This window comes from Juglans regia, chromosome 16 (genome assembly GCF_001411555.2).
Source record: "Juglans regia cultivar Chandler chromosome 16, Walnut 2.0, whole genome shotgun sequence".
Lineage (NCBI taxonomy): Eukaryota > Viridiplantae > Streptophyta > Magnoliopsida > Fagales > Juglandaceae > Juglans > Juglans regia.
In genome coordinates, this window is record NC_049916.1 from 3,991,793 (window position 1) to 4,063,881 (window position 72,089).

Below are 72,089 nucleotides of genomic sequence, written 5' to 3' on the forward strand. Positions count from 1 at the left end.
ACATATTTACCGCAAATGCTAAATTGGTTTTTTGCAGTGATTTTTTACTTTTTACGACGAAAACATTCGCCGACATATTAAAACCTTGTTACAGCGGTTTGTTAATCGCTGCAATTGCAAAAGTGGTCTTTTGTAGCAATTTTTTAACTTTTAAAATCGCCAAAAAAAAGCTATTTCCAGCAATTTTTTTATCGCCACAAAAAAAGTGGCAATTAATATGTATTTTCAGCGATTTAACTTTGGTCCCTGAATTAAAGCACAAGTTTGGAAAATGTGATGGAAAAATTAACTGTTAAGTTTTTGCGGCAACTTTTATAGCTATTGCGGCGACTTTTTTCCGCTACAATAAACACTTTTTACTATAGTGGCATTTTCTTTTCGTCGAATGCAAAAATCGCCACAATAGATAATTTTTGCGTCGAAATTTGTCGCCGTAAAATATTTTTTGGCCACTTAAAATATTATTAGCGGCGAATGAACTCGCAACAAAAAGCTAATAAAATTAAAAACCCCGCTCGTTTTCCAGTCATTTCCCTCCATCCGTCTCCCCCCCCTCTCCTCTCTCTCCAATCCCTCCATCGCACACAACCCACGCCGCCGCGCATAGCCTGTCGCCAACGTTCTCACCATGCCACCGCCACCTCACCTCGAAGGCCACCCGCTCCTTTTCCCCCAACCCCCGCCCAATCTCTTGCCTCCCTGAATCTGGCATCACCTCTCTCTCTCTCGGATTTCTCTGGAAATCACCGCCGCTAGGGGCACCGTTCTCCACCACTCACACCTCGACACCATCGATAGTCCTCTATCGGAGTCACCTTCTCCTCCACACCTAGCTTAGTAGCCCAAGGGCAAAAGTCTCTCTGCTTCTCTCTCTGCTAAATCTCTCAGGAACCACTCCATTGCGCCGAGCACCTCTTGGTCTCTCTCTCATATGTATGCCTCCTCGGTCCTGCTTAGCCACGAGAACCACCATGCTCTCATCTTAGACTTGTGAGGTGCTTTGTGATGGAGGTAATTAGAACTAGATTGCTACTTTAATGGATCTGGGTTATGAACATGAAGTTAGGATTTTGTTTCAATTTTTGTGTGAATGATGTAGGTGTTATACTGGCAGCTCTAGGGTTTTGTTTGCTACATGAATTTGGCATGGGTTTGAGTGGGATGTTTTTTAGATTTTGATATGTAGGAGCAGTAGTGACTTGAATGGTTCTCTTGGCTTGTTTCCACCACTAAAGGATTTAACAAAGTTGAAAACACTATGAGTTAATAATTCAGTGAGATAATTTTCTACTATAATGGGATCCTTATGGCTAAAACAGTCTTATATACAGATCTAATCCAAACAATATTTCCATGATTTTTTTTATTTATCAGAATGGTTGTGCATCCATAGTTATTCATATTATATCTTAATCATATATCATTGATGTTTTTGGGGATTACGATTTTATTTTGTGTATCAGGATCTTGTATTAATTCTTGTATTGAAGGAATGATTAGTGATCTTTTGTATTAATTTGTGCTTTGATGCAAAGTTAATGGTATTTTGTGTAAAACACCCATGTTGTTGCAAATTTATTTAGCAACTTGTTGTCATGGCAAAGTTGTTCTTGCTTTTGAAGAATATGGTAACTCAAAAATTTATTTAGTAGTTACTTTAGCATGACTAGTATAATTATCGGTAATAAACATCGCTTAATAAGTGGCGTATATATAACTGGAAAATAGTTTCATGTGTAATGTATTATTGGAAATCAACTTTACCTTTTTCCAGCTTCATGTAAATGCCTATTTTTACTTCTTGTACTTTAGCAAAACCAGTTTTACCGATTCTCCCTTTGTAGCATAATTGATATGATCTAGGATTAGAACATTTGAGATCACACTTATAGATTTTTGGAGATCAATATCATGATACAATGATTAAACATCTTCTTCCTCTGTCACAAGGAATAAGAACCAGTTCATGATACAAGGATTAGATATTCAAACATCTTAAATATTTTCAACAAGCTGATTGTCTGAGCATGCACAAAACTAAATTGAAATTATCCCATATGCTTTGGTTTGGTTATGTAATAACAGAATAAAATATTGTCCTGAAAAATAACTTTGCTTTAGTCATGTAAGCTTGTTTCATTAATTTGAAACTACATGTGTCAATTACCATATATTAGTTGATTTATATTCAATGAAACTGCATATGTCAATTACCAGTGGCAAATTAGTGAACTTTTTAGCTTTACACTGCAGCATTTACAGTTCACCACTTGAGGCTACTTCATTTTTATTGTCTTTAGGCCAATGAATTTGTAGGAAGTTGATTATCCATACTTCTTATGGTTAAGTTTCTTGTATTATCTCTAATTTTTTTACCTTATATTTTAGAAAACTTGGTTTTATTTTTTGTTGAACTTTTGTTTTTCTTTTGGCTATATATTCTTGAACTATACAAAGTATACTAGTTTATTATGCCAATGCCTTTGACTTTTCCTTTTTAACTAATGTGTTCCCTCCCTCATCCTCTCTTTCTCAGCTTCCTCCCAGTGCAGTTACATCTATTATTCTTGAACAAGCTATGGTTTACTGTGGTTTACTCTCATTTTTCTTTCTATATTTTGAGTTGAATTCTCATCCTATAAAATGTATGCTCGTTTTGTTAACAGACTTGGTATTTGATTCCATTTTAATAGTATTTACCTTTGCTTTATGTTTTATTTTTGGCTTGCTTGTGCATGTAGAGGATTATAGCAGGTTAAGACCACTGAGTTACCGAGGTGCAGATTTGTTTGTCTTAGCTTTCTCATTAATCAGTAGGGCAAGCTATGAAAATGTTCATAAGAAGGTATTGACTTTAATGGTATACCTTTCTCACTTTATCCTATATTACTTTTTTTTGCTCTTTTCCCTTTACTTTTCTTGTTGCTATTTTAGATCATATTTGGAAAAAGTAGGCAACTAACTTAAAGCTTGCAGAGTGTTTTCCCCCATTCAATGACATAGATACTTTTTTGTGGATTCCATGATATAGATACTTGTACTCTTTACTTTGATCTACATGTCAAAACTGAGCTATTGTCAGTTGGCATGGTGCTCTTGTTTCTTCTTGTGCCAATGGTTTAGTACACCAGTAACTGAAGTTATTTATTTGTTCTAATTTCCCAACAGTGGATGCCTGAACTTCGTCAATTTGCACCCAATGTTCCAAATATTGTTCTTGTTGGAACAAATTTAGGTAGGTAACTTTTTATATTTTCATATTTTAGTTTTTACTGATATGTGAGTAACACTAAGTTATTATTTGTATCTATTTTAGATCTTTGTGAGGAAAGTAGGCATTTATTTGATCTTATGGGTTCTAATGTCATAACATCGGCTCAGGTAAGCTTTATTTATTTTCTTCAAATTAGAGAGATGATGTGAAAATGTCAACTACATGCTTAGAATTGTTGAATGCTTATAACCAGTTTTGGGTTGCTGCTCATAGTTGTATAATTTTTTATTTGTTTTAATGAATGACTGAGGAACCCTTGTATTTGGTTTGTGCTTTTTGGTCTAACCTTCTCCATTATCTGTTTCTGTTATTACTGTTCTGCTATGCAGAAGACTGGCTCTTACCATTGTTGTGGCTGTCATGCTCTTTTTGGCATTTCTTGGATTTTTCAAGTCTTTTGTGATCTTATTGAGTAGAAGAAGAATATTCTCATCATATGGCTTATTATAGTCACAGCAATGGTAAGAGCCAATGGAAAAGCAGATAAGTCATTTCTTCATTACTCAATTAGCATTTCTTTTGTTACTTAGTCATGAAGAAATTGTTAAACTTTTGTGAAAAACAAGGCCTGTAATTCTTGGTAAGGGAACTGAGAGGGGTGTGTGGGAAGTGGAAAGAAAGTATGAGACTTCTTAGATTTAATCTTTCTGGTTTTAAACCATCCCTGAAGAGACTTATGTATTGATGTGGATCTTTGAAAGTCCACGCTGAAGTAAGATGCTAACGTGGGACTATGTGAGTGAGATAAACATGCAGCCTTCTTGTGAATATTTAGAGAGAATTATTGGGTATTTTCTTGTCCTATATTGTGTGATATCAATTGGGGAGCTGTTTACCTTTCAGACTTTACATTTTTTCTCTACATCTAGGTTGTGAGTCTTTTTTGTGCATCTGTTTTGTGCATGAGTTGTGGTTTTGGATTGGTGAAATTGGGTTTCTCTAGGTTTCAAAAGTAGTCATGTGTTGGTTTAAAATTTGGGTCCTGCTGCTACATTGTGTTGCCTTCTTTTAACTAAGTAGAGATGCTGGGATTTACATGCTGATGAAAATTGTATTGCCTTCTTTTAATTATATCTTAGAGTTATATATACATATATTATATATAAAGGTCTCTAATATGAAGTATGGCTTGGGTATAGTTCATCAAAATTAATTTTGTGGATTTTTTTTTTTAATTTTGTGAAATAACTTTTCCGCAAATAAGATTTGCCAGAAATATTTTTTTTTTTGCATATTAAACTTATTTCTAGCGATCTCATTTCGTTGGAACTACTTTTTATCGACGATTTTTATAGTATTTGCGGCAACTATAAACCGCCACAAATATTTTTCCAAGCGATTTAATTAGGCTATTGGAATAGATCATCTCTTCTTTTACGGCGATTTATTAATTTTTTACGACGACTATAATTCATTGCAAGAAGTTTTTCCGGTGATTTAATATGCAAACCGAATGGCTATTTGCAGTGTTTTATTTAGAATTTGTGGTGAAAAAAAATCATCGAGGCAATTTTTGAAGTTCACTGGTTTAACTTATAATTGAGCAGACAATTGCAATGAACATTCGGTGGCAATGAACATTCGGTGCAGTAAAAATGGCTGAGAAATATCAAATCCGGCGATTTTAGGGCTTATTTCCAACGCTTTTTAGAGTTAAAAAAGACTATTTTTCTTGTCGTGTTATATCATCTTACAAGAGTCTAACACATCGTTTCAAGTTTATTAAATGCATCACTTTATTATACTAACATGCACCATTTCATTTACTCACCGTCTAACTCTTCTCTTTCTTCCTTTTATTTCTGTTACTTCTACCTACGTTTTATTCGCAACCTCCATGCCTCCCCTAACAAATCATTGAAAAAGAAATCGTAATTGGGACATACTTGTACATTGGAAAAGATGAAGAACGCACTGAATTTGTCTTTTATGTTCAAAATGATGTTGATTTCTTATATTTTAATATGGTGGGATTCATTATTTGATAAAAGGACACGTACTAAATTTGTATATTTGAGACTTTGTATAGATTATTACACTAAGATTGCTGCAAATATATGGAGATAGTGATTGCATGCAGGGGATACAATTAATTCCGTTCCTTTTATTAGAGTAATGCTACTATACTCCTTAATTTATATTATTCATTTTGCCTTCTTGACGTGACACCACAATGTGGCACGACGTGACTTATTAAAAAAATTAAAAACATAAACATAAAATGATAGATAAAATTTAGAGTTTTAGTCTTCATTATTTTGTGTTTTTAGGCGTTATTTTATTTTGAATATATAATTTTAAATAAGTCAAATGTCAAGGGAGTAATGTGAATGACATAAATTAAGAGACATAATGACATTACTCATGGATTAATTGTCACTTGTTAGACAGGCTAGAAGTAGTTGAATCCCTTCAATAAATAAATGGGTCGGCCCATCTTGTTATGTATGGGCCCAAAACATTTAATTAGCCCACAAACAAAAGAGTCCTGAGCTGGTCCATGCCAAATAATTAGAAGGATGATACTCATCATTCTATTTTATATATTTTAAATTCTTATTTTATTTTATTTTTATTAAATTAATTGAAATGTTTTACTCTACCATATACTTTTTAATAAAAAAAAGAAAAAAAATTAAAAAAGATGTGTAGTATATGAAATGTTAAGTAGAATTATTCACAAATCAGATGGGTCTTTGTTGGTCGGTATTTAAAAAGAGAAGTGCTATACGGCATCCACTGTAGTGGTGCACACAATACATACACTACGTGGATGCCTTTCATCCAATTGTTTTTTTTTCTTCCTTTGGCTTCTCTCTCTCATCTCTCTCTCTCATCAACTCTCTCTCATCATCTTCGCTCTCTCTCTCATCTCTGCTCTCTCTCTCGTCTCGCTCTCTCTCATCTCCATTCTCTCTCTCATTTCTGCTCTCGGTCTCTCTCTCTCTTGTCTTGCTCTCTCTCTACTCGCTCTCTCTCATCTCTTGTCTCGCTCTCGCTCTCTCTCTCATCTCTGCTCTCGGTCTCTCTCTCTCTTGTCTTGCTCTCTCTCTACTCGCTCTCTCTCATCTCTCGTCTCGCTCTCTTTCATCTCTGCTCTCGCTCTCTCTCTCATCTCTGCTCTCTCTCTCTCTCTCGTCTCGCTCTCTCTCTCTCTCATCTCTCGTCTCGCTCTCTCTCATCTCTGCTCTTGCTCTCTCTCTCATCTCTGCTCTCTCTCTCGTCGCACTCACTCTCTCATCTCTCGCTCGTTCTCTCTCTCATCTCCGCTCTCTCTCTCATCTCTGCTCTCTCTCTCTCTCTCATCTCTGCTCTCTCTCTCTCTCGTCTCGCTCTCTCTCTCATCTCTCGTCTCGCTCTCTCTCATCTCTGCTCTCGCTCTCTCTCTCATCTCTGCTCTCTCTCTCGTCGCACTCACTCTCTCATCTCTCGCTCGTTCTCTCTCTCATCTCTGCTCTCGCTCTCGCTCTCTCTCTCGTTCTCTCTCTCATCTCTGCTCTCTCTGCTCTCTCTCGTTTTCCCTCTCAAACATGTAGTGTATATTTTGATATTTAATGTGTGTAAAATTGACTTCAATAAACAATGACTTCTATATATAATATTTCATTTAAAAAACAATTGGGTTAATCCAACGAATGTCAAGCTTGGCCCCACACCCTGTCCTCCCAAGTTAGAAAACCCAATGAGAGGCAGCAAACCAAATGGTTAAATATTCAATGCCAACGTGGCAGATGGCGGTGGCATGAAACCATGTACGAGGCTTGGCCCCACACCCTATCCTCCCAAGTCCCACCACCTCACTTGATTCCCCGCTGCGCAGCCGCAGGTCTATACAGAGCTCAGTATTTTTGTTTATTTATTTTTATTTTTAATTTTTCTTTCCTTTCTAATCGAACTCCGCTGTACAACCCATGAAACATCAGTCAAATGAATCTGGACATGTCCTGAAATGCGATTGAAGCCATTGTCATTGACCTTGCTTTCCATTTCCAAGCACTTGAGCGAAAGCCTCGGTGGTAGGCTTAGGGGCGGAATCAAACGTAGCTGCGGTTACCCATCTTTCTTCGCCGCCATGTCCACCGTTTCTACTGAGAAAGACGCCTTTTCGGCTCCTACCCAGTCCATCCCCAAGTCGCCTCAACCTTTGCAGGTATTACCCAATTTGATTTCCGCTATATATATATATATATATATTGGCGTCTGGTTTGAAATGAAATGGGTTTTCCTCCCTTTTGGTAAATATAAGAAAAATGTCTTCCTAGTTTTAGCCTTTGTAATTTGTATACTTGATGTCAATCTAAAAAGAATGGCTTGATTGGGAAATAGGTTGGTATTTCGTTTCTTTGGTAATTAAGCGTGCCTTTCTTTCTTTTCTTCATACAATCTAAATATTTCTTTACGAATAAAAAATTAATTTAACCAACTTCCCCCACAATCGTTGTTATCTCTATGCTACTTATTGGTTCTTTAATTTTGTTTTTCAATGGAAAATATAAGGTCCTTCCCACGATTCACTTGCCCACTTTAGCGGAATTGCGGGGCTCTGTTTGCTATACGCAACTTTTACTTTTAGAAGAAATTGAGGCTTTTCTTCTGTTAGAAGTTTTCAGAAAGGAAAAGGTTCAGAGAAAATGTGCTACATGGCCATTCCTGAGTCATTGCAAATATTACCATATTGACTATAATTCAATTCAAAAGTTAGCTACAATATTTGGTTTTATGAAATCCTCCTCCTGAAGCTGAAACATATCGTATTATGATCAATTCAAAAGTTAATTTTCAAATGGTCCAATATCCCTTTCCAATCTTCTTAGGGAATTCAGTGCTTGGATTTTTAAATGAGATGAACGCGTTTAAATGTTGACAGAAGCCAAGGAATTCCCACGTATTGGGTCATCGGGAACTATGTTCTTCAACAAGTATCTGCTGGCATCTCTCTCTCTCTAGTGCGGTTTGGATAGTGAGATGAAATGAGATGGTTTTAGATAAAAGTTGAATAAAATATTATTAGAATATTATTTTTTAATATTATTATTGTTTTGAGATTTGAAAAAGTTAAACTGTTTATTATATTTTGTGAAATTTTGAGAAATTTGTAATGATGAGATGAAACACTTTCACTATCCAAATGGAGCCTCCTGTCCGTCTTGTTTTAGTTTTAGCATTATGTAATTCGGCCTCTCATTGTATGTATTACGTCCAGAAGCTTTTGACATCTAAGGTTCTAAACTAGATGTTTGAAGTTGATAAAATAACCTTTCGAGCATTGTGCAGTGCCTTTTTTATGGCTAAACCTTCTATTCAGTTTTCTTTTCTAAGAAAAGGAAATGAATTGTTTGTCATTATTTTATTCTGTCAACTATTCCTAATTCTAATGAATTGGCCTTTTTTTGTCAGGTTGCAAAGCGGTTGGAGAAGTTCAAAACGACAATTTTCACACAAATGAGTAGTCTTGCCATCAAGCATGGGGCAATTAACCTTGGCCAAGGCTTTCCCAACTTTGATGGTCCTGAGTTTGTAAAGGAAGCAGCAATTCAAGCCATTAAGGATGGAAAAAATCAATATGCTCGTGGATTTGGAGTTTCAGAATTAAACAATGCTGTTGCCGAACGGTTCAAGAAAGACACTGGACTTCTGGTGGACCCTGATAAAGAAGTTACTGTTACCTCTGGTTGCACTGAAGCAATTGCTTCTACTATCTTAGGGTTGATAAATCCTGGGGATGAGGTGATCCTCTTTGCTCCCTTTTATGATTCATATGAGGCCACTCTCTCCATGGCTGGTGCCAATATTAAATGTGTAACGTTGCGCCCACCAGATTTTGCTGTCCCCATCAATGAGCTGAAGTCTGCTATCTCAAAGAATACACGTGCAATACTTATGAATACTCCCCATAACCCAACTGGAAAGATGTTCACCAGAGAAGAACTCAATCTGATTGCATCTCTCTGCATTGAGAATGATGTATTGGTTTTCGCAGATGAAGTTTATGATAAGTTGGCTTTTGAAATGGATCACATTTCCATGGCATCTCTTCCAGGAATGTATGAGCGTACTGTTACTATGAATTCGTTGGGTAAGACATTCTCCTTAACAGGGTGGAAAATTGGGTGGGCAATAGCTCCTCCGCATTTGACGTGGGGAGTGCGGCAGGCACATTCTTACCTCACTTTTTCTACTTCCACTCCAATGCAGTGGGCCGCATCAGTTGCACTTAGAGCCCCAGAGTCTTACTATGCGGAGCTTAAGAGAGATTACATGGCAAAGAAGGCAATTCTGGTGGAGGGATTGAAGGCTGTCGGTTTCAAGGTATTTCCATCAAGTGGAACCTACTTTGTGGTTGTAGATCATACCCCTTTTGGGCTGGAAAATGATGTTGCTTTTTGCGAGTATCTGATCAAGGAAGTTGGGGTTGTAGCAATTCCGACCAGCGTATTTTACTTAAACCCTGAAGATGGAAAGAATCTGGTGCGATTTACATTCTGCAAGGATGAGGAAACACTGAAGGCTGCAGTCAAGAGGCTGAAGGAGAAGTTGATGAGAAAATAATGCTGATGTATGTATTTAAATCACTTTGGACTTGAGTCATTCATCGAATGGAAGTGTTCGTGTTGCAATGTTAAGCACTTAAGGTTGAAAGTGAAGTATTTTTCTGCATACCAATTTAAAGACAAGTTTCTCAAGTCATGATTTATCTAAACTGTCAGTAAATGGATAGTAGTGACTTTGCTTGCTTAAGATACAAAGATTTTGCTCTTCCATGCGAAGATAATATTGGAGAAAAAGAAAAAAGGGGAAAGTAAATAAATGAAAATGCAATAGAAACATGTATTATCTTTTTGTTCTTTTAGGGTCTTTAACATTCCCCTTACCTTTTTCTTTCTCCTTCTCTCTGCCTTTGGCCTTGGGTTGAGGAAGGAATGTTCTGTTCTGTTCTGTTTTGAGTTGGAGGCAAGAGCTCTTATCGATGGAATCATTTGGCACCTCCATGTCTGCTTACAAAAATTATCCCAACTCTTGTTTGAATGTAGGGCCTTAAAACTTGGGAATTGGTGGAAGATCACGGGTGATACCGGCAGCCCCATAAGTTGCAGCTTGACGTACAAAAGTAGCTTTCTTCTTCATTGCCACAACCCGAGACCCTGCTGCCAATGAACTAAAATCCCAATGTTCAACAACAACATCTTCTGGTTGGTCGATCAGCTAGCTTTTTTCTTTGGTGCCTCTTTCCTTACACCCGAAGCCTTCTAATTAGGATGTTGCTCACTTCCAGTTCAACAAACACTTCCGGCCGTGATCCGACCTCCCCCAAGATTATGACCCACCAAGCTATAGAACGAGTCGTGTTCTGGTCAATTGTTGTGTCAACCCCAACTAGACCTCAACGCACCGCAAAATGCAGTTCATTCTGCACTGCCTACGGTGAAACCCCTCTTGTAAGTAGCAGCGAGCAGTTGAAATTATCATTCGCGTTTTTCATCACGATCCGAGCGATGGGGTGAACTTCAAAGATTCAATTCACCTTTAAACCCCCCCTGAATGTGCATCCATCAGCTACGCCGCCTTTAATCTCATCAGCACTGGACACTGGCTTATTAACTTTAAAAGACCCCACTTCAATCATCTTTGCTGGAGACTTTTTCACCACGTACTCGCAGACAACAATATTGATATGACAATATACATCAAAGCAATGCAGAAATTGGAACCGCTGGTGCACACTCAGCGACAGTCCTCAAGATATTGATTGCATGATCGGTGCTGTTCAATGGCTTCTTGCTACTTAACACAGTCAACTTTATTCTGAAGTACGTACAATTATATGCGTGAGTTGCATTCATGAAGCGCGTATTCCTGATAGGCAGCGAAGAGAAGCAAAGCCCCGGCCATAATTTCAGCCTCGGGAAATTCGCAAAAGAGACATGTCTTCCATAACTGTTATAACTACAGAGATATTAAATAAAAATAATTTTATAAATTGACATGATTTCATATGGTCTATTAGATCTACTTTATAATAAAAATAGTTTTATAATATAATGAATCACATCTAATCATATCAATTTGTAAAATTATTTTTGTGTAATCTCTTTATGACTATAATATTTTCCTATTAAAAAAGATGACCTGATCTAGCTCCTAGTGAAATATTGGTAAACTTTAACTGAAAATTATAACGTTGAGACTTGAAAGTTGTGGCGATGTTTTCTTTAGGAACATGTCAAACTGATATTAGAGCATTGGCTATTAGAGTCTATGTGAAAAGAAATGGAATGCATTGCAATGTATAAAACTTGTACTTGTGTATCCTATGTATTTCTTTCTTTTGTATACAAGGAAATCCATTAGTGGTGTTATTGGCCACGTCTAAAGTAGATCAGGATTCTTGGGAGTAGTAAACTTTTTTTAAATGACTGTATGACTCTTAAATGTGCCCACTTCTGGCATTATGTATTCATTATCTATTTTTTTTTATTATCCTCTTATTATCCTACTACAATAATTTTGAATTTTTGGAATAATTTTTCTTTGGAACTAAATGAAAATCATCCCAAAATTTAAGATGTAAGGATGAAATTTTGATTTTGTTCCAAAAACATTATGAAACATGCTTCCCATTCTAATGTGGGGACGATAAATTTCGTCCCTCGTAAAATAACTATTTGCAATTGGAAAAAAAATTGGCGGGTTAAGTGCAGGAAGCTGATTTACCATTCGAACATCCATCTAGACTGTTCGAACATGTAGATCACCAATTTTCAAACTGTCAGTTATTGTTCAAATGGTAATAATGTGTTCAAATGGTGACACTAATTTAATAAAACATTTAATCAATTAAAGAAATAATAATAGTAATAAAAAATTAATTTATAAAATAAGGATATAATGCATAATTAATTAAACTTACAAAACATCAAATATTGTCAATACCAAAAATAAAACAAAATATAAATGAAAGATATAAAATACTATGTTCCCAACTCTTTGAGAACATCCTCGATCGCATCTATTTTTGCCTCTATCTGTATCAATCGAGTAGATATCGTCTCCTAAGTGATCAATGACACTTGTGAACTCTGTACGTAAGCTACAGAAGGCAATTTGGATCTATGTACGCACTATACTAGCAATTTGATCAGTAGTAACAATGCATGATGCATTGGGCTGCGTGGATGTCTGACCGACCGATACTCCATGATCGGTCGGGTGTGCATATCTGGTCTAAGTATCAACCGGCTCTATAGTTGGAGCACGAATACGAAGTCTCAAGTGTCCCGTGCTCCCTGATAGGGTGAAGGCGTTGATTGGTCCAATCGGCTCTTGAATATGCTCAGCGACATCAGGTAAGACCGCAACCAACAATAGGAATCATGTGATTAGGAGGCCGAATGACAAAATATCTATCGTAACGTAAGAAACCTTTGATTGTGTCCTAGTGAATATATATACCGCACTAGATCGATAGGCATCATACAAGTGACATGTATCATAAATCTTGCCCTATCCATGCCAACCTACGTCTTGTGCTGCCAATGGTCAATGTTGTGGGCGATGATTAAGATGATAATCTTGAAAAAATCTAATAAATGAACTTGTTTGATACTCTTCATCCCATCATAAGGAGGAGCATTTGGACCAACAACCAACTGCCTCACCTTAGCAGCTGAGAGGCCATCAAGTCCATCAGGATCAATGTCCTCATCCTCATATGTCTCCTCATCAGCTATAGACTTCTTGGGCACCACATTTGGATATGCAGTCTCCAAACAAGCAACGCTGATAAAATCGAAAAGTATGTCTACCGAGAATGGGAATGAAATACCTCATACGCTAATAATATATTTATCATCAGCATCCAGACTGGAGACATGATGCCCTCTATAAAAGTCGGTGATGAAATCAATATATGCCACGAATTAGAATGCCTCGTCCTGTGGTCCAGAACATCGATGTCAAGGAGCGGCCCTCGAAGAGAAGATCCTGAAAATCATCGATCTTCACATGACGCTCTAATAAAACTTTATGGCCTAACAATGTATCGACCGTACTGCTAAAAGAACCTAGTTCCCCTAGTTTGGCAAGCTTTGACCTTCCCCTAGCAAACATTTCAACCTGAAATTTAAATAATAAAATTAAAAAGATTAGTTACAAAATATAATATACAAAACAATCATAAAATTATATAATTAATGAAACAATTTAAATATGTTTTTTGTGTTTAATCATTTGAACTCAGTATCTTACGTTCGAACTAATGAAGGCGTTCGAACGATTTGGATATAGGCAGTCGAATGGTATAGACACCATTCTCAAGAATGACTTTTGGGTTCTAACCATTCAAACGGTATTAGAAACATTTGAACGGTAACTGGATTGAGCTTAGCAATGGCTAAGTAGACTCATTGGCCATTCAATTGAAAGGATCCTTTCATTTCTTCAACAAAATAACACACACAAGGCCGAAATGTCCATAAAACCATTTCGGCCTTGTGTTTTGCAGCCCTAGAGTACTAAATATAAACTTAGAATGAGTTTTATATAAATTCTAAACAATAATGGAAAATAACAACAAAAGTACAAAAATACGAAATAAAAAATGTACCTCTTGGATAGTGGTACTGTTGATCGATGGTGACGATGATACGTCGGTGAAATGGCGTCGATACGACTATCGTTCGAATGCTTTTTTATTTTGAACAGAAATGAGTCGTTTACGATGTTGGGTTCCCTTGGTGCTCAACGTGGTTATGATTTGTGTGGAAGGGAATTCGAGAAAGCTCAATAATACGTGCTAAACAATTACCTTAAGATAGAGAGCCACCTGAAGTAAGTTCAAATTAATTATTAATTAATATTATAATTTACTTTAAAAAATTATACGAATATAAATGTGTTGGTAATGTGTTTAATTTCAGTGATCATATTAACGTGCTCAAAGAACTGAGAGTAAATGATATAGACCAGAGACATGAACATCAGTTTCCTAAATGGTTCGAACAACATGTAATAACATTAATACCGATGCGAGTTTGCACTAAATTAAAAAATAGATTGGATTGTTTATTTTTGAATGTTTATGCTTTATTTAATATGTAGGTTGTACAAATGCATGCGAGTAATCCAAATGATATATCAGACGAATTACATGCACTGGCGCATGGCCCCTAGAGATGCGTTGTTTGATATTCTATTTGTATTTCTTCAGGAAGTAAATATCACACAATTGATCGAGAACTCTATAGGAAACACAAAATAATTGTGTCTTTGTTGAAATGAGTCATGATGGAGACAACGTTGATTTTTATGGAGTTATCGTAGATATAATTGAAATGAGATATGTAGGGGAGCTTGTGGTTTATATATTTAAGTGTGATTAGTGGGATTTAAGCAATCATCAAAGGGGAAAATGCCATGATAAATATTTTCTGAGTATTAATATATCAAAAAAATAGTATGAAGATGATTATTTTACTTTGGCTTTCCAAGCATCTCATGTATTCTACTTAAACAACCATGAGTTAAAAAATGGTAAGTAATATTTAAATAATAAATATTATTATTATTATTATAAAAAAAATTATATTGATATTATTTAATATTCCAAATGATAATATCTTTGTGTATATACTTTTTCAATGATGACTTGGAACTAAATTTTGGTCAGAGAGATGAGCATAAGACTGTCGATGAGTTGACGTATAATGCATTCTGCAAGTATAAAGCGAGGTGTTACGAGCCTCACAAGAAATACAAGAACAAGGAAAATACATGCCAGCATCCTTTTCAGGATGTTCGACCTTTAGCTTGGAAAAAACTTTACGACATGTTTGAGGATTTATCATATAAGGTAAATTAAATGAATTCTTTATGTGTCCTATTTATAATTTTCACTTACTAATATTTACAATTTCTATGTAGGAGTGAAGTTTTACAAACAAAACAAATAGAACGAAGTTGAAGATTCATTATCATCCAAACTCAAGATCTTTTCATCGCCTCACTTTGAAATTGGTAATGTACTCTTTATTTATTTTTATTCTATATAGTTTGTTTTTTGGAGGTACTAATTTTAGTATTGACTTTATATCTTAACAATGTCTCTTGTAGTAAGAGTTAGACACCAATTATAATCTGACAAAATTATATGATGCATCACATACTGATCGTAATGGAGAGTGGATTTATCTCGATGCTCGTGAAAATTATGTAAGTATTATAATTTATTTTAATTAAACATATTTAAATTTTTGTATCAGTATTAATTTTTTATGTTGTGTGTAGAATCAAATGGTTGCCTCCTGTGCTGAAGCTGTATCATATCATAATTCCTTAAGATATTGAAATTTTTATATAAGTTCTGGGTCAACGTTCAGGATGTTTAAAGGTTTGGGTCACTGTGTAAAACCTTCAAGCATTTCATCAACTTCAAGTACTACTGCTATTGCGTTAGAGAATGTAAATTCTAGGATCGAATAATTAACTGCAAAACAACATGAGTTAGAGGCTCAATTGACGAAACAAGCAAATATGGAGATGCACATAAAACAGTAAGAAGAACAACAAGAAGAGTTTAGGAGAAAGATGCAACTTCAAATGTAGACGCTTATGCAACAATTCAAACCTCCAAGTAATTAATTTTCGTGTTTTACATAACTTTTAGGATTTATAAAATTCTGTACGAATAATATTATTTGTATTATTACTATTTTATTTATTTAGTTCGGACTTATTAGATTATTTTTATTTATATTGAACAATTAGTAATGTATTTTTTAAATATAAATATCTATTTTGTTTTAAACCTTTTATTAAAATCAAATATTAATTGTTTGAACGATCATCAAACATTTGAACTTATATAAATCGGACATAACTGTTAAAATATCATACGTTAGAGTTCGAACGGTCATCAAACGTTGCGAACCGGTCAAACACGTTTGAATTGGCAACTCACTCCTTTTGTTCATTACACGTCCAAACCTCTTACTCAATCCTAAAAATTAATATAATTTATGTTCAATCATTAATTTGTTTGTTCGAACGTTTCTTCATGTCTATTTGGTCGAACAGACAAGTATCGATCAACCACCGATGAATTACACATTCAAACATACATATTGTTCAAACCATTTTTGTAGGATTTTGAACGACTTTCTGGGGACAAAATTAAATTGTCCTAGAATAAAATTTCCATTCGATCGTAATCAAATGGTCCAACAAAATTTTGTACCAAAAGATGTTTTTGGGACACTAATATTGGAATGACCTTGAGACCCTTTTTTTCCTTTTGAAAATACATTTTGGGACAAAATCCTATCTTTTTGTACCAAAGTTTTCTTTCCAAAAGACCCAAACTGTTGTAGTGAAGTATGCTTTCTATTAAAAAGAAAAGCGTTAAGAAAATTAAATTTTGATATATATATGATCTATGACTTATTGATCGTCGGTTCAATAAATCATGTCGAACATAATGTCAAATCATTTTTAGAGAATTTACATGAGTTTCTTTTATCAAACATATATAAGTAAGCTTAACTACCACATTTTTTAAAACATATGACCTGATCATCGCAGAGTGTTATACATGAATGACTTTAATTTGATAATAAATAAAATTTCGTATTTAGACAATGTACTAACGCAAACATTAATAAACTATTATAATATTATTTTCGAATAGTATCAAAATCATACCTAAATTTAAGAGATTCACAACTCAAAACATGAAAAGGGGAGAGGGATAGAGAGAGAGAGACTTGGAATTTGAAAATACAATACAAGCCTAACAAAAGGAACTCTGAAATCATTCAAGAATATTAATTTGTATTTGTGATACCTCATACGATAAGGATAAATATATGTGATGTATGAGATACTATATTGTTTGAGAACGAGAATTTCTTACTTTTTATAATTAAGATTCTAATAGGACTCCAATTATATCATTGACTAGTTATTTTGAAGTCTTTTATGTGGTGTTATAAATGGTATCAGAGCCTATATCTCAACTAGAAATGTGAGACTTGAGTCGTGTCACCTACGACGGATAGACCCAACAAGGATGATGAGAATTTAAAGGGGGAGATTGTGATACTCAATATGATAAAGATAATTGTCGGTGATGTATGAGATCTCATATTGTTTAGGAATGAGAAATTCTTGCTCATTATAATAAGGTTCCAATGAGACTTTAATTATATTACTGATTAGTCTTTTTAGAATATAAGTCATGTGGATTGAAATTTCATTATGGCATTATAATACCAAATTGCAACATTTGATTTATAAGATTTAAATTTTAAAATTTATATTCCAAATCAAATCATAAAATTTATGTTATAAAAAATGAACTCACGTACTCATGCATGTACTTTTATTCAATATATATATAATTAAGTACCAATGTATATTGAAAAGGATCATGTCATGCATTTGCATTTTTTATTGCAAAAAAGAAAATATATAATATAATAATGAAGCTGTATTAGCTCTATTAATTAAAATTTAAAAGATATATATTTATATATATGTCAGATCGATTGTCACAAGTTTGTGTTGGCTAAATAAATTTTTATATGGGGCAAATTGTCGGGATTTAGCTTGCATGCATGCATGCAGTTGTTGACTTGGTTTGTAAATTGGTGACATATTTTTTTCAGCATGTGTTACCCCTTTTAAATGCATATCTATAGCCATAAAATACAGCTAAATTAATTGTACGTATCGAGAGGATCGAGTACCTCCAATTTTTATTTTTTATTTAAAAAAAAACATTTATCATATAACCTAAAGCACATAAAAATTACAAATTTAAGTTAAGTCTTGGATGTTAAAAAAATAAAGTATGCTAAGTGAAGTTGATATTTGTTCAATGAATAAAAGCTATTAATTAGTAATTTGTGAATAGCAAAAAAATGGATATCCAATACTAACATAACTAGCAAGTTTACATAGGAAAAAAAGATGTCAAACTCAATTTTACATGTGTAAATATAAAATTGAATCTGAAGAAAAAGTGACATTTAATAAAATTTAAAATTTACAAATACACAAATTTAAGTAGGTGTGTAAAAAAAAAATCTATTTACCGGTTGAACCAGACCAAACCGGTGTAAATGGGTTTTCAAATCCCAAAATAATAATAATATTATAAATAATATTCTAATAATATTTTATTCAACTCATCTAAAATCATCTAAATTCATTTTTGAATCTAAACGGAGGCGCTACATTTTTAAAGTAAAGACCTTGTAAAACAACACTTCTTTCCCCCACATCAAACTTCAGTTATCTTGGTGAAATTTCAATTAATGGAATCTAATGTTTTTAGCCACTAAACTCTAAGAACTATGTCACAGCCCCGATGTTAATACATGAAAGGGAACTAAGACCTTTCTCAACTCTTGTAAGTATTTTATTTATTTATTTTTTAATCAAGAAAACTTCACCTTTCATATATTAGTAACAAAGTCATTACAACACTTATCTTGTAAGACAAAAAAAAAAAACCCTCAGAGCCATCTTTTATACATACCAACTCCTCACTAGAATTTACAGCAAATTGTGCAAGAAAGTGAGCTACTCTATTCCCTTCTCTATATGTGTGTTTAAGAATCCAATTTGGATGTGTACAAAGAATCCTTTTAATGTCTTCTATAGCCTACCCATGCCATTCCAAGCATTCCTCTATGTTATTTACAGCTTTAATAACCTCCAACAAATCCCCTTCGAGTATAACCTTCTGTATATTGAGTTATGCACATAAGCATAGAGACCTCCATAATGCATCAGCTTCAGCAATCACAGCAGATTGAACACAATCTCTTGGCAAACATAGAGACACCTACGCATTCCCTTCCTCATCTCTAATAACCACTCCAACCCCCATCCTTCTCTGGTTTGCCTTAAAAGCAGTATCTCAATTTACCTTTACAAAGCCTTCACTTGGAGCTTCCCATTTAACCAACCTTCTCTCTACTGCAGCAGGTTCAACTCTCTCTAATCCCCTCTGCTATGCTTGTTGAAAGTCATTGAGACTTACTTTTGCTTGTTGAAAGATCATCCCAAAACTACTGAAATTTCCTTCAAAAATCCACCCATTCCTTCTAAACCATATATGTCGCATGACAAATACCACCAACTCCACCATTTCCAAAGGCAGTTCAGCTAATAGTTTCTTCCATACTACAACCAAATCCCATCTCAGATGACATCCACTTCGGCACTGGGCTCTCTCTCTCTCTGCCCAAACATCCATAGCTGCAGGGCAACTCTACAAAGCATGGTAAACAGTTTCATCCTCCCTCAAACAAATAGGACATATTGGCTTCTCCACCACCTTCCTTCTATAGATGCTCTTTTTTGTGGGAAAGCAATTGTTAAAAGCCTTCTATACAAAATTTTTAACCACACCCGAGGTATTAAGCTGTCATAAATCTCTCCATCCCTCTTTAACCTTTCTCCATCAGATGATTCCCCTTTCCAATCATTCTTCCTGCTTAAATCAAGGTGATAGGCACTCTTAACACTAAAACACCCATTCTTAGAGTAGGTCCAAATTCTTTTATCCTCCAAACCAGTATAGCTCAAAGGAATATTACAAATTACTTCAACTTTCTCTTCGGTAAATGTAGCCTTAACTGTCTTGATATCCCAACTACCACCATTCCCTAATAACTCTACCACATTTGCTTCAGCATTCAAATGCTTAACCAAAGACTGCACTCAATGAGAAGGCTTAATGGGCAGCCATTTATCATCCCACACTTTAATAATCAAGCCATTGCCCACTCTCCATACAAGCCCTTCCTTTAGTAGTTTCAAAGATCCTCATACGCTTCTCCAAATCATGGAAGGTCCATGCCCCAGCTTAGAACTCAGCACATCAGAATTCTTGTAATACTTAACCTTTAACATCATAGCAGCAATAGAGTCTGGCTTAGTGACAAGTCTCCAACACTACTTAGCTAAGAGAGCAGTATTGAAACTTTCCAATTCCCTAAAACCAAGAATCCCAACCATCTTTGCACAACCCAACTTCTCCTAACTGGCCCATTGAATTTTTTTCTCATTATTTTTAAAACTCCACCAGAATCTAGCCATAATACCAGATATTTTCTTGCACAACCTCTTAGGCAACCTAAACACACTCCTATGGTAGGTAGGTATGGACTAAATAACTGCTTTGAGTAACACTTGTTTGCCAGCAGGGGATAGGAACTGATTTTTCCAATTATTAACCTTGTGCCCAACTCTATCCTTGATCCTCCTGAAGGTGTCATAACAGGCTCTTCCAACCATACTAGGCAACCCCAAATATTTTTCATAGCTACTATGCACCCTTGCCTCAAGATCTTGCACAATCATTTCCTTTTCTTCCTGTCTAACTCGAGAGCTAAACATCACAGTGGTTTTTTGTAAATTCATACACTGACCAGAAGCTACTTCATATACCCTTAGGATTTCCTTAACCTTCAACCACTCAAGCCACTTAGCTATTGCAAAGATAATACAATCATTATCAAAAAGGAGATGAAGACCCTTATACCTCCTCTTGCAACAATCATTCCTCTTATCCTCACCCTTATCCTTAGCTGCATTAATACAACCCCTCATTACACAACAAAAACAGGTAAGGGATATTAGATTCCCTTGCCTAATATCTCGTGAGGGGTATATAACATCACCTGCTCTTCCATTCACCAACATAGTATAAGATACAGAAGTTATACAATCCATAATCAACCCAATCCATCTCTCCCTAAACCCCATTCTCTACATGACAACTTTCAAAAAGTCTCATTCAACCTTATCATATGCCTTTGAGATGTCCATTTTCAGTGCCATACTTCCTTCTTTCCCCTTAGATCTAGTCTTCATCGAATGCAGTGTTTTATAAGCCTATTACATTATCCAAGATCAACCTACCAAGGATGAAGACACTTTGATTCTTAGCAATAATCTTATCGATCACCAACTTAAGTTTATTTGCAGGAGTCTTCAAAATTAGCTTGTACAAAACATTGCACAAACTAATTGGTCTGTAATCACCAACCTTCTTAGGCTCAGGCACTTTTGGAGCAAGGGCCACATAAGTAAAATAAATGGAGTTTTCAAACGCACCCCCATTCAAGAAACTCAGCACTATAGCACACACCTTATCCCCTACTATATGCCAATAGGTTTGATAAAAGCATGCCCCAAACCTATCAGGGCCAGGGGCTTTCAAGGGACCCATCTGCTTAAGGGTTGCCACAACTTCATCCCTTGTGAAAGGCTTTTCCAATTCCCTTCTTTCAATAATGAAGCAGCATCCACAACTGAAGATATTTGGTTCTTTTTTCTTTGTTGCTTAACACAAGTATGAGAAAAACATAGTATTTTTATCTCCTAAGGAATACCAATTCCTTTTTGCCCTCTGTCTCCACCTTATATCCTTATTCTCCAATAACAAACCCACCTCCTGTTGCAAGCTGTGATGTTCTGCAAAATTATGAGGCCACTCTCTATCTTGTAGCTCCTTTATTCTTCTATTTAATTGTTCAATATCATTACATCTCTCACCCTCCCTTCTTCTAAAAGATGCTCAGCTTACCACTACACTCTCTCAACATCTTCTGAACACACACAAGAGGATCCCTTCCAGCCTGAGGAGTATCAACCCAAACTGTTCTAATTAACTCTTCACATTTCTCCTCTCTTATCCAACTTGCCTCAAACTTAAAGGAAAACTGCCTTCTAGAGAAGCACCTCCTATCCTTCCTCACAGACATCATGATTGGATGATGATCTGACCTGCTTGCTATGAGCCCTTCCACTTTAACCTTCACAAACATATTAATCCATTCATTGTTGACCACTTATATGTCCAACCTTTCCTTAGTAATTGTGTGGTCTAAATGTATGTTACTACAAGTAAAAAAATTACCACTCATTCCCACATCCACCAGTTTATTTACTTCTAAAGCGTCTCTAAAACTCGAGATCAACTTCTCCTCTCTTATATTGCCTCCCCATTTCTCATCTTACGATAACAGCCTATTGAAGTCTCCAGCTATACACCATGCCCCTTCATCAGGTGGAGACAATTGCTTGAGAAGCTCCCACGACTACCACATATTGCTTGCATCAGGATGTCCATAAAACCCAGTAAAATGCCAACTTCCTTGACCCCCACCTTTAACAGAGGCATTAATATGCCACTGTGAATAACTCTCTATTACTACGTCATCCTCCATCTCCCAAAACAAGGCCAGACCACCTTTTCTTTCCAAAGGATTAACAACCCAACACCCTTCCATCCCTAACCTCCTCTTTAATTTTTCAACAGCAGCATCTTTTATTAATGTTTCAATGAGCAACACAATTTTGGGCCTCTTATGCTTCACCAAAAGATAAAGATCATGAACTGTCCGAGAGTTCCCAATCCCTCGGCAATTCCAACATATAGTATTCATAATGCCAGGTGGTGCTACAGAACAGCCACCACCCCTAGTCTGTCATCACAGACCATAACATCACTACTTCTCATTTTCTTCCCTTCCACTCGCATATCACCATCTTCCCCCACACACTCATTACCTCTTTTTACGCCATAACTTGAGCTAGTAGACTTACCTGACTTAGGCCTAGTTCTAGCCCTCCTCTTCCATCGTGAGGATCTTGTATAATCCTGGTTCTGCTCAGCTTCATTGGAGCTCAATTTCTCAATCAACAAATTATTCTCCTGCACAACAGTCTGTACATCAGCCACACATATAGTCGAGCCAATCTTCAGTTCATTCACCTCTTGATCATTAGTCTCCACACATATTGGAGATTGAATCACCTATTCTTAAGGTTTCAGAAACAGCACATGGTCTTCAACCAGTTGAGAGCACATTTTATTCACCCCTTCCCCTCCATAACTACCTCTTCCACCCTCCCTGCCCCCTAAGCCTCCCCTCCCTGTTCGTCATCTACATGATTAGTATTTGAACAATCACCCCTCTCCTCCCTTCCTCCTCTCATTTTCTGCTCTCCAACCTTAGCTGATCATTTTCTAGTTTGAGGTAATGCTCGAAACCAAACACCATACTGGCCTACACTCCCTTCACTCTCCTTACACCCATCCTTTCCATGGACAATTCTTCCCAATTAAAGCATAATCTAGGTAACTTTTCATACTGAAAAGGTACCCACATTTTCCTTCCATCCACAACAATGGTCCTACCTCGAGCTACAGGTCTTCTCAAATCACATTCCACCTTCACCCTCAAACATCTCCCCCAAGCCGAGCCATCCTCCTGCACATCAACCTCCATAACCTTCCCCATCGAACTCCCAATTGGTTCCCACATCTGCTTATTCATATAACTCAAAGGAAAATTTAACAATTGCACCCACAGATAAGCATGATCAAAATCAAATAGACTAGGTTGCATTACCATCAAAATCAAGTAACGCAAATAAGTAACTGTCGAACAACCATGGACAACCATCAAGAACCTTCAACTTATCGCACCGATTAACAAAGATAATTACAAAACAATTACCTCCAGTTTCTTGAAATTCAAGAGGCTTACTAACCTTCCAGACTTTTACCATCATAGATCTAGCAACTTCCTTCCCGATCCTGTGCTCGAAGATTATCTTCCCAACCAGACTTCTTTTCCCCTTCGGTTCCATCAAACCTCACACATCTTTCCCAATCTCAATCGGACAATCCTCCTCATCATTTAGCTTCAATCTCCTCTACACTTCCTCCATTTCCTCCATCGCATTACTATGCTTGCACTCACAAGCAAAGAAAATACTTCTTTCCTCGGTAGAGGAAGAAGACGTACCACTTCACCACAATGTGCTTTCCAGAGTGGGAAAAAAAGTTGAGAGAAGACTTGATTCGTGCAAGCCAATAGTTGTTGATTAAGGACCCAAAAGGCTTTACTTTCCCTTTTCCTTAATTTGCAACTCTTGTAAGTTATATCATCTCACAAGAGTCTAACGAATTATTTCAAGTTTATTAAATGCATCACTTTATTATACTAAAATGCACCGTTTCATTTACGCACCATTTAACTCTTCTCCTTCTTCCTTTTATTTCTATTACTTCTTCCTGCATTTTATACACAACCTTCATGCCTCCCCTAACAAATCATTGAAAAAGAAATCATAATTGGGACATACTTATACATTTGAAAAGACAAAGAATGCACTGAATTTGTCTTTTATGTTCAAAATGATGTTGATTTCTTCTATTTTAATATGCTAGGATTCATTATTCGATAAAAGGACATGTACGGAATTTGTGACGTCCTCCCAAGGCTTGGCCTCCCAAGTCCCACCACTATTTTTGTTTATTTATTTTTATTTTTTCTTTCCTTTCTAATCAAACTCCGCTGTATAATCATTAAGGTAAATTTGGATAAAAAAATAATTTTATATTATTTTATTTTATTATTATAATTTTTTAAAATTCTTATATAAAATATAATAAATAATTTAATTTTTTAAAATTTTAAAATAATAATATTAAAAAAATTATACTAGCGTAAAACATCAGTCAAATGCACCTGTACATGTCCTGAAATGCGATTCAAGCCATTGTCATTGGCCTTGCTTTCCATTTCCAAGCACTTAAGTGAAAGCCTCGGTGTTAGGGGCGGAATCAAACGTAGCTGCGGTTACCCATCTTTCTTCGCCGCCATGTCCACCATTTCTACTGAGAAAGACGCCTTTTCGGCTCCTACCCAGTCCATCCCCAAGTCGCCTCAGCCTTTGCAGGTATTACCCAATTTGAATTCCGCCATATATATATATATATATATATATATATATTGGCGTCTGGTTTGAAATGAAATGGGTTTTCCCCCCTTTTGGTAAATGTAAGAAAAACTTCTTCCTAGTTTTAGCCTCTGTATACTTGATGCCTTTCTTTCTTTCTTCATACAATCTGAATATTTCTTTACGAATAGAAATTATTTAACCAACTTCCCCCACAATTATTGTTATCTCTTTGCTACTAATTGGTTCTTTAATTTTGTTTTCAATGGAAAATATAAGGTTCTTCCCACGATTCACTTGCCCACTGTAGCGGAATTGCGGGGCTCTGTTTGCCATACGCAACTTTTACTTTTAGAAGAAATTGAGGCTTTTCTTCTGTTAGCAGTTTTCAGAAAGGAAAATGTTCAGAGAAAATGACATGGCCATTCTGGAGTCATTGCAAATATTACCATATTGACTATAATTCAATTCAAAAGTTAGCTACAATATTTGGCTTTATGAAATCCTCCTCCTGAAGCTGAAACATATCGTATTATGATCAATTCAAAAGTTCACTTTCAAATGGTCCAAGACCCCTGTCCAATCTTCTTAGGGAATTCAGTGATTGGATTTTTAAATGAGATGAACGCGTATGTTGACAGAAACCAAGGAGTTACCACGTATTGGATCATCGGGAACTATGTTCTTCAGCAAGCATCTGCTGGCCTCTCTCTCTCTCCACTTTCGTTAAATCCTGTCCGTCTTGTTTTAGTTTTAGCATTATGTAATTCGGCCTCTGACTGTATTACCTCCAGAAGCTTTTGACATCTAAGGTTCTGAACTAGATGTTTGAAGTTGATAAAATAACCTTTCGAGCATTGGCTAGTGCCTTTCTTACGGCTAAACCTTCTATTCAGTTTTCTTTTCTAAGAAAAGGAAATGAATTGTTTACCATTATTTTATTCTGTCAACTATTCCTAATTCTAATGAATTGGCCTTTTTTTGTCAGGTTGCAAAGCGGTTGGAGAAGGCCAAAATGACAATTTACACACAAATGAGTAGTCTTGCCATCAAGCATGGGGCAATTAACCTTGGCCAAGGCTCTCCCAACTTTGATGGTCCTGAGTTTGTAAAGGAAGCAGCAATTCAAGCCATCAAGGATGGAAAAAATCAGTATGCTCGTGGATTTGGAGTTTCAGAATTAAACAATGCTGTTGCCGAACGGTTCAAGAAAGACACTGGACTTCTGGTGGACCCTGATAAAGAAGTTACTGTTACCTCTGGTTGCACTGAAGCAATTGCTTCTACTATCTTAGGGTTGATAAATCCCGGGGATGAGGTGATCCTCTTTGCTCCCTTTTTTGATTTGTTTGAGGCCACTCTCTCCATGGCTGGTGCCAATATTAAATGTGTAACGTTGCGCCCACCAGATTTTGCTGCCCCCATCAATGAGCTGAAGTCTGCTATCTCAAAGAATACACGTGCAATACTTATGAATACTCCCCATAACCCAACTGGAAAGATGTTCACCAGAGAAGAACTCAATCTGATTGCATCTCTCTGCATTGAGAATGATGTGTTGGTTTTCGCAGATGAAGTTTATGATAAGTTGGCTTTTGAAATGGATCACATTTCCATGGCATCTCTTCCAGGAATGTATGAGCGTACTGTTACTATGAATTCGTTGGCTAAGATATACTCCTTAACAGGGTGGAAAATTGGGTGGGCAATAGCTCCTCCGCATTTGACGTGGGGAGTGCGGCAGGCACATTCTTTCCTCACTTTTGCTACTTCCACTCCAATGCAGTGGGCAGCATCAGTTGCACTTAGAGCCCCAGACTCTTACTATGCGGAGCTTAAGAGAGATTACATGGCAAAGAAGGCAATTCTGGTGGAGGGATTGAAGGCTGTCGGTTTCAAGGTATTTCCATCAAGTGGAACCTACTTTGTGGTTGTAGATCATACCCCTTTTGGGCTGGAAAATGATGTTGCTTTTTGCGAGTATCTGATCAAGGAAGTTGGGGTTGTAGCAATTCCGACCAGCGTATTTTACTTAAACCCTGAAGAAGGAAAGAATCTGGTGCGATTTACATTCTGTAAGGATGAGGAAACACTGAAGGCTGCAGTTAAGAGGCTGAAGGAGAAGTTGATGAGAAAATAATGCTGATGTATGTATTTAAACTTGAGTCATTCATCGGATGGAAGTGTTCGTGTTGCAATGTTAAGCACTTGAGGTTGAAAGTGAAGTATTTTGCTGTATACCAATTTGAAGACAAGTTTCTCAACTCATGACTTATGTAAATTGTCAGTAAAAGGATACCAGTGACTTTGCTTGCTTAAGGTACAAAGATTTGGCTCTAAGACTAAAAACAGAAAGTATTTTAACTCTTCCATGCCAAGATAATATTATCTTTTTGTTCTTTTAGGGTCTTTTAACATTCCTTTTACCTTTTTCTTTTTCTTTCTCCTTCTCTTTTCCTTTTGCCTGCGCTTTCAGCAATACAGGTGCTTTATTGGCTTTGTTGGTCTCCCATTTGGGTTATTCTCTGAATTTCAATAAAATGCAACTAGATTTAGTATGAATAGGCGATCAGAGGCCTTGCGTTGAGGAAGCAATTAATGTTCTGTTATGTTCTGTTTTGAGTTGGTGGCAAGAGCTCGTATCGATGGAATCGTTTGGCACCTCCATGTCTTCTTACAAAAATTATCCCCAACTCTTGTTTGAATGTAGGGCCTTAAAACTTGGGAATTGGTGGAAGATCACGGGTGATACCGGCTGCCCCATAAGTTGCAGCTTGACGTACAAAAGTAGCATTCCTCTTCATAGCCACAACCCGAGCCCCTGCTGCCAATGAACCGAAATCCCAATGTTCAACAACAACATCTTCTGCTTGGTCGATCAGCTAGCTTTTTTCTTTGGTGCCTCTTTCCTTACACCCGAAGCCTTCTAATTAGGATGTCGCTCACTTCCAGTTCAACAAACACTTCAGTCAGTGACATGTCTCACCATAATTAAGTCTCGTCCTACGATTCGGAAATCATTTTTCAATCATTTCTTTTTAAAAAGAAAAATGTACTTTTCAATTTACAGTCTTTCTCACAAATCATCCCGCTTATAAGTACTTTGTCAACAAAGGAGGAATTAAAGAGCTGTTTGGCATATTCTATGGATATATATATATATATATATAACAATATTTATCAGCATATAAGGAGAATTAATAGTCTATACAAGTATAATCTAAAATTTTATGTAATTCTGTAATTAACTATTAATCCTTTGATTTTTAATAATTAAATTATAACTAATTAATCATCTTTTATTTTATCTCACAAAAGATAAAATTCTACTAAATTATCTCAAAGATCACAGATTAATGCGCTCGCAATTAACCTACAGATCATGGTAGACTTCGTTAAGGTTTATAGGATTATTAGAACTGGGACAACAAATCCAGTACGTGACAACTTATGACCTCCCTTTCTTATATATATTCGATCGTAGCAATTGATAATTAATTTGTAAGTTAATCCTCTGTATTCGTATTTCGTAGAGATCAAGTACTAGAAGTTCTGAGAGACCGCTAATCAGCACAGAGGCAGAGAAGATACAAGTTCAGGGGATTGAAATGCAAGGATTTCAACGCCATGGCGAACGAGCAGAATGTCGTCCTAAGCACGCTGCACAAGGCCAAGACTCAGCTATACCACTTCACCGCAGTTGTTATCGCCGGCATGGGGTTCTTCACCGATTCCTACGATCTTTTCTGCATCTCCCTCGTCACGAAGCTACTCGGTCGCATATATTATCACGTCGAGGGATCATTGAAGCCCGGTACTCTGCCGCCTAACGTCGCCGCCGCTGTTAATGGAGTCGCGTTCTGCGGAACCCTAGCTGGGCAGCTTTTCTTCGGTTGGCTTGGTGATAGGTTGGGTCGGAAGCGCGTCTATGGCTTCACGCTCTTGTTTATGGTTGTGTGTTCCATCGGTTCTGGGCTCTCGTTTGGGAGCTCCCCAAAGGCGGTGATGGCTACTCTGTGTTTTTTCAGGTACTGCCTAGGCCGGTTTGTTGTTACTTATCATTTTTCCTTGTTGTCAACAGTACTTCTAACTTATTTTTTCAGGTTTTGGCTGGGGTTTGGTATCGGCGGAGATTACCCGCTCTCTGCAACAATCATGGCTGAGTATTCAAACAAGAGAACTCGGGGTGCTTTCATTGCTGCAGTTTTCGCTATGCAAGGGTTTGGAATTCTCTGTGGTGGAACTGTGGCTATATTAGTTTCTACCATCTTTCGTGCTCTATTCCCGGCCCACGCTTACTCCGTCGATCTTACCGGATCCACTGTCCCTCAGGCAGACTACGTATGGCGGATTATTCTCATGTTCGGCGCAGTGCCGGCCGCTTTGACGTTATATTGGCGCATGAAGATGCCGGAAACCCCTCGTTACACTGCCTTAGTTGCCAAGAATCACCAGAAAGCATGCCAAGATATGTCAAAAAGTTTTGAACATTGAGATTCAAGTAGTGAAGGGGGTGAAAGAGGAGGATCAGATCAAGGTAGTGGTGGTTGATCAAAGAAGCAATTCTTTCGGGTTGTTCTCCTCAGAATTTCTTGCTCGCCATGGGCTACACTTGTTGGGGACAACAACGAGATGGTTCTTGCTGGACATTGCATATTATAGTCAGAATCTGTTCCAAAAGGACATTTTTAGTGCAGTTGGTTGGATCCCTCCTGCAAAAACCATGAGCGCCCTTGACGAGCTGTTCAAGATTGCAAGGGCTCAAACCTTGATTGCTCTCTGCGGTACTGTTCTGGATACTGGGTCACAGTTGCACTCATCGACCATATCGGACGTTTTGCGATTCAGCTAATTGGGTTTTTCTTCATGTCAGTTTTCATGTTTGCCCTAGCCATTCCTTACCAGCACTGGACACAAAAGGCAAATCATATTGGCTTTGTGGTAATGTATGCGCTAATCTTCTTCTTCGCCAATTTTGGGCCAAATAGCAGTACTACGTTCATCGTGCCTGCGGAGATCTTCCCTGCAAGGCTTCGATCAACTTGCCATGGTATTTCGGCTGCTTCAGGGAAAGCTGGTGCAATTGTGGGAGCTTTTGGGTTCTTTTATGCGTCACAGAACCAGGACAAGTCAAAGGCTGATCCGGGGTACCCTGCCGGAATTGGAATGAGAAACTCTCTCCTTGTGCTCGCTTTTGTCAATGTGCTTGGGATATTCTTCACATTCTTGGTGCCGGAGTCGAAGGGAAAATCGCTGGAGGAAATGTCGAGGGAGGAAGAAGGAGGAGATCAAGAGCAACCCAACAATGTTTAAAACAGTTTGCTGCTTTTGTTCTGATATACGGTTTAGTGTTTGGTTTTTTTTTTTTTTTTAAAGTATAGTACTCATGTTTAGTTAGTTTTGATGTTGGGTTTGGTTTTCTAGTTATATAGTTTTGAATATGTGTAACCTAAGATTAACGACGGTTTTCCTCCGTCATAAATAAGTGAGGGCTATCAATAAAATTGAGATACCGTCTTCTTCTTAAAAGAAAAATGTTTAAATAGCTTAAAACCATTTTTTAAATTCCTTGCAAAAAGCCTAAAGATCACAGCTTGTAGTGCCAACTTGATTAATTAGTTTGTCTTTTATTTTTGTTCTCAGTGAGCAAATCATAAAATATATAGATCAGCTTGATTTTAATTTATTTGTCAGTTTGATTTGATTATAAATTTATAATCTAGCTAGCTACGTAGGTACCAGCTGTTCTTATGATATTTATATATGTAATTTCGACTAAATTTTGCCAAATTAATATACTTTCGAGCTTTGCATGGTTTAAGGAATTATGTGTTTTTTATTAATACATCGATCACATGAAAATGATGAAACCCGACCTTACATGAGGAAAAGTTTGGGACTTGCATGCCTCAGTTTAGAAACATTAATTCTTTATTTTATTTTCTTAGAAATTATAATATCGATTTTAATTTTGCTTTTGCGCATTCTTGTGAAATAAATTTCGTTATGATTTTCACTTACGATCAAACAGAAGAAAATTGTGTTTCAAGTTTATATGCTACCTAATAAAACTCAATATAATTTCCTTTATTTGTTGCTAATTAATTTCAACAAGAAAAAGAAACTAACAATTACAGTCCTTAATTTTCAAGTACTTACGTACGGTACGTAGTGCGTTACATATGCCAATTAGCTTTCTCCATTAGAAAATATTAATATAAGAGGCATTTGAGAAAAAGATCAAGAAGCTGAAAAAGGAAGACGATGACTTTTTCCTTGTTAGCAAGCGGGGCAAACACTAGGATTTTTATTGGTTAAAATTGGGAGAGAAAATTTGAAGATGAGTTGGCGGACAGTAGCATATGAGGGATGTCCCATGCGACAATACCAAATTGTAAGAGGAGCACATTGACAAAGATTGGTCTGAGCATTGAAAGCAATCATAAGTAATGTTGGAAAAGAGTATAAGCCACCCTTAGTGTTGCTACGTAGAAGAGTTGTCCCCTAGGTTTCATCCTTCACCAAAAAATTGGAGGAATGAAATTCAATGAACACATTATTCTTATGGGTAAATTGACTTACAGAAAGCAAATTTTTCTAAATGGTGGGAACATGTAAAAGATTAGATAATGAGAAAGAGTGAGAAGGAGTTGCCAGAGTAGTAGAACTAATGTGTTTGATATGCAAACCTGCCCCATCGCCTACTTGTATTTGATCACTACCAGTATATGGTTCGGCATAGATGGTGAGATTTTGAAGGTCATGTGTCAGTGATTTTTTGAGCTAATGCCGGGATACCAGTTTGCATCTGGTGCAGGAGATGGCACAGTCAAATATGCTATCATGTTTGGAGGAGGTCCTTAAAAGACTTGATTAAACCGATGGTAACATTGGATTGTCGTGTGTCCAATTTTGTTACACACCTGACAAGTTGGTCGAGGATTATTGGACTGAGAATTTCCTGGTGATCGTTGGAAGTGATTACCTCGCCCATGGTTGTTGCGGCCACGACCCCGAGAGTAACTTTGATTCGAGCTGAAGGGTTGTTGAGAGGAACGTTGATGTTGATGTTGTTTTCCACCTCGAAACCGAGAGTCTTGCCTGGTTGCAACATTAACTAAACCAACTATGGTATCAAGTGTGGAATGATGTTGCTCAAGTCTCAATTCAAAGTTGAGTAAATGACTAAACATTTCTTCAGTGGGCATTTGATCGATGCAAGTGGAAATAGAGGTGACTATAGCATCATATGTTGCATCGAGACCCCCAAGGAGATAAGCTGTGAATTCTTGGTCGAGGAGGGGCTGACCATTTTCTACTAAGGTATCTGCAAACAACTTCATTTTCTGAAAATATTCAGAGATAGACAAGTTTTCTTGGTTGTTACCATGAATTTGCGAGTTTGTATAGCACGTACGGTTGAGTGAGCAAAGAACATTTTCTAGATCTCTAGTGATAACCACACTTCTCTTGAGGTGGTGAGACCAAACATTTGTGCAAGGATGCCTTCAAACAAGGAAGACACTAAGGTGCTAAGTACTACCTGGTCTTGGAGATACCAGATGGTGAACTTGGGGTTTGGGATTTATGCTGCTGCACCAGATGAGGATCCCGCATCAGGATTGACAATGGTGATAGGTGGTGATGGATCGATTCCATCCATAAAGCCAAACAAGCGTTGTCCACGCAGGTAAGGGATGACTTGGGTTTTCCATAATAGGTAATTGTCTTTGGTTAATTTAATTGTGACTAGGCTTTAGATGTTCACTAGGTTGACAGACATGGAGGATGAAAATGCCATTAGAGTGAAGCTTGACAGAGGTCACAGTGACGCTCTGATACCATAAAACAGAACAAACTTATGGATGGAAATTATCGTCCATTGTATGTCAAGATATTACAAATATATAGTCAATGTACAATACTGCTGTTAGCAGAAATATGGAAATCGTCTAGCCTAGGATCACGCACAGACTATATACGTAAGTGCAAAATTACAAGGATGCTATAAAAACATATTTGCAACCGCTATCACAGCATCAGTTTAAGATCGAGAATCACGTTGCATGCTGTCATTGGAAGTTTCCTTAATGCTCCTAATTCGTTATGCATGGTATGTATAAGTATTAATTAAGCTGTCTACCTGTGGGGAGTTCTTGATCATAATCTGATTCTAGAAGGGATTGAGATTTCTTGCCCATTTTTTTCTTTTTTAGGAGAAATGATTTGTACGTATAAATTTCAAATAAACAAATCTCATATAAATTCTTGTAAAAAAATAGATTTTACCTAATAAAAATATAAAAATCTATATTTTTTATTAGTAGAATCTATTTTTTTATACATTATTTTAACGTTTTTATTCATTATTTATATAATAAATATTTAATAAAAAAATAATAAAAATTAAAAATAATATAAAATATAAAGTATTAAAAAGTTGTGAAGATTTTTTTGATATATATAATAGTCTCTTATTGAATATTGCAATTTTCTTTTCAGAAAGTCAGAATTAATATGCACATCATCATGATGTCTTAATTTATTGTAATAAGAGCTAGCTAGATATATAGCGAGTCATCATGTCCTTCGATCACTGATAATGCAGTCTCATGTATACGTGCAGTACTACTCATGCGACATTAGTGCCTCATGGCCTGTGTGTGAAGTCGTGCGTACGTGGTAATCATCACTAATTATATATATAATGAGATTTTCAACGACAGGTCAATATTATATCATAAATAGATGATATTATTTTAAAAGCCTTTATCATTTATAATTTGAATCCATAAAGATGTATGTATCTCCGACAGATTACACGTACTAGTCATGATCATAAGGCACACATTAATGTTAATTAGACCCATGCATGCATGCGTGATTTTTAGATGCAAAATTTATAGTCTGGTATAAATTAAAAAATAATTTATTTGTAATACTTCATATATATAATTTACGTGATTTAATTATAGACAACATGATTAATGATATATACATCAACTTGTTGGGGGTGAATTAATCCAACATTCCAAGAGATTCACTATGCGATTTTTATATGTTATTGGGTGACGTGTCCTATAAAAGTAGTATTGCTATTATTATACAGTATACGTGATTTCATATGACGTATTAGATCTATTTTATAATATGATGAATCAATCTAATCATATCAGCTTATAAAATTATTTTTATATAATCTCTTTATGAATATAATATTTTTTATTAAAGGAAGTGACCTGATCCAAGCTCCCAATGAAATATTGATAAATTTGAACTGAAAATTATCAAGTCAATATACGTTGAGACTTGAGAGTTGAGAGTTGTGGTGATGTATTCTATAGCATTGGCTATGAGAGTCTATGTGAAAAGAGATGGAATGCAATGCAAATGTATAAAACTTGTACTTGTGTACCTATGTATTTCTTTCTTTTGTATACATGAAAATCCATTAGTGGTGTTAACTAGCCACGTGTCATTTTTCGGATAGATCAGGATTCTTGACAGTAGTAAACTTTTTTTTAAAATGATAGTATGACTCTTAAATCTGTCCACTTGTGACATTATGCATTTATCATCTCTTTTCTCATCATTCCATAATGTGATATTAGATTATAGATTTATTAGTAAAATATAATGAATAGTCTCTAATCATTTAATATCACGTCATGAAATGATGACAGGATGATGAGAATTGATATGATTAATAACATTACTCTATTCTAAATAGTTAAATAAGTGACTATTAATAAATTTTTATTAGTACAAGAGATGTTATAAATACGTGAGATGTGAAGTTATTAGACACTTATTAATTGAACAAGAATGTATCCTAATGAGAATGTAAGTGATAAACTTGTTGATTTTGCTATTATTATTTCTTCGCAAGTAAACTTCTAGGTCGAGTACCATTCATGGCTATTATTACTTATCATAAAAAAAACTGAAAAAGTAAAAAAAAAAAAAAAAAAGAATGATGAGAAATAAAATTTATAATGTCTAAATCATATTTATTATGTAATACATTTTAAGTGACTGTCATTTAAACAGTTAATACGTGAAATTATTTTAATTGTCTAACAACGACAAGGCTTCGTTTGGTTCCTTAACTCATCTCAACTCATCATTACAACTTTTTCAAATTTCAATATAAAATATAATAAACAATTCAATTTTTCTAAATCTTAAAATAATAATAATATTAAAAAATAATATTCTAACAATATTTTATCATCTCAACTCAACTCACTTCAACATCCAAACACAACCTAAGAATATTTAAGATCACATAAATTTACAAGTTGGGACTATATTTAATTACTTCAATTATAAAGTAATTTTATATTTTATCATTTTAGTCAAATTAGTTAATATGTCATATTTTAAATAAAATACATATTTTTTATTTAATTAATTAATATATAAAATAATTTTAAGTTTGTGATATTAATCCATATAAAAACATTTCACAAAACATAAAAGTTGAAAAGGAATGTTACCACTTTAAGTGGTTTGGTTTCACAAACTTTTCAAACTATCTCATCTCATCTTATTTCATTTCATCTCAATATCTAAATAATATTTAAATATAAATATTTTTTAATTCCAAATTTTTTATTTAATCATTACTTAATTATTGCAACTTTTCTAAGCTTATTAACAAAACATAAAAAACAATTCAATTTTTTTAAATCTCAAAATAAATATAATATTAAAAAATAATATTCTAAATCTTTTTTAACTTTATAATTTTTTTATTTAATTTTTGATCTTATATTTTTTATAATTCTATAAAAATTTTAATTCAAATCATTTAACTATTATTTATATATTATCTTATAAAAAAATCATGTAACCAAATTAGCCCTTATTACTTTACACGAAAAAAAAGGAACTGTTGTGGGACGTGCCGGCCTGGGGCTGGCACAGTAAAGCGAAAAGTAGCGGAATCCAGATCAAAGGACCACAACACATTTCCTTCGCATTTGAACCGGGAAGGAAAATCCCATATGCAATCCAACGGCTATCAACGGGTCCTACAAGCACACCGTTGAGATCCTCATCTGACGGTCCATGTTGAACCTGCCTCCCTCTCCCTATCACACAACTATAAAATCTATGAGAACACCACCAACTAGTTCAAACCTCCATACTTCACCCTCTCTCTCTCTCTGTCTCTCTCTGTCTCTCTCTGTGAAAGCTTCTTTGTACTTCTGATCTTTCTTTCTTTCTTTCGTTCTTTCTGATTGCTCATGTTCTGTTCAGTTGATCACCTAACGTGCGCTACCGGGAGTTATTCTTTCTTATCGTGTGCTGCCGCCCTGATATATTTATGTCGCCGGCGGCGTATGGAACGACCTTGCTTATAAGAATCTCGCGGTATAGGAGGGGCCACTAGGGATAAGAAAGATAAAAGGGTTGCAAGGTCGGACGGCGGGGATCGAAGAGACGAATCTTCCCAGAACCGACTTCGAGGAATGGAAAGCCAGAAGAGCCAGGCGAAGCTCACGAGAACACAGTCCTTACTACTCCGGTCCTCTCCGACCATACGATCGTCCTTTCACAGCCTCTCTTCGCTCATCGAGGAGGACGCCATCACACCCCGCCAAGAAGACGAGGAGGAGTTGAAGAAACCGATGAAATCGGGTTCTACCCCGAGAACCGGGTCGACCCGGTTGGCCAACCCGGTCCTCGCTTTGGCCTTGCTCTTTTTCTTCACCCTCTTGTCGTTGTTGTTCTTCCTCTACTTTTTCTATCTGAGGAAGGAAGATATACCCACTTCGGAGAACCTCCTCCTGGCTCTAATTTTCATCGCGGTGACGCTCTTCTTCGCGTCCAAGAACAAGGGTCTGTTCCACCAGACCATACTGCTCCTCAAACACTCGTTGGAGGAGAACGCGAAGAGACTCGGGCTCTCGAGAACCAACTCGAAGCCGGTCCAGTGGTTCATCGGCGACCCGAACGTCCCAAAAGCGAGAGGGAGCAAGAAGATCATACGGGAAGGCGTGGAGTTTTACAGCAATGGCGACTTCTATGAGGGGGAGTTCCACAAGGGGAGATGTAATGGGAGTGGGGTGTACAATTACTTCGTGAACGGTAGGTACGAGGGGGAGTGGATCGACGGGAAGTACGATGGGTACGGGATTGAGGGCTGGGCGAGAGGGAGCAGGTACAAGGGTCAGTATAGGCAGGGCCTGAGGCATGGCTTCGGGGTTTACAGGTTCTATACTGGGGACTCTTATGCAGGGGAATGGTCCAATGGGCAGAGCCATGGGGTCGGAGTGCAAACCTGCTCCGATGGGAGCTGCTATATTGGGGAGTTCAAGTGCGGGGTCAAGCACGGCCTCGGCTGCTACCATTTCAGGTAATTTCTTGATTTCTTGAATTCTAATATCAGGTTTTTGGATTTTTTTTTTTTATTTGTAATTTTCTGCGAAAGTCTCAAATTTGAATAGGATTTTTCTTTTTTGCGTGTTTAGTTCTTGGGTTTCTGTGATTGATAACTTTTATGACAATATCGTTGTGGGAGTTTTCATGCTTGAAGTATTTAATGATAGATAGAACAGTGGAGTTCTGATTGATGAATTTTGTGTTTGGTTCTTGGATGTCTGTTTAATGGATGAAAGATTGGATCTTTGAATTGGTCTCTGTTGGTAATTAAGCTTTTCTAAAGATACACGGGCAACGTTTTCTTTTCCTTTTTTTTTTTCGAATTTGAGTCGTGTTCTTGGGTTTCGAAGCGACCCCATATATCTGACTTGAGAAAGGACAAAGTCCACCTCAACCGTATCGTAAGCTTTCATCAAATCAACCTTGAGAGCACACCGGGGTGTTATATTCCTTTCATTGCTGTTTTCTTAAGTTTGTGAAAGTTTCAAACTTTTGAACTCTGGAGGTCTCTTTATTTTGAAGGACCATCAAAGTCAATAAACTTTATATGCATTTAGGTTGCCCAGATTTGTTTGTAATATTGCACTGGCGCTGAATTGATTGGTATCCTATGTCCTAGATTGATCCTCTTGGTATTTGGAACAAAGATACTCTTTCAGTCTATTTTCTCCTTTCTAGAGCTACTATGACTGGCTCTAATTTAGGAAAGTTATTTTACGATATCAGAAACCTGTTAGTGACTATGAATACGATTTTATTGTAGAAACGGAGATAGATATGCGGGAGAATATTTTGGAGACAAGATTCATGGATTTGGCATCTATCACTTTGCTAATGGTCACTGTTACGAGGGGTCATGGCACGAAGGTCGTAAGCAAGGCTATGGTATGTATACTTTCCGAAATGGAGACACAAGATGCGGTGAATGGGGGAGTGCCGGCAGCCTTAAGCATCCTCTACCACCACTAACTGAGGCAGTCCTTCGAGCAGTGCAGGTATTAATTGGCATTGACATCCCAATTTACTATTGTCATTTTTCGTTGCTGTCAACCCTTGCTCATACTAAAGCACACGTCTTACTTGTTTTGTGTCATTAAATTGCAGGCATCTAGAAAAACAGCAGAGAATGCTATTAACCTTCCCCGAGTGGATGAACAGGTAAACAAGGCAGTCATGGCTGCAAATAGGGCTGCCACTGCTGCTAGAGTGGCTGCCGTCAAAGCTGTTCAGAACCAAATGGATGGGAAGTTTTGCGACACTAATGTCTAATGGATTGGCGCCTTTGTTCGTGTACATTTTCACTAACTTTTAGTCCTTGGAAGATGACACCCCAGTGAGCAAAAAGCTCATCGGAGGTTGAGAGAGAGTTGTTTATGTTTTGAGTTTTTCTAGATCACATTGCAACTTGTATATACCCCACCCCATGTACATCAATGGAAGAAGAGTTTTGAAGATCAAATGGTTCTTCCCTTTTCTTTCTACTTTGGTTTTTTTCGATTGTACCTGTAAATTGAGTGGTTAATTTCTTGTGGGGCATCGCCATACATAAAGCATGGAAGCTCCATTATTGGTTTTACACAGCAATGATGAATAGGATATGATGCCAGCTTGTCTTGCATCGTCATTTCATAAACTTCGAGGACGACAATACGAGAGCTTCATCGAAATATATTTTGGGCCTATATATTTGAATCCTAACTGTTCAAGCATCTTTTTAGTTTCTGTGATGTGGGCAGATGCAGATTCTTCAGGAAGCCCCAGCCCATGCACAAGCTGCATGTCGACATGAGTAGCAAGAGAAGATAACAGAGATTTGGGTGACCTAAAACCTCCCAACATACCACCAAAATGGACGTCTTGAACTCTTTAATTATGAAATGGCTGATGGACGTCTTGAACTGATTTGGCATTTTTGCCAAATCAGTGTAGTATACATCGGGACAAAGGTTCCAATCAAACTAATTATAAGAAGCCATGTGCTTTCTTCCTGCAAGATATGTTCGAGATTTGTCGTTATTTTTACGCATAACACATGAGATGATAGTTGTGGGTGGGCTTTTGTCTTGGTAGAAGGGGAAAAACATATTACTTTATCGCATGCTGTATTTTGGCACCTAAAAGAAGTGTTTTTTTTTTTTTCCTTTTAATTTGAAAATGTGGAAAGCTATGCAAGTAGTTTTTTAAATGATTTTTACGTTTTTAGAGTGGGCTTAGATTGTGTAATTCTCGTATATTTACTTTTGAAATTATAAAAAAAAGTGCAGATTCTGTATCCACATAAAAAAATCTATTTTTAATTTAAGACCTCACTATTTTCTAAAGGGAGGGCTCGAAGCTAACGTGTCTTAAACTTGTATCTAGTATTATTTTTTTTTCACTTTACTTTAATTAGGAATAGAAAAAAAAAAAAAGGATAAAAAGCTCTAAGACTAGAAAATTAGTTCACATCCATCCTGATCAGTAATATTGGAGAAAGCAAATACGCACACAGCTTGCCAGCTTGAGCCATCTCGTTACATGTGTGTCGATCGAGGACTCATTGTACGTAATAGCATGGCGCATAACCAGGCAATGTGTGAGCTTCATGATGCATTGATCTTGAGTGGTGCTTCTTTGTGTTACTGAAAGATAAGCGGACGAGAAGTTGAAAAGAGTGATGGGTGACAGTTGAAAGATATTCATGTCAAATAAATTATTAATGAACCTCATTATTTTTTTAATTTTTTATAAAAAAAATTAAATTTATTTTAATTTATTTTATACATTTTAATTTAAAAAAACTAAACATATCTCAATAAAATTTATAAAATATTATTATTTATAATTCAATTCAATTCATCTCAATACTTAAAAATAGCTTAAAAGTAGTAAATCCAACCATTTCTAAACCTTTTTGTTTTTTAGGGGGATTAAAAATTATTTCATTTTGCTTTTATTTTACTTTAAATTAGTTACCAAATAGATTCAACTCGCTCTCAAATTCAAACTTTAACCACTCCACATGGAGAAAAGCCAACAAGGAGAGGACGGAGGGGGTGGTTTTTTAATTTTTTAAGAGGTCGTAGGATGAGATGGCTTCTGCTATTTTTCTTGACTGATCCTCCATTCCAAAATGACCTGAAAAGGTACTACCTCAGCTCTGACAAAATTCCATTCCCAGCATGTTGGTTTGGTTGATAAGTAAATTTATCTTAATTTATCATTATAATTTTTTAAATTTTAATATAAAATATAATAAATAATTTAATTTTTTTAAATTTTAAAATAATAATAATAATAATAATAATAATTAATATTCTAATATATTTTATCATATCAATTCAACTAAACTCAATTCAATTCAACATTTAAATATAGCCGTCTAATTAACAAAGGACAATCAAATTTTATAAAAATAAATTTATAAATTATCATAATTTGATATAATATTGTAAATTATAAAATTATTATAAAATAAATTTAACGTATTATATGAAATTATATTAATATGAATTTATTTTTAAAGAATATTTTTATGACTCATTAGTAAATTAACAAATTTAACACAAAGAGAGAGAGAGAGAGGCATGTTCTTTGACGTGGAGCATAATGTCATGTAGCATGTTCTTAGCATTACTCTGCAATAGACATCCACTTTGGCCAACATCGATGCATTATTGCTTATGGTTTGGTTTTATAATTGCAAATTTTGTAGGTTTGGTTACCTTGGAAGTATTCATTATCCGACCGCCATGAGAGCTGCTTGAATTTAATAAATGCAGGCACTTGGAAAATAGATCTGGTCAAATTTCTTGGGGGAGATCCCAAAAAAGTCAAATATGAGTTGCATTCATGATCTTCAACTCATGCAATGTAAAAATGCACCAGAATCGCCCAAATTCCATGGTTCATGAAGGTACTGTATCATATACGGCTTTATCATAGCCTTTAAATTTTTGGAGAAGGGAAAAACCACTTTTGTTAAAGCCGATTACGGATATTCGGTTAAATATCAGATCCGTAATCGATCCAGACGGATATAATAATTTTGTATCCGTGCAAATCATCCAGATTTTTGAATTTTTAACCGGATCGAAAAAAATTTCGGTTCAGATGCACACTCCTAATATTCGCACTTGTCCATGACTTGCATCAAAAGAAGAAAAACAAAAAACAAAAATGCAAAAAGTTAATTTATGAATCAATTGCATCTTCTTATTAATTGCCTTGAAAATTAAAGCAGAAAATTCTCTGACCTTCATTTTCAAGTGTCCAAACGGTCTAAAACAAACACTTTATTTGACTTTCCTGCTCCCAAATGATCAATGACTTCGGACATACCAAAATCTTATATAAAAAATTTACACGCTGATATGACTTATTATAATATATTAGATCTATTTTATAATAAAAAATAATTTATAATTTGATAGATCATATTAAATTATGTCATTTTATAAAAAAAATTTGTGTAAAAATTTGTGTATATATAGAAACATTTCTTAAAATGAAATTGTCTCCTTTTGACTTTTGTGTCATTCTATTATAAAAATAGATTTAATAGATTATATTAAACTATATGTGAATTTAATTTTATATAATTGATTTATATTTGTTGATATATTTTAGGAGTTATGAAATTTAGCTAGAGAGCTGGTTACACCTACTAAAGTCTCTTTATTGACTTTCCACAAAAAGAGGTTAGCAAGATGAAGGTAACATTTAGGTTTTGTTTAGATTTAGAATTGATCTCAATTGATCTTATTTAATTATTATAATTTTTTTAAATTTTTATATAAAATATAATAAATAATTAAAATTTTTTAAATCTCATAATAATAATAATATTAAAAAATAATATTCTAATAATATTTTATTTAACTTTCAATTTTATCTCAACTCATCTAATCTCAACTCACTATCTAAACCTCACCTTACAATCAACTTTTAAAAAATTACATTAATTTCTCATATTCAACCAAGTACCAAATCTCACCTTATCATATGAAACATATTTAATTAATAAATATATAAGACTCATTGTCGAATTAATTCGGCCAAACAAATATGAGGAAAATTAACTATTCATTAATGTTCTTTTAAATTCAAAACCTAGAGCGTTTGATGAGTCAAACACATTAATAATAATTAATGATCAGTATCCCTTAGCTAGCTCCCATATCTATGACAAAGCTGGATGCAGAGGAATTATTCAAACATACTTTTTTCTTTCTTTCTTTCTCGATTCTCATCCAAACACCGATTTGTTTAAATATGATGTGCATTGGTGCATAACTTGAGTAGAATCTTCTTTTCTTCTTGCTCAAGAATAATTTAATATTATTCTCAGTATTTTTTTTATTGTTATTTTTAAGAGTAATACTATATACAGTTGTGAAATGCACAAACGTCGTGCAATCGCTTTGAAAAAGAATGGAGTTCACTATTAAAAAATTAATTTCTTTTCATGTGGGTCATATATTTATTCACTTTTTTCAAAGCGACTGTACGGTATTTGTATACTCACGATTGCAAGTATTATTTCTCTATTTTTAATCTGGACCCGACAATGAGCACTCAAACATTAGTTTTTTAAGTGACCATAACATATGCTAAATGTTTAGTCAAGATTTAAGATTCTTACAAAGGCAGCAAGTGCAATTTATTTATTTATTTTTTATTTTTTAAATTTTGAGATTGAGTGTTGATTAAGGGTCTATTTGGAAATGCAATTGTTTTATATATTTTCAAGCTATTTAATTACTATTTACAAACTTTTCACTGTTATTTTCAAACTATCACTAGTATTCACAGATATTATGAGATATTCTTATAGCATCCAAACGATTCTTAAGAGTTTGAAACTTCATTAATGAAATAACTAATAACTCATGAATTGGGATCAGATTAGGGTTTGACATGCTTACCTAATTATATAATGGGATGAATGTTTTGATAATATATGTTTTTTAAGATAGTTAAATGTATATATAGTTTGAAAAAATAGGTTTTAATTAACCTTTATGATCATAACGAAAAGCCATCTTCATGATGTTATTGAATTGTAAAAAATGAGAAATAATGTTTCGTTCACAAAGGAATCTCATGGTAAAAATAAATTCATAAATTAATTTAATTTGATGTGATACGTCAAACTATAAAATTTATTTTTACTATAAAATAGGCCTAACATACTATATCAATGTACGTCAATTTATAAATTTATTTTTATAAAATTTCTTTATAAATCTAGTATTTTTTGTAAAAGAAAAAATATATCTCATTTAACAATAATCATGTTGGTGTTTTACTTAGGTCTTCAAAAGAAAAAAAGTCTTATCCTATACTTTTTTTATTATTATTATTTGAAATAATATAATAGATTGTAGGGGCCTAACTTCAATAGTTTAGCCTTCTCAATGATTCGGCCCCATGAATGTCGAGTAAAGAAAAAACTAATAACCACAAAAATGGTGGTCCAAAAAGATGGACACATATAATAATGGCTAAATGCGACACGTAGCTACAATGATTATTGGTTAATCCATTTTCCAAGTCAAGTCGGTCCAAGATGACCAGCAGCTTGATTGCCAAATAAAAAGGTCCTCGAGATTTTCTCCTTTCGATAAAATAATTGTAACGAATTAATTACAATGTACTGAATATATATATATATATATATTTATATATAATAATAAGACTACAAATACTCAATCATGTAAGCCAAACTCGATATATATATAAGATGTACATGATGACAATATCTATGATGTGAATAGATTTAATAATGCCAAGTGTTAGGTGATTATTTAATATAATTCTAATGAATTAATAGGTATATAGGTATAAAAGAAAATGTGTTTCGAGTATTTATTAATACGAGTGGATTTTTCAATTGTTGTTAGTGCGTGGGGGCTCGAAAGAGATTGATTGCTTAGAGCTGGGACCTCCCGTATAATGAATACCCGTGAGCAATGCAGATGGATGTATCATAATTTTAAGCCTGCTATTTCTATATAATATGCGCTTAATTATTACGGATCATATATAAGTCCATGATCTAATTTCTTTAATAGAGCATCGATGATCTGGCTTTGCAACTCGCGCGAGAAGCATTCGAATTTTTGGATTTAGAGTATTGAAAGAAATAAACATCTTAAGTAACTTCTGTAGCATTTATATCTTTTTATATATAAAGTATTCTTGTTTTAACAGATTTGGTTTTTTTTCCGTTAAAGTTAACGCATTTCTCTAAATCTGTCTGTTAACTGTGAAGAAAAAATAGGACTAATAAAAAGAACAGAGATCATTTTCTTTTGCCCTCCCTTACCCATCCACAAAAATCCAGTTAAGCTTTTTCCTGCTTCTCATATCTGTGTGCTCATTTCGTTTTATCCAAATGGGGATTTTGATGATTCGCCTCTCTGATGAGAATCTCGTTTTCTCCTTTCGAATGGGACAGCCTCGGTGCCGAAACTGCGATGACGTAGACAACTTGCGGCCTAATAATCGTCGCAAGGCAAAGGCTTAGGTAGGGAAGGATAGTAGCGGCCATGAAGGGAAATGAGGGTCACCGATGACGCTGCAGTCCGTAGAAGGCCAGGACGTTGAAGATTTGGATACCTATAGTGGTTTGTTCGATGAAGTGCAGACAAAAATTCTGGAAATTAAAGAGCACCTCGAAGATACTGACCAGGTTTTTTTCCTTTCTTTCTAATAATTGTTTCCTTTATATTTCAGTTTTATCTTTCTGATTTTGATTTTCTGTTTGGTTTGGATTCACTTCCGTGAGTTGCAGATTTCTAACCCAGAACTCAAAAGCCCCAATATTGCAATGTTGTAAGGAACCCAGTTAATCTGTACTGTGTTGTAATGAGAAATGGAATGGTAATGGATTAATGGCTGCTATTTGATAAAACGAACTAGAGAGTCACAAAGAAGATGAAGATAAAAATGGCTACACGCCTTTGGGTATTCGAGGTCCCAATTCCTCCAAGAAAAACCAGAAAGTGTTTCAGTAATAATCTTCCTGAATGTCCCTCCCACCATTCAGGCGTGGGTTATATAACAGATACCTAGGAAATTACTACAGTACCCTTAAACTATAACAGACTGAATATAAGTAAACTACATTGTTTTACTGCTTTTAAAACACTACACTACATTTATTAAAACTATGTCGTATGATAGAAATCACAGCCCAAGTTGTAACTCTCTGCCTTTAAGCTTGCGATGTCGTTTCTCCAAGTAGCAACTTCAGACGGCAAGTTCCACTTCAGGTTCATAACAATCCCCTCCCCTTAAAGAACCTTGCCCTCAAGGTTTAGAGCTATGATAAAATTCTATGATTAAGTTCCCAAACCTTTCCAGCAGTATTTCTTCGAGAGAGGCAGCTAGTAGAGTCGAGGAAATATGAGGACCGACCCGACTACTAATTTATTGATATCAAGAGTCTCATTTTTTTTTTTGAAGTAAAAAACTCCTTTGCACATCATATGAGCCACAACACCATGTTATTGGGAAAATCCATTGCCAATCCCGTCTAAGACCTGCTGTAGATTCATCAATAAATGGAGTCCATATATTCCACTCAAAAAATAAGCTTGGAAATGAGCTATCAGTTGCTAAATAGCTGACCCACGTTGAGAACCCTTCTATTATGAAGTCAAACATTTGAGATTGTTCAAACTCAAGGGCATGCCAGTTAATAAGGCATTTAACATTGATGCATGCTGTCGGTGGTTTACCACCCTTAAAACCCATGTTTTCATTAATACACCTGGAAAGGAATTCATGATTCTCTTGAATAGCATCTTGCAACTTATCTTCAGTTTCATCTTCAAAAAGTTTTGAAACTGCACCAAATTGTTTTTTTTTTTTTTTTTCCCATTTGGTAAACTTGATTCTCTGTGCACACCTTCTCCACCCACAACAATTTCTTATCCAAATTTTTGTTCACCCAATGATTCTTCACAATTTCTTTTCCCTTTCCTCTATCAAATGGCCTCAAGCCATGTTCCTTTATCAAATGAAATCCACCAATTTTTAATAGTTTTATCCCATACAACTCAAACACAGCCTTGAGTTGCAATATATCAAGCAGATAGTGAGTGAAAAGTTTCTTACCCATCACCCTCTGCATACCCTCATCACCCTTTGCGTAAGCCAAATCTAGGGAAGGGGGTTTATAAAACCCATAGAGCCTGGAGTCCTCATGAAGATAAAGAAGTCCTCTAGCAATACCAACAAGAATATTGTAGAATGTGTTCCATTCAAGTTGGCTACACTTTTTTTGAATTGAATATAAATAAATCAAGGCTTCTATTGGGCATGAATTCGTAAACTAGCAGCTTTTCATGGCTCGGTATTGCACATCCCAAGAGCTTCACTAGGTTTTTGTGCTGACATTTTGCAATAACTATAATCCCATTTTTAAATTCTTCCAAGCCTTGCCATGACTTCCTGGACAACCTTTTAACTGCTACTGTCTTACCATCTAGAAATACACCCTTGTACTCAGTGCCAAATCTTCCAATTCCCAACTTATTTGAATCTGAAAAATTATCTGTCACTTGGATCACGGCATACTCAGCGGGCAGATGGTCCCTTGTCGTTCCACATTTTTCCGTGAATACATCCAACTCATAAAACTGGAAGTCCCTTCCCTTGGTACTCTTCAGATGCAAGCACCTCACCTTCTGCCTGTTTCTCTCTTGACAATGCATACCCTGAAATTCATGAGTCACTGGTGCAGTATCTAAAGCCTCATTAGTTTGCCAGGCAGCCTGATTAGTTTGCAAAACAGCCTCCACAGCCTCTGAATTGGGGCAAGTAACTCCATTTGCAAGTCTAACAGCTGGTGATTCAGTATCAACTGCAACTCCGACCTTACCTTGAGAAGGTCCAGCCTCCTCTTGTGCAAGAGTGTTTAGCTTTTCAAGAATGATTTCAACAAGAAGAATGTAAGAAACTTCTTCAATAAAGACCCATCCATCATCCCATGGTCTTCCTCTATCAAAGGGTGCAAGAAAAGCTTTAAGGGGCAAAACATCAAGCAAGTGAGGAGCAAAAAATCTCTTACCCTTTAATCTCTTAGGAGCAAAAAATCTCTTACCCTTTAATCTCTTCATATCGATAACTTCCTTTCGATCAACTTCACCCAGCATGTCCTCAAAGTGCTTCCCAAACATCGTAACTCCATCATAACTCTGACCCAAGACTGTCCAAGGTGAAGCATCAGAAACAAGTCGCACTCGAGTAAACTTCATGTCATTCACCATGTTTTTGGCCCGAAAACATTTCCAGTAGTCTGCCAAACCCTCAACAGACTTAAATGGTGGCATAGATGGTGCTCCATTTATTTTGTAAGTGCTCGAATCCCTTGATTTATATTTATCATGGGAATAACAAAGTCTAGAGAAAGAGCACTTGGTTGACGGCACTTGGGTTTTCATGTACGTGGCCATCGCTACATTTCCCTCCACCATTGGTTCCTTTTCTACGCATTCCTCCACAAATTCATCTTCATCTATTTGTCCCTTTTCTTCCTGCACTATCAATTTTGGTGAATCTTTGATTGAAGCCGTAGCTTCTTTTTCTTCCACTAATTTTTTTGAGCCGATGTCTTCACTAACTGCGACATTTCCTCTAGGACACTCAACAGCAGACTTAGATTCTTCTTCATCCACCTTGTATTTAACAACTAATGACCTCTGTTTCCTAACCTTTAATCTCACTAATTTTTCCATAACATCGTACCGATTAGTAATATTGTTCTGCCTTACCACCCAATGAAGCATCATATCTATCAAGTTGTTAAAGCTGTTATTAAATCCCTGAAGACCCTTTTCATTAGCGTCTACCTGCCGCTGTAAGGCCTCTTGTTGCTGGTGGAAAAATAGTTCGTCCTCCATGGATCGTCGGCTCTAGATACCACTTGTAAGGAACCCAGTTAATCTGTACTGTGTTGTAATGAGAAATGGAATGGTAATGGATTAATGGCTGCTATTTGATAAAACGAACTAGAGAGTCACAAAGAAGATGAAGATAAAAATGGCTACACGCCTTGGGGTATTCGAGGTCCCAATTCCTCCAAGAAAAACCAGAAAGTGTTTCAGTAATAATCTTCCAGAATGTCCCTCCCACCATTCAGGCGTGGGTTATATAACAGATACCTAGGAAATTACTACAGTACCCTTAAACTATAACAGACTGAATATAAGTAAACTACATTGTTTTACTGCTTTTAAAACACTACACTACATTTATTAAAACTATGTCGTATGATAGAAATCACAGCCCAAGTTGTAACTCTCTGCCTTTAAGCTTGCGATGTCGTTTCTCCAAGTAGCAACTTCAGATGGCAAGTTCCACTTCAGGTTCATAACAAATGTCCTAACCATAGCGATTTGGAGCTCCGATGTTAGATCTGGTATGCTTTTGCTGCATATTTAGGAACAGTTATGCATTGGTTAATACCAAGGGTCTTGCGTTTCAAGTTGTGTGGTTTTCTCTTTTCAAAAGAATTTCCCTTATGTGGTTTTCTCTTTCCCATGGTTTTCATCAGTAAGAAATTTTTAAGTTTATTTGAAAACGTCCATTAGTCTTTTTTATGTTTCCTCTAGTTTTCGGAAAGCTTAGAGAAGGAACAAAAATGAGCCAATGCTAAACTTTGAGTGTTGGTCTCTTTCTCTATTCAAAGCCTTTCTTTTTGGAAATAGGAGGTCATAATCTTGAAATTTTAGATTGCGAAAATCTCTGTGAACTGGCTGTTTCTACGCAAGCTTTGAATACCTATGACTATCTTTTTTTTTTTTTTCAAAGGTTCCTGAAAATGGATATTGAAAATAGACCACCTGCGTACATATCATGTGTGTTTTACGTTCTTGAAAAAAATGAACTCGCTTTTGAGTAGTTTTTGCTTTTATTTTTACTTATTCTTCATCTGAACCATAGAGACCGACGACGTTCTATTTTTACTGTAATTCGTCGAGGCAATCTTTCGCTACATGTTGGTGTCTGGTTCGTGTTTCTAAATATTATCGTCATTGGTTGTAATTTCCTTTACATGACAAACACAGAGTTTCTCTAAAAACAGTGCTCTGATTAGCGACAAACGTTGATTGATTCCATTGGGCTATAGAAATTCATCATGGTTGCTACTGCCGCTACATCCACATTCTTTATCCCCCACTCCAGACTATAGTACAAAGACGGTTGCCAAGCTTTCGAATTTAGGAGGGATGAAGTCAAAATCTGTTGGGTCTTCAAGTGGCTTGCAGGTCAAGACAAATGCCCAGGCCCTTCCCAAAATAAATGGTACCTCAGATGGGTTGGCAACACCAGTAGAAGGTGTGAAAAATGAGTGTGACACATTGTCACCTACCCTAGGACTTTCATTAACACGTTACCTGATTGGAGCATGCTTCTTGGCGCTATCACCATAATCTTCTTGGCTGTTGAGAAGCAGTGGATGATGCTTGATTGGAAACCTAGGCGGTCTGACATGCTCATTGACCCTTTTGGTCTTGGGAGAATTGTTCATGATGGTTTGGTGTTCCGACAGAATTTTTCTATTAGATCATATGAAATAAGTGCCGATTGTACATAATCTATAGAGACATTGATGAATCATTTGCAGGTACGATTAATTCTTCAAATTTTATACCACTTATTTAAAAACCAAAATTACATCATTTAACAGGCCGTTCTGTTTTTCTTGAATAGTATGTGTCAGAGATATCCTTTCATGAGTGATTGCGTTATTCCTCCTGCTTTTGGTTCCAGGAAACTGCCATTGATCATGTTAAGAGTGCTGGACTTCTTGGTGATGGCTTTGGTTCAACGCCAGAGATGTGCAAAAAGAACCTGATATGGGTGGTTACACGAATGCAGGTGGTGATTGATCGCTATCCTACTTGGTAAGCCCACCACTTCATGCAATGGTTTGCCTTTTTTATCTGCAGTTGATTTTTGTCATTAATGTTTATATTTCATTTTTTGTTTATCCATTTTCCATATACGGATTTGATGATTTTATCCTGCATTGCTACCATACCCTGTAATTTGCAGGGCTGACTGTGAAACAAAGAATTGGCTCCATGCTTAGCTCTATTTATTTGTTTTTGTACTTAATTGTTCTAAACATTTACTAATTTTTGGGGATGACACCTATACAAGGTCACAATTTTATATCTAAAAACTAATACAATATTTGTTTCTTTGTGGGATGATTTATTTCTCGAGCCCATTAGTGTATATGAAAAGCTTAGCCTATCTTAATCAAAAGATTTGTTATATTATAATCATGATTATGGTGTAAGCTCGTCTTAAAGGTTTCATCTACTATATAAGAATTTGGCATATCTTCTGGCTTTTATGGATGTATATGATGGCCACTATATTTTCGTGGATTCTTGTTTGTCTTACACTGAGATTTATTTCCTTTTTGAGTATTGATTTTGCAGGACCATTTTTCTCTGAAAACTTTTTCTTGTTAATGCATATGTTGTTTTGCAGTGGAGCTTAAGGGTGAAAACTGACCCCTTCGGCGTGGTTTTTGGGCAAAACCGACACCAACCGACCCTTATATTTCGGGAGAGAAAACCAGCCGAAACCGATTGATAGGGAGGAGAAATGCCGACGCCGGCCGATGCTTTATTTCTATGGTGGTTCACGGTCGGTTCTTAGACCGAGCTTTGTTTGAGAGAGTAGAGACTAGAGAGAGAGAGAGAGAGAGAGAGAGAGAGAGAGGATGAGAACTGAGACGCGAGGAAGAAGACATATTGATATCGAAACGACGCCGTTTGGTTTAAACCAAACGACGCCGTTCTACTTATTTGTTTTAATACGATTGTGTTTAAAACACAACTATAGGATTAAATAACACTGTTCCACTTAAACTTAAGTAGAACGGCGTCGTTTTGAGCATAGAGTATATAAATAAAAATTAATTTATTTAGTCGGCCAGTTCAGCGGTTTGAATCAGGTTCGAAACGACGCCGAACCGGTCGATATCGGTTTTCTCAATCTTGTACCGCCCAAAGACCGGTTCTTCATCGGTTACGGCCAGTTCCGAGCTCGGCCGTCCGGTCTAAGTCAGTCCCGGTCGGTTCTCCGGTTTGTTGTACAGCCCTAGTGGAGCTTCCAAGTTCCATCAATTCTCTTAGAGAGCAAAAAGATCTACACAATTGAACCATCAAAAGTGGAGCTCCTGAAGTTCAAACCTTCTGTGAATGCTGAATTTGATAATTTGAAGTCACTCACAGCTTTATGTTAACAAAAAAAAAAAAGAAAAAATTATGCAAGAGAACCTTTGCATCATATATGCTCCTGTTAGGAAAAAAATGTAATTTCAATTCCCTGAAACTTGTATAAACCTATGGCCTATTTTAACTTATTTGTCTTTGAACTAATGTTTTTATCTTCTAATTTATGCTACCAGATTTTTCTTGGTAGTTTTAAATTAATATCTTCGAATTATAACGATTCTAATATTTATTCATCTGTTGCTATTTTGAATTATATGAGACTGATATAGGAAGGCATGTGAATCGATTGTGAAAACATTCATCAAGCGATGTCCGTGGTGAAGCTATTAGTCAGGTTTTGAACAACTAAAATTTAAGAGAAATATGTACAAATGTTCTTATTTTTTTCGTTTCTAATCTTGCACATGATAGTGCAAGTGTTGGAGAAAGTTGTTCAAGATTTATTTTGATGGTTTTGTTTTGGTCAGAAAGTGGAAGGATATTGTGGATGAGAAACAATGAGGGACAAGGCAGTGAGTTTACCAGTATATCACAAATCTGAAAAAAATGCCCAACACTCGCAGCACCCAACTACCAACTAAAATCGCAGGAAAGATCCACAAGACCCACAAACCACGAACTGCACTTTCAAAACTATATACTCAGAAGAAATTTCGTGTGTGAGAGAGAGAGATGTGTCTTAGAGAGAGAGAAAAGAGAAAGCTTACTGATGTGAGGCAATGCAAGATGAGGAAAATGCTGGATCGTCATTTTAGAATTAAAATTATCTCAAACAACTTTCATAAAACTATGAGCGATATTGTTTATTTATAAGGCCATGTTATAGCTTCTATTAATACTCCTCTTTTGTAATACATCACATTGTGTAATTATTTATAAATTACATAAATATTACATCGTTATTTAATTAACCAAAAACATTACGTCCTTATTAAGGAAAGATTAGTTCTTAACAAAAAAAAAATTAAATATAAACTAAGCAAACGTGCATTACATGTTGCTTTCATCTAGTATATATAGATGTTCGAACAACTTTTTTGGATGATATTAACGCATATATAATGAATGTTGAAAGTCTATAATTTTATGTCTACTACTTTTTCACTCTAAGCCATAGAATTCAGTTGAGTTATAAGTCAAATCTTTTGAACTAGACATGTTCATACACCAACACATAAAATTGGTCACGTTGTTTGACTTATTATTATTATTTTTATTTTTTTTATGAAAATATACTTCATTTCATTCAATAAAACCGAAGTTACAGTTGTAACTAATCAATACAGGGAAAAGCCCAGATTACAAGCCAAACTACTCATTTGTTAGGAGCTCCCCCGCCGACAAATTTCTTTGTAGCAAACATTATCTTAACTTCTATAAACTCTCTCCTGACAAAGAGAAAGTGCTTTGTAAAAACAGAACCAAACGACCACTCTTCCGAAGGAAGAGAGGTACTATCACATTCCGTCCTCCCAAGGACGAGGAGTACTATCACCCACCATCCTCCAAAGGATGAGTGGGACTCTTCTGCTATGGATACTAAGTCTAATAGCCTATATCTTTTTATTATTTACCTTAAACAAAACACCAAAACTGCAAATATATAGCAGATACTAAAAACTAGATCTACAACAAAAACATAAGGATTGGAAAAAAAAATACTGGAAAAAGGGTTGTAGTGGCGCATGAAGGACACGTGCTACTCTGAGAGTATGCCCGACGGTCGATCTTGAAAGTCCCAGAGTCGCTGGCCCCAGAAATGTCGCGCGTGGAGTTGGTAGAAAGCTTCTCGAGGTTGCACGTGAGAGCCACGTGCTCACCTTCAACCTGGGCGTGCGTGCGTGCTACGCGCCGCTCTGCTTAACTCTGCGTTCGGTAGTCTTGAAGATCGGCGGCTGGGGAACACCATGATGGGGCGCATGTAGGCTTTTGCTCGCCGAAAAATCCTAGATCGACGATTCTCCCTTATTTAACCTGAAAAAAATACAAAATAAAACAAAACACAACACATAAGGAAAAAGCTGGGCAAAAGTGAAGGAAGGGAGGGAGGGAGGGGGGAGGATCTGAAACTCCCACCCCCTTCTAGCAGGTTTTAGTTTTGGGAGAGTTTTAGAGAGAAATGAGACGTTCTCTCTCTAAAACATACTGCATGTACATTTTGTTGTTTGACTTTTATGCTAGGGACATTAAGGCCGTTATGTAATTCAAATGAGATGAGATGAGATGAGATATTTTAAATAGTAATACTAAGATTTTTTAGATAAGATGAGACGAGATGGTTTGTAAAAAAATATGTGTTTGGATAGTGAAATGAGATGATTTTAACTTTGAAAAATGCTAATTGAGCCTATAAAAGCGACCGATTGACTTTTTTATTTTATTTTTTAATTTTTTTTTACTTAATGATTAAGAAAGTGAATATTAATGAATTGATCTTTTTTTCTATTTTTTAAAAATATTTAAATATATATAAAAAATATTAAAGAAAAAGAAGAAAAAAAAAATAAAAAAGTGCATTTGCACTTATCAGTTGAAATCTTTGATTGTTGTATGGGTTCACGTAGCACTATACTTTTAACTTTTTAGAGATTTGATAAAATGTTAGGTCTCATTAATTATTGAAAAGTATTTTTAATCATTGAGTGGAAAATATTATGAATATAATAAAAATAAGTAATATCTATTATTAATTTAAAAACTCTTTAATATGTTGACTTTCCCAAGATATATTTTTTTTAGTTGACCCTAATTATTTTAATATTCCCAAATATGAACACATTTATTTGTTAAATGAAATTATTCTAATTATAACCTATTTATTATACTATATTTTATGAAATAAAAAAATGTTTTTCTAATCATATATTACAATAAAATAAAAATTTTAATAGATGGTTATATATATTAAAAATGTGGTACTTATTTTTTTCACAATTTTTTAATTTCAAATTTTCAAATAGAAACCCAAACTGCAGCCAACTTCAATACTCTCAAAAATATCAATAACATTGTTAATTTTTATTATTCTAATCATGACCTATTGATTATCTTACATATTAGGAAAAGCGAAATACTTTTATTAGAAAAGCTTCTGGCCGGTGTCTCCTATAAAGTGGTTTTATCAGAGACCAATAGGAAGCTGCCATGTAAGCCTTCCTCAATTCTCACTTTAGGGATGCATAGCAGGGGATTACATGGATTCTTCTCCTTCCCGCTCGAAGCTCTCTCTCCCAAAACCTCCCAATGTCTCTTGCTCACTCTCTCTCTCTCTCTCTCTCTCTCTCTCTCTCATTTGATCTAGAAATCCCTCCCGAAACTGAAATCCCTAATCTCTTTCACTCCTTCCCTCCCTCTCCTTCGATCTTCAAGAAAGAAAACTGAGGCCAAAAAGCAAACAGAGTCCAAGACAATACAACCACTGATCTGCAATTTCTAATATCTGCCAAGGAAGACATCCCCTTGCTCTCGTTGTTCAGTCCCGCCCCCATGTCCATTCAGTCTTTACTTTATGCAATATTTTTTCTCTCTCCTTTTCATTTTTCAACAGGCAATCTAAACACATTTTTAGTTTTTCACTGCCTCTTTGTTTTTTAAAAGTAAAAAAACAAAAACAGAGAGAAATTTTCTCTATTAGAGGTTTGCTGCATCTGTATCTATATCTGTGTCCGCTTTGGCCTTTGCGTGTTTGGTTCTATCTGTGTGAGTCATTTTCATTGATCTTTAATTTGTTCTTGTAAAAAAAAAGAAGATAATGGTATAGGAGTCACAGAGTCAGTCTTGTTTTAGGCCAAGAAGCAAATATTCCATGCAAGATTAAATGTGTTATTTTCTGCTTTATTGCTAATATTTTTATGGTATTGTCTTGTCTTTCCATATTGAGGTGTATCTTCTGCTTGCAATATCCCTAGTCATTAGAACTCATGATTTTTTGTCACATAAAATTGAGATTTCTGAAGTCCATATGGTGGATCAAAGGTGCTCCTTCGAATTTGGGGCGGTCTACTTTCTAGTAAGTTTGGTGTTGAGTTCAAGGCTCTGGATGTTCTAGTTGCATACTGTTTGTTTTTTATTCATTTAAATTTTGTGCTCCTTGAGCACTCTGATTTATCATAGGTTGCCTTCAATACTTGAACAATCACGAGAGTTTTTTTATGCATTTGCAATTTTCTCGACTTAGCACTCACATGTGTAGAGAACAACTGCATACTCATATAGTCTCCATCTTTCGTATCGAGAGACAGAGAGAGTGAGAGAGGCAGTGTGAGGGTTTGGGTTTGGATTTTCTCGAGAGGCTCAGGAGAAAGAGAGGGTGAGAGAGTAGAGAGAGAGAGAGAGACTCGAGAGTCAGAGAGAGTGAGAGAACTTTGGATCGAGAGAGCAGAGAGAGAGGGAGCAGAGAGACAGAGAGAGTGAGAGAGCTTCGGATCGAGAGAGCAGAGAGAGAGGGAGGCTCGAGAGATAGAGAGAGTGAGAGAGCTTATTCTCTATCTACGCAGTCAACATTTCACTCATGATCTCTTAAAGTGGTAAGCTGACATTGGTCTCTGATATATAAAGTTGATAGGAGACATCGGTTATAAGTTATTCTCTACTTTTATTGTAATTATGTATAACAATATAATTAATTATCGTAATATATAATTATATTTATTCAAAATCTCCTAGTGTTGAAAAGGCACGGTATAGGGCCATAGGCATTACTGTAGTGTCATTGTTTTGGTTACTGTAGCGGTAATGTAGGTGTTACTTTAGCGTCACAGTGTAGAGATATGAGAGATGAACCAACCAACCTTCAAACTTACCGCTTGTTTACACAGACAAATCAGCCGTACCAACTCAGATGAAATACAAAGATTATCCAAACCAGGCCTAAATTGATCGGTACTCACTCTTCCACAATTTAGGATAAAAGTTCTTTTTTTTCTTTTTGTACTAAACTTAATTTCCTTTGATAGTGGGCTAGAAGTCCTTGCGTTTCCTTTGCTATTCATCATCCTCAAACATCACATACCACACTTATTTTTTTTTATTTTTTTTTTTTAGTTTTATTCTTTATAAACTAATCGATTTTATCTATTCATCATCCATAAATCACATATTTGATAAGATAAAAATAAAATAAATAAAAAAATTTATGTGTAGTGTTTAGTGTGAGGATGATGAATATAATTTTTCTAGTTAGAATAATGCTAGTTACAACTTATTTAGTTATTTATTTTTACTTAGTGATTAAAAAAGTATTTTTTAATAATATGATTTTTTTAAATGTTTAAGAATATTTAAAAAATGAATGAAAAAAGAAGCCAAATAGATTTATGGAGAGAATTTTTTCCTTTTAAAAAAGCATTTATTATTTTAATCAACCAAACAGTTACCAAATGACATATGGTTATTTCTACTTTTAAATTGGGGTGGCAAATTGTGCTTTTGTAGTCGTGTTCGTGTCATATCAAGTCATAAACATTCAATTATATAAATCAACTCGAACCCAACCCGTTAAACTAAATGTGTCAAACTTCCAAAGCCTAACCTAACTCATTTAGATAACAGAATGGGTCGTGTCGTGTCACCCATTTTTATCCGTTTAATAATTAAATAGAAATATGTTAACACGACACAACTCATTTAAACCCATTTGTTTTATGTAAATGGGTTGAACTAAAATATATAACTCATTTGACCTGATTAATATAATTTTATATAAATGTTAAAATCTATATTTATTAATAATCACAATATCTTAATATATATATAAATATTTTTAAAATTTTAACATATAATAAAACTAATATTACAAACTATACAATAATAAATATGAGCATAGGTCTAAAATTAGAATCCCAATAATAAAAACAATTAAAATAAGTATACTGAAAAATGATAATATTACAACTTAATAATAATAGAATTTTAATTTTGAAATAAATTTTAAATGGATCAAAACAGGTTGATTTTGTATTGAGCAGGTTGATCCATTATTGACCTATTTATAAATCGTGTCTTCACGGATCAATCCGTTTTGACTTGAACTCATTAACATCAAATTCAAATCCGTAAATTTTGTATTTTATTTGTATTAGATTCACAAATTATATCATATATTACCCCCCATACTTTTAAACAGTTAAAGGATTTTTTCTCCTTCAGTTACCAAGTGAATATATGCTAAGTGACAAAGAATGTTGTGTTCAGCCACTTAAGTTGGGAAACATCGAAATTTAAGAAACTCCAACAACGATTATTATAATTTATTTTAGGAAAATGCTAAGTTGTCTCTTGGTTTTGCCATTAGTTTGATCACTCATCTATTTTATTTTATATTTTTATAATAATTAAAAAAGTAATTATTAGTAAATTTATATATTTTTTAAAAAATTATTTAAAAATATTTAAAAGAAAAATTAAAAAAATATAATTGGGTACTCCCAACTTTCCATACTTGACGGCAGGGTAGCGTTGTCCTTTATTTTAAGGAAGTTTCATTTTACACGATTGCATCAATCCTGATTTGATTGCTCTCGAGGCTATCGTCTTTTTTTTTGTCCTTTCTTTTTTATCATTGGGCTTCTTTTAATTGGTTTCATAGCATAATATTAAACATTGTTAAAAGAGTAAGATTTTGAGATAAGTTGAGATAGTTTATGAATAATAAAATAAAAATTAAATTATTTATTATATTTTATATAAAAATTAAAAAGAAATTATTTTAAATTTTAAAAAAATTAAATTATTTATTATATTTTATGTGAAAATTTAAAAAAATTATAATGATAAAATGAGATGAAATAAAATGAGATGAGATGAATTGAATTGAATTTTGATATAAGTATTCTAAGAAGGAAATATTGAAACCACACACTAGGCAAGCAAATCTCCTACAAACATCCCCGATCATGATAATCTCTTATAAACCAGTGGGAAAATGTCAACATAGATAAGAACGAGTTCTGGTGTTGAGTTAATGAATGAGTCTGAAAAAGACAATTAATTTGTATAGCTTATCAAGATGATGTTAAGAAAAAGTATAAACAGAAACCATTTGGAGAATATATGCTTAGTTGAATTGGAATGTTAGATATATGTTCTATCTTCCCAGTAAAACGATTTGTTTCGTCTTGGATCTCTCGACAAACTGTTGCCCAGCGATGGAGATATACTAGCGACACAGAAAGAAGTTTCATCAATCTTTAAAATTTTCTTTAAATAAAACAGAGATATCCCAAAAATAATAAAAGTACAATATTTTACATAAGAAATAATAGAAGTGTGATATATAATATTATCATTTTAGGATTAACTTCAAACCAGACACGGTGAATAAGGGGTTTTTACACCCTCCAATAGAATTTCGATACGTATTTTAAGAGTAATGAAACCGCGCATACCAGGCAAGCAAATTCCACTCTCTCTCTCTCTCTCTCTCTCTCCCGCAAGCCATCGCAGCCTTGCCTCGAGACTCTCACTTTCCTACATGTTTGTTATAGACCCATTGCACCCGACGCCTTAGTCCTGTTTAATTTTATAGTTGGTCTCAAACTATCTTATCTCATTTCATCTTAATATCTAAACACCATTCAAACACAAATATTTTTCAATTTCAACTTTTCAACTTTTTTATGTAATCATTACCTAATCATTATAATTTTTCTAAACTTGTAGATAAAATACAAAAAATAATTTAACTTTTTCAAATCCAAAAATAAAAGTAATATTAAAAAATTATATTTTAAAAATATTTTAACTTTATAATATTTTTATTATTTTTTTCTCTCATTTTTTTTTAACACAAATTATTTTATTATTATTTATAAATTATCTTATTACTATTTACATATTTTTTTATTTTATTTTATTTCATCTCGTATGTCTAATCAAACGAGGTATTTCTTAAAAACTGTTGTTGCAAGGAGGTAGGCCATATGACAACTGCAGTGATCCCAACTGAAAGCTCAGTTCATGAGATTTTAAGCAAAACACACGAGTATGGTACTTAGGCCCAAATCGAGATAGTTCCATCCTGAGCTTCTGCCCGAAAGTAATTTGGGCTTTCTGGATGTGTGCTGGGCCCTTTCTTCCAATTTAACCTATATAACTATTAGACAAACAAATAAAAAAACACCTAGCAAATTATTTTATGTATGACGAAGCACCTCAGAGTACGGTGTGAATGTAACATAACTTTAACCAGCTTTGCTATTCATCATTTCTATATGTCACACATCTCATTTATTTTTATTTTTTTAATTTTATTCTTCCAAAACTAATTAAATTATTCTACTTATCATTCATACAACACATATTTAGTAAGTGTAAAAAATAAAAAATAAAAAATTACATATAGTGTGTGGTTTGAAGATGATGAGTAAAATTTCATTCGGTTAAACTTTGGACCTAGGAAATTTTGCTGAGGAAACATGGCCAGTAGAGATTGTTTATACCTAAGGTTCAAAACTAACTTGAAGAAAATATACCACCAAGACCAATACTAATCTCCATTCTTATGCAATCAAATAGGAGATCAATAGTTGGATAATCGTTTTGTTATTCATATTAAGAATGATACTTAATGTAAGGAGATTTTCCCTCTTCCGGCTCGAGTAACAAGCCCATGAAGGACCTTGAGGGAAGGGGGGAGAGCCCAACCCGACCTAATAACCCTCCTCTAAAAGAAGTCAATGGACCTCTGCAGAGTGCTCAGCCTGTAAGCAAAATCAACCCATGAAGCAACCCTCACGTGAAAATGATAGGGGCAGATGGGACTCGCCGCCTTAACACTCCCCAATGACACATAACCCTCGAGAACCTGTACAAGCAGGTGGGTGGGCAAGAGATGCGGTGGACCATTGATCTCCTGACATAAGGTATGAAGAGACTCGACAATGATTACTCGCAGACTAAAGTCTAGTTAGGGAGTCACGTCGCATTAATGATGCCATTCCTTAGACTCTACGCTGCATTAATTGTGTCATCCCTAGAGCCACGCCGCATTAAAGGATTTAACAACAGTGGAAATGACATGAGTCCTCTAAGGCAGGGTACGAGATGTTTATCCCAGAAACCTCATATAAAAGCCGACCCCAGGTACGAAGAAGACTCTCTATGCTCTTGCACTTTCGCACAAATTACTAAAGAGATATACTGACTTAAGCATCAGAGATACCCTGACCTCCCATCGGCTTCCCTTTTCTCTGTTTTCTTGAGTGTGCAAGATAAAGGCTCTGGCCCGAGTTGTTGGAATCCGGCCTAAAGGTTTATGAAACATGACGTTAACACTCAAGATTAATAAAATTGAACAATCATGTAGCGTGATTTTAAAGAGTAATATTACACACAAATTTAGCACTTGCAAATTTTATACAGATCCTTTGAAACAAAGTGAAACCTATCATGAAACAATGAAATTCTATATAAAGTTTCTATTTTTTTTTTCCAAGGACCTGCGCACCCTAAATTTATAAATCTTTTTACAATTTCATTACAAAAACTTGTCCACAATTTAATAATGTTTAAGTGTGAAAAAAAGAATTACAAAGCTCTTTGGACGTGGTTGCATGGGATATTCATCACGATTCACAAAATGTTGGCATTTTCACATTTTTATATATATGTACATACATTTATATATATCGATCTGATATGATTTTATATAATACATTAGCTCTACTTTATAATAAAAATAATTTTATAATATAACGTATCACTTGTAAATTTACTTTCTCGCCCAAGCATTTGTCGTATATAATATATGTATTATGCAATCTCTTCCTTCCTTACAAGCTAAGCTAGTCGTTACCTTTCTCTCCCAATTCAACCCACAGCAAACCTCTTTAATTTGTATCAAATCTCACTCATCCTTTCCTTCCGTAGAACGAAACAGTACGCCACTGCAAATACTCCAAATCCTTACACAGAAAGAATTGCTTTCTCCAACCCAACAAAGCCATTCTTTGCTCCTTTCTCATGTCCGTCTTCCTTATTGCATGCCTTCACCGACTTGATTAATTTGTTGATATAAACCCATTAATTATTTTCAGAATCAAACGCTCACCCTGAAAGCAAAAATCCGAACCCAATCGAACATTTAAGTTCACGACGTCTGATCATAATCATGTCGTTGAGCCCTCCTCGTTTGCGAAACATGAATCGCACCCGGAGGACCTTCCAGCTTTACTGGTGCTACCTGTGCCACCGGGCAGTCAGTATTTCGAGCACGAACTCGTCGGAGATCATTTGCCCACGTTGTTCCGGGCAGTTCGTCTGTGAGTTTGACTCAGCCGGGCCAAGGCACGTCGTAGATTTCAGAGGAGGTTACAATCCCTCCCCCGAAAACCGTCTTCTGGAGGCTCTCGCTCTCCTGCTTCACCCACCCATCAGGTTCTTCAGTGATGTCTTGCTGTATAACCAAGAAACTGAATTTCGAGGCCGTCCCTCGTTTTCGCCGCATTTCGAGATGGGAGATCGCCGGGACCCAGAAGCTGAAACTAGAGCCAGGCCACGTACAAGGCTGCGGCATCGAAGTCTTGACGGAAGAGAGAACCCGAACCTGCGGGAACCTCGTATTCAAGAATGGCCTCGTACTCGGTTTGTTCGTAGACCTTCGGATCCTTCCGACCGTTTCGCACCCATTCTACAGCCGGAAATTCCAATTCCAGTGACTTCCGGAGTTGATCCTACAAATTTCTTTCTCGGGCCAGGGCTAAACGAATTGATCGAGCAAATAAGTCAAAATGATCGGTCGGGGCCCCCTCCGGCACTTGATTCTACAATCAACGCAATACCAACCGTGAAAATCATGGCGAACCACTTGGCCAGTGAGTGCTCGCACTGCCCTGTGTGCATGGACGAGTTCGAGGTCGGTGGGGAAGCAAGAGAACTGCCCTGCAAACATATTTACCACTCGGATTGTATTGTTCCTTGGCTGCGGCTTCACAATTCTTGCCCCGTTTGCCGGCACGAGGTGCAGACGCCGCCATGTGTAGACAATATAGAACGAGACATTACATTCACCGAATCTGAGGATTCTCATGGGGGAGGATGGGGCAGGAGACGCCGGAGCTCGAGGCGGAATCAAGATGCCCCTAATTTCTATCCCTTCCGTTTTAGATTCGGACGAGATGATAATTCTACATAGAGATGAAACTGTTGCTACTTCTCGCAAAGGTGATCGTTAACTTCTTATTCCTTTATTCTGTATGCAGACATTGGCATGCTTGGAGACCAAAAAACTAGATCAACGCCATATCTGTGAATACAGAAAAATTAAGCTTCTTTTCTTACTGTTTGGTTTCTGAGCTCTCTGTATTATTACAATTTGATAACTGAATATCTTGTGGGCGCTGCATGGCTTCTCCATGAACACTGCAATTAATTAAAGCTTTAATTTTAAAAGAACATTTTAGAACATAAACTCAAATCCCAAAGACCCAGTCGGATATTAACAAGTACTAGAAGACTAGTACTCCATTGAATCTGGAACAAGCTAGATTAGTACTTGATATAAACTGCGCGCATGCACCAGGGATGGTAAAGCGTACTGTCCAATATCTTTTGCACTGGATTAATCTTTCTGCCTTTCTTTCGTTTTTTCCCCAGCAGTTAATTCATGGTGGAGTTCTTGCCCTATATATTCTTTGGCACTTGATTGTTGCTGCATGCTTATGCTGGAAACAACTCATATGATCCACTTTATTGTTCGACTGTTTTCTCTAGGAATGTACGTGCGTTTCTAAGCAGGAATAATGAAGGGGGCGGGGCGCATCTGGGGAAGAGTGAAAGACAATATATATATATATATATATATATATAGATAGTGAATCAGTGATGTATCATTCGGTTAGTGAATAATTAGCCCTTCCATTCTTAATCTGATCATGTTTTAGGTACCCTGGCCTATACCGTCAACTTTATGCTTAATTAATTGTAAATTATGAGGAGTGGTTGTCCAATTTTCAGCTCACTTAATGAATGTTCTTTGTAAATGCTATTAATCCAGTTGATCACAATCCTAGCATAAATAAACATTGCTTGTTATAGACTCGAAATTGTTACAAGCATCCTTCCTTATTGGCAGATAAATTAAACTTGATATAGAATATTAGATTTATGAACTTTATAACAATAAGAATAATAAAATTTTACAATCTAGCGCAGTATATTAAGAGTATATTAAGGGTTTATTTGATAACACAACTGAAATAAATGCGAAGAGTTTGTACAGTACTTTAAAACTATATAAAAAATTACTCTTAAATATCTAAAGATTCAAAGACCCATCATCAATCAGATTCGTACATGTTTATTCATTACATGATCGAAGTTCCTTTAGAATTTACGAAACCTTGTCAACCAGAAAAGCTTCCCCTTTTAGTTAGAGAGTTGTATGAAATGCTGTCAAATTTAATTAGTTGCGCTAACCAATTAATTAGTATGACTTCTCTGTTCCGCACGAGGTGTAAGCTGGTTTCTGTCGATCATAGTGCATGCTAGCTGCATGCTTTCAAATATTTCGAAAACCACGTACCTCTGCGATTAAATAAGTTAAGCTTGTTCGTTGGCTTGTCAATTTCAATGAAATGGGTACTGGTAAATCAATTACCATTATTTCTCCGGAATATTGCCAGTTTCTAGTGCTGTACATTGTCTGTATATACGACTAATCTACGTTCTGTGTACATAATATATATTGGGGAAGCTGTCACTACAACAAAATTTGGTTTTTGAGATAATTTTATTTGGAACGGAATGAAAATCGTCCCAAAAAATGAGATGTACGGACGAAATTTAGAGTTCGTTCTAAAAAAGACTAAAACATGTTGACCGGGTATATGTAAGGACAATAAATTTCGTCCTTAATAAAATAATAGTTCGAACATGGTAAAGAAATTGGTAGGTTAAGCGCGGAAAATTAATTTTCCATTGTAACATACCACTTTATATACCGTTCGAACGTGTAGATCATCAATGTTCGAACGTGGATAACAGCGTTCGAATAGTTATTTTTCGTTCGAATGGTATATGCGTTGTTCATACGCTAATATTAATTTTAATTAAATAATATATAATAGAAATCAACAATTAATTTATAAAAAAAAGATTTAATTCATAATTAATTAAATTTACCAAACATCAAATATTTTCCATAACAAAAACAAAAGAAAATATAAATTAAATATACAAAATACTAAGATCCTAACTCTCTACACACATCATCGACTGAAGCTAGGTGTGTCTCTACCTATGTCAGTCGAGTACAGATCGTGACCTAAGTCTCAGACACGAGATCATCTCTATAAGTAATTCAGAAATGGTAGCAGTAATCTCTGTACGTAAGTCGTAGAAGGCAGTTTGGATCTCCGTATGTATTGCAGCGACCATCTTTGAAATCTGTGCGCGAATCTCTGCATACACTATATCAGCAATTTGGTCAGGAGTAACAGTGCGTGATGCGTTGGGCTGTGTGGATGTCTTACCAGGAGATAATCCATGATTTGTCGAGTTTGCATCTCTGGCCTGAGTATCGACCGACTCATTCCTAGGAGCACGATGACGAAGTCTCGAGTGCCCAGTGCTCCATGACAGGTGGAGGAGTTGATCGGTCAAATCAGCTCCCGGATACGCTTAGCAATATCTGGCAAGACCCTAACCTGTAATAGAAATCGCATGATGAGGATCCTAAAAGGCAAAATATATGTAGTAATGTAGGAAGCCTCTGATCGAATCCTATTGAATATATAGCCCACTAGGTCGATAGACACCGTACGAGTGATGCATATCATAAACTTCGCCTGATCAATGCCAACCGTTGTCTTGTGCTACCGATGATCAATATTGTCAACAACGATCAAGTTCATAATCTTGAAGAAAAAAGATAAATCAATTGTCTGACCTCATGATTCGAGAGGCCATCGATCTCAACTCTATCAGAGCCCTCGTCGTCAATCGTCTCCCCATCAACTATAGACTCCCTGGCCACCACTTTTGGATATGTAGTCTGCAAACGTTGGATGCCGATGAAATCAGCAAGTTTGTCTGCTAAAAATATAAATGATGCTTCCCGTACAGTGATTGTATATGCATCATCAACATCTTGATTGGAGCCACCGAACTCTCTATAAAACTCAGTGACGATGTCGATGTATGACATGAGGTGGAACGACTCATCCCAGTGGTCTAGAATCGGTGTCCATCCGTGCTCCACGAAGACGGACGCCAAGGAACGCCCCTCCCAGAGAAGATCTTGAAAGTCAAAGATCTTTACCTGACGCTCCAATAACACCGTTCGGCCTATAAATATATCGCCACTAGTACTAGAGGAAGTTTTCAACCTTGCTCTGCTACGCTTCCTTCCCATAGAAGACATTTTCAACCTGAAATTTAAATAACAAAATTAAGAAAATTAGTTATAATATATCAAATATAAAACAGTGACAAAATTATATAATAACTAAAATTATTTAAAATTATTTACTCTTAAGCGTTCGATCGAATTATAAGGCATTCGAACACCACAATGCAATTTAAATTAACCGTTCGCACAATGTTACATATGTTCGAATGGAAACAATAATGTTTATATGCTGCATCACATACTGATCGCAATGGAGAGTGGACTCATCTCGATGCTCGTGAAATGTAAGTATTATAATATATTTTAATTAAACATATTTGAGTATTTGTGATGATGTTAATTCTTTATGTTGTGTATAGGATAAAATGGTTGCCCTACATGCTAAATCTATGTCAGATCAAAATTTCTCAACAAGTGATAAATTTTTACACAAGTTCTAGATCAACGTTCAAGATATTTGAGAGGTTTGGGTCGCTATGTAAAGCCTTCTAACTCTTTCTTAACGTCGAGTACCTCTATAGCTTTAGATAATGCGAATTCCATGATCGAAGAATTGACTGCAAGACAACATAAGTTAGAGGCTCAATTGGCGAAATAAGCAGACATGAAGATGCGCATGAAATAACAAGAAGAACAACAAGAAGAGTTCAGGAGAGAGATGAAATTCCAAATGCAGATGCTTATGCAACAGTTCAGGCTTCCAAGTAACTGATTTTCGTGTTTTGCATAGGTTTTGAGATTTAATTATAAAGTTCTGTACGGATGATATTATTAGTATTTTATTTATTTAGTTCAGATTTATAACTAGTTTTATTTGTACTAAACAATTTGTAATGTATTTTTTTAAATATTATTTAATTATGCCTATTTTGTTTTAAATTTTTGGTTAAAATAAAACATTAACTGTTCAAACGTCCATGAAACCTTTGAACATGGATACATCGGAAACAACTATTAGAACATTCCATGATACCATTCAAACGGTTGTTAATTGGAAAATTACTCGATCCTTTCATTATACGTCCGAACATCTTACTCAATCTGTAAAAATATAATTTCCGTTCGATCATCAATTTGTTTGTTCGAATGTTCCTAATGTCTATTTGGTCGAATGGACTAGTATTGATCGACCACCCATGTATGATACATTCAAACATACTTGTTAATGTCGTGTTTCATAGCCTGAGTAGTATCGCGATAACCAAGCCCACACCACCTACAACTAAAAGGGAGAAAAGGCTTCGGTGATGTCCGGGGTCACTCCGATGCCAAAGTCACTGAATAATCATCTACTGACCAAAAAAGCTTAGAAGATTAAAGAGAATCGTAAATGGTTTTCAGAGAGAGCCCTCCCATAGAAGGGATGGCTGTTATTTTATACCTGATTCAGAATCCACAGCCAAGGGAGATCGTGGCGTGTTAGGTCGTACCTAAGTCAGACCAGCTACCACTCATCCCCTGCTGTAACAGTGTGTCAGTTCGCGGCTTTGGCGGTAGAGGGAGATCGTGGCATGTTAGGCCTTGCTTGGTCAGACCTGTTGCCACCTTTCTGCCAGGGTTGGGTTTAAGGTTGAGGCCTAGCCGTCTTGCGTACTCTGGTGGCATGCCATTGCGTGCCAGACCTTTTGACACATGGATTGAATGCGACGTGCCTTGAGTCTGACGATGCCATGATGGGGCACATCCAACAGTCCGCGTATAGTAGGGTGTCTTGCACGGTCCCATACAATGGGGCTCGATAGGTTGCCGAGTCCTAAGACGCTCTCCTTGGTGTATCCGAGCTCGGTGCCGAAAGGCCTTCCAGGGTAGGTTTGCGGTTATGGGCTCGGCACACAGTCCTCTGGCCTGGGCTCTCAGCCCACGACAGGGTCTCGTCTAAGGGCTTAGGGTTCCGTAACTTGACCTCCTTGGGCCTGGGCCCCTCTGGGATGGGCCCCTCCCTCACAATACTTATATGTTTGAATGTTTTTTGTTGGAGTTCGAACTCCTTTCTGGGACGAAATTCAGCTGTCCCAGAAAAAAATGGTCGTTCGAATGTGTTCTAAAGGTCCAGCAAATGTTTGTCCCAAAAGATATTTTTTAGGACACTGATATTGGGACGACTGAAATTCGTCCCAGAAAGGAGAGTGGAAGTTTGAAAAAGTTGAATTGTTTATTGTATTTTGTGTGGAAATTTGAAAAATTGTAATGATTAGATGAGATATGATTTGTGTAACCAAACAAGGCCTAATCTAAAAGTTCAAAACCCATCATCGATAAGAATCGTACAAGGATATTTCCACCTCAGGGTTTATTGATTACATACATAATTGAAGTTAATTTGGATTTTACAATACCTTATATAATGCACCAAAAAAGTCTTATTTAGTTAGAGAGTGGTATAAAATGCTGTAAAAAAAAAAGGGAATTTACCTGCACGAACCAATTAGTATGACTTCTCGATCTGTTTTGCAGGCCTTCAATCGTAAAAAAAAAAAAAGCATGATTATCATCGCAATTAATTTTTAGCGTCGCTTACGAATCAACACAAGATGGTCGGTACTACTGCATCTCAAAAAGCTTTTCGCGTCCAAATGAAATATCATCGCAAAAAAGTATTCATTTGTGGCGAAATTGATTGCTGCTAATGGAGGAACGGAGCAATGCAAAAGACATTCCAAACGGTAAGAAAAAATCCTATTTACGGCGATGATACATATCGCCACAAATAGTCTCAAATGTTGTCACAAAAAAGTATAACTGAAAATTATGTTCTGCTGTGAATGTTGCAAAAATTTTGGTTGCAAATACTTATTTGCGGCGATATTTTTTACGCAAATAAGTATTTGCGACAAAAAGTAGTTCCAACTAACAAATATCGCCGCATATAGTATGTTACAAAATAAAAAAATAGTATTGAAACAATATACCTAAAAACAATGTGCATCTTACATTATATTACGATCCATAAAACAAGTACACAAAGTACTTGCTTTATATTCTAAGTAATTACATAATATTACAATTTATAAAGTAATTACATTGTATTACAATCCATAAATTGACAATTACAATATATTCTAAGTGTGCAACTTTAGACTTCTCAATGCATGAAAATCTGTAAGCATGTATTATCAAGTCGAATATACTTGTAGAAATCTCTGTGGGAGGGTTTCTGCAAAAATATTTGATGTCACCCTCAATTGGTTTTAAAACAAAAATTCTAAAGATATAAGGGCAAATGAAATGGGGAAGACAAAAAGCATGTACTTGAAATATTCATCTAAACTCAAGAAGCATAAAACACTTTGATAGCATAAATATGTATCCATGGCAAAAGACTAATAAGCTTCATACACACCCACAACTAATTATACAACCCAAAGCCAAATATCACTTTAATATTTATTACCAATTCATATCATTCCATTCCATCCTTCCAAATACCCAACTCAAATTATAAGACATACTAACATATTTACTACCCATATAAATCAATCCACCCAACCTTTACAAACACTTTAACCAACTTACAAGCCTCTTGGTAATACATACATATTTCCAATTGCAACTCAACATAAACACATATACTCCATAACAAGTTTCCAATCACCACCTCAATTCTTCATAGTTTATTGAAACCTACACATTTCATGCATAAAATCTGTCCGTATCATTTATACATCTACACAACACAATCACAAAGCTTTATAAGCTTTATATGCACCAATAGCAATCCCAACACTTCACAAACTTTTGATCCAACCCATTGCTTCACACATTAAACATTCACTTCTTCTCAATTATCACAATCGATACATTCACTTCTTCTCATTGGTTCTTTACTTAAACTTCCTCCACTTAGAGTAGTCCTTGTCCAAATAATCTGCATCAACTCTTTACTTCGTATACTTCTTCAAGACCTTCCTAATTGTACAAACTTACACGTCTAGCTATTCATAATATCCATTTCATTTCGCTTTTGCAAGTCATCGTTCGATTCTTGAAGCATAACCCTTTTCATAAATCCTAAGCCTAGACTATGAACCTAAAAGCCTAACTTCATTTCTAACTAATAAAGGAAGCTCCTATGCTTTATTTTAATCTCCAATCATTACTCACAAGCCTACAACTTAATCCCACTTCACCATAAAACCTAACTACAATCACAATACCATTCCTCAAACAATAGCCTTGCCCCATACATAATCAAATCCAACACCAACTCAAATTCTTATTCACTTCCTTACCTATAAACATATGAAAAAAATCCAAAACAAGTGTACATGTACAGCCAACCAAAACACTAAATAACATGGCTTTCCTAGTTCCATCTATACACGAGACATACAAGGTATACAAAACTTTCTAATACATCCAATCAATCGCATTACGTATTTACCCTATCCTTTTTATCACCTAAAATCAACAAACAATCCATTTAAGGCACTAATTTGTTTTAACAAGCTTCATCCATACTCAATACATTTAATATATACAAATCTGTCCAAATGCATACCATCCACTCACTTGCAATCCAAACCAACACACCTAATACATGAAATCTATTCATACCATTTATACACCAACACCACACATTCACAAAACTTACAAGTTTTATACACATACCACATTCAATACAAGCTTCTTTATTCCACCCAATACATCATTCTTTATAATTTATCATACTTGTGAAGCCCCCAACATCTACTTGGAATGGAACAGAGACTTAGAGCATTGAGACATGTAACATAAGGTTATATACCCCCGTTCGTGATAGTTAATATGCAATGCATCCTAGTATGTAACTAGCAGTATGCAATAATCGTAGCGGATAGAAGGGTGAAAACAGAACTTAAGCCAGAATAACTAAAACATCCCAATGCATTACTGATCATCATAAGTTCAAAGCCAAATCGTAGCATAGCTTAATACAACTAAATATTAAAGTCTATAAAGTTAAATTAATCGCTTCATGCGTTCTAGAGCATGAAGGACTAGGGCTATAAACATGATGATCAAATCTAGTCTCCTCTCGAGGTCAGGCTCTACCTCAATCAGTAGGATCCAGTGCTCCATTTAATCCATCCTCCTTGTATCCTGACACAACTTCTATCATTTCAAGGGGAATGATAGTGGGTCCACAAGGGGTGACATTTATTGAAATCTCAGTAAGTTAACAACCAACTTGCACAAAGATAAATTATGTATGAATAATGATAAATATGAAATGCAGAAAAATGTGTGTGTGTATCCCATTCAGATTCCTTAACATTTTTAGAAAAACAGAGACACATATTTTTGTTCAAAAAATATTTTTACTTTAATCTTCAAAAGATAATGCTTTCATCATAAAATTTTATCATTTTTAGCAATTCATAAATTAATCATAACGTGTGATATTGTCACAGTTCCCCATGTGCACTGTGAATACCTGCCAGTGACTGTAGTACAACTCACGTTGAAACTACGTTGTCTGCAGACTCGTTCTCAATGCATTGGTAATATAACATAACATCATAACATGAACACCCACCAGCATTAGCTGTCATAACATATTGATTTCGCTCCGGAGTTCTTTAAATAGAACCCATTCGAAGCCCGTTGACTGTTCTTTGTTAACCCAGGGGTTACCACTCCATTCTTAAACACTTTAGAGTGGACAAAAGAGTTTTACTAGGCTAATTCCCCATCCTAGCCTTTGTGGTCATGAAATTTTCATGCTAAGTTAAAAAATATGTTCCATGACATGTGCATATATAGCAAGTTTTTTATGTGAAATGGCATTTATAGATGCAATATGCTAAAATGGTAGAAATATCACATGTCATGTAAATATACACTCAATGTATCATATAATATGATATTTTATACTCAATGTAATAATTGAAACATAAATGAGGCATTTATCAATAAATCATAAATAATCTGTCAAGGTGTAAGTTAGAGGCCAACTTATAAACTTCCGGAGCAATTGAAAAAATGTCGTAGCAGCTGAAATTAAGTGCGTACTAAGTTAGGATTAATACTTCTTTGGTTGAGATTCAAAATCAAAAGCTTCAAAAATGGATATTTACAAAAATACCCC

General features: G+C 35.6%; 6 protein-coding genes and 1 pseudogene across 10 annotated transcripts; 6 read left to right on the plus strand and 1 right to left on the minus strand.

Moving 5' to 3' along the window:
* The first annotated feature begins 538 nt into the window (after positions 1-538).
* Positions 539-9,974, plus strand: LOC118343702 (probable N-succinyldiaminopimelate aminotransferase DapC). 2 transcript variants are annotated; one of them, XM_035686788.1, is made up of 4 exons: positions 539-1,011; positions 2,742-2,845; positions 3,169-3,235; positions 8,672-9,974. In XM_035686788.1, exon 4 carries the CDS (start codon positions 8,717-8,719, stop codon positions 9,821-9,823), a length of 1,107 nt encoding a protein of 368 aa, XP_035542681.1. In that variant the 5' UTR covers positions 539-1,011; positions 2,742-2,845; positions 3,169-3,235; positions 8,672-8,716; the 3' UTR covers positions 9,824-9,974. The 2 variants fall into 2 exon arrangements, with proteins under 2 accessions (XP_035542681.1, XP_018853214.2); XM_018997669.2 differs by lacking the exons at positions 539-1,011; positions 2,742-2,845; positions 3,169-3,235 and adding an exon at positions 6,929-7,424.
* Positions 9,975-24,819: 14,845 nt separating this feature from the next.
* On the plus strand, positions 24,820-27,376 carry LOC109015173 (probable N-succinyldiaminopimelate aminotransferase DapC). The gene is made up of 2 exons (XM_035686789.1): positions 24,820-25,036; positions 26,025-27,376. The coding sequence occupies exons 1-2, from the start codon at positions 24,842-24,844 to the stop codon at positions 27,174-27,176; spliced, it is 1,347 nt and encodes a 448-aa protein (XP_035542682.1). The 5' UTR covers positions 24,820-24,841; the 3' UTR covers positions 27,177-27,376.
* A 1,287-nt stretch (positions 27,377-28,663) lies between these two features.
* On the plus strand, positions 28,664-30,349 carry LOC109019183 (annotated as a pseudogene).
* Positions 30,350-36,177: 5,828 nt separating this feature from the next.
* LOC109019184 (MORN repeat-containing protein 1-like) lies at positions 36,178-39,419 on the plus strand. The gene is made up of 3 exons (XM_019001423.2): positions 36,178-37,400; positions 38,190-38,421; positions 38,531-39,419. Exons 1-3 carry the CDS (start codon positions 36,514-36,516, stop codon positions 38,693-38,695), a joined length of 1,284 nt encoding a protein of 427 aa, XP_018856968.1. The 5' UTR covers positions 36,178-36,513; the 3' UTR covers positions 38,696-39,419.
* Positions 39,420-44,666: 5,247 nt separating this feature from the next.
* LOC109015154 (palmitoyl-acyl carrier protein thioesterase, chloroplastic-like) lies at positions 44,667-51,225 on the plus strand. Of its 2 annotated transcripts, XR_004798597.1 has the most exons (4): positions 44,667-44,752; positions 44,868-45,101; positions 50,192-50,325; positions 50,924-51,225. XR_004798597.1 is itself a non-coding variant. In XM_018997642.2 (3 exons), exons 1-3 carry the CDS (start codon positions 44,982-44,984, stop codon positions 50,931-50,933), a joined length of 264 nt encoding a protein of 87 aa, XP_018853187.2. In that variant the 5' UTR covers positions 44,683-44,981; the 3' UTR covers positions 50,934-51,225. The 2 variants fall into 2 exon arrangements, 1 of the variants encoding a protein (XP_018853187.2); XM_018997642.2 differs by having other exon boundaries at positions 44,683-45,101.
* LOC108982690 lies at positions 45,207-48,974 on the minus strand. 2 transcript variants are annotated; one of them, XM_035686791.1, is made up of 2 exons: positions 47,528-48,974; positions 45,207-47,494 (listed from the first exon to the last, which is right to left on the minus strand). In XM_035686791.1, the coding sequence occupies exons 1-2, from the start codon at positions 48,316-48,318 to the stop codon at positions 46,687-46,689; spliced, it is 1,599 nt and encodes a 532-aa protein (XP_035542684.1). In that variant the 5' UTR covers positions 48,319-48,974; the 3' UTR covers positions 45,207-46,686. The 2 variants fall into 2 exon arrangements, with proteins under 2 accessions (XP_035542684.1, XP_018809674.2); XM_018954129.2 differs by having other exon boundaries at positions 45,207-47,468; positions 47,502-48,974.
* Positions 51,226-61,511: 10,286 nt separating the features above from the next.
* Positions 61,512-63,449, plus strand: LOC108992158 (E3 ubiquitin-protein ligase RING1-like). Of its 2 annotated transcripts, none has more exons than XM_035686793.1 (2): positions 61,512-62,835; positions 63,271-63,438. In XM_035686793.1, exon 1 carries the CDS (start codon positions 61,784-61,786, stop codon positions 62,804-62,806), a length of 1,023 nt encoding a protein of 340 aa, XP_035542686.1. In that variant the 5' UTR covers positions 61,512-61,783; the 3' UTR covers positions 62,807-62,835; positions 63,271-63,438. The 2 variants fall into 2 exon arrangements, with proteins under 2 accessions (XP_035542686.1, XP_035542685.1); XM_035686792.1 differs by having other exon boundaries at positions 61,513-62,835; positions 63,385-63,449.
* Positions 63,450-72,089: the final 8,640 nt, after the last annotated feature.

Excerpts from the sequence above, each read along its gene's own strand:
- LOC118343702 (XM_018997669.2), top strand. The coding sequence starts at position 7,224 with ATGCGATTGAAGCCATTGTCATTGACCTTGCTTTCCATTTCCAAGCAC. Across the intron at positions 7,425-8,671 it reads AGTCGCCTCAACCTTTGCAG|GTTGCAAAGCGGTTGGAGAA; the intron begins GTATTACCCAAT and ends TTTTTTTGTCAG.
- LOC109015173 (XM_035686789.1), top strand. The coding sequence starts at position 24,842 with ATGCGATTCAAGCCATTGTCATTGGCCTTGCTTTCCATTTCCAAGCAC. Across the intron at positions 25,037-26,024 it reads AGTCGCCTCAGCCTTTGCAG|GTTGCAAAGCGGTTGGAGAA; the intron begins GTATTACCCAAT and ends TTTTTTTGTCAG.
- LOC109019184 (XM_019001423.2), top strand. The coding sequence starts at position 36,514 with ATGGAAAGCCAGAAGAGCCAGGCGAAGCTCACGAGAACACAGTCCTTA. Across the intron at positions 37,401-38,189 it reads CTCGGCTGCTACCATTTCAG|AAACGGAGATAGATATGCGG; the intron begins GTAATTTCTTGA and ends ATTTTATTGTAG. Across the intron at positions 38,422-38,530 it reads CAGTCCTTCGAGCAGTGCAG|GCATCTAGAAAAACAGCAGA; the intron begins GTATTAATTGGC and ends ATTAAATTGCAG.
- LOC109015154 (XM_018997642.2), top strand. The coding sequence starts at position 44,982 with ATGACGCTGCAGTCCGTAGAAGGCCAGGACGTTGAAGATTTGGATACC. Across the intron at positions 45,102-50,191 it reads ACCTCGAAGATACTGACCAG|GAAACTGCCATTGATCATGT; the intron begins GTTTTTTTCCTT and ends TTTTGGTTCCAG.
- LOC108982690 (XM_035686791.1), bottom strand. The coding sequence starts at position 48,318 with ATGGAGGACGAACTATTTTTCCACCAGCAACAAGAGGCCTTACAGCGG. Across the intron at positions 47,495-47,527 it reads GAAGTTATCGATATGAAGAG|ATTAAAGGGTAAGAGATTTT; the intron begins ATTAAAGGGTAA and ends TGCTCCTAAGAG.
- LOC108992158 (XM_035686793.1), top strand. The coding sequence starts at position 61,784 with ATGTCGTTGAGCCCTCCTCGTTTGCGAAACATGAATCGCACCCGGAGG.